General features: G+C 43.4%; 1 protein-coding gene across 1 annotated transcript; it reads right to left on the bottom strand.

The window, feature by feature from the left end:
• Positions 1–9,284: 9,284 nt before the first annotated feature.
• Positions 9,285–17,490, bottom strand: NUDT7 (nudix hydrolase 7; the record flags this gene model as incomplete). Its single annotated transcript, XM_084256833.1, has 4 exons — positions 9,285–9,653; positions 12,167–12,325; positions 15,071–15,224; positions 17,399–17,490. The coding sequence occupies 4 exons, from the start codon at positions 17,488–17,490 to the stop codon at positions 9,285–9,287; spliced, it is 774 nt and encodes a 257-aa protein (XP_084112959.1).
• Between the last annotated feature and the right edge of the window lie 51,282 nt (positions 17,491–68,772).

Here is a 68,772-nt window from a genome sequence, read left to right as displayed (position 1 = left end):
GATATTTGGGGTGTAAATTGAACACTGTATGAACAAGGTTTGCTAATGGACTGCAAGTGAGGAACGTAGGGAGGTAAACAGCATCAAGGATAATGCTGATGAAAGTATTGAAAAGAAGAGTTGTTTGGTCTGGCACGCATTTGCAGAAAAATAGCATGTTTGGGCATCTGTTCTAAATGAAGCATTGTGTGCCACTTTTATCCTGATAACAATACTTATTATTAATAATTCTACTTTTGAGTACCTACCATATGTTGGTCACTCCTTACTGTGTGTGTTTTTGATGAGGAGAAGGGATACAAAGATGACAGTCAAATTAAATTCTATTCCTTTCACCTCACTCACTAAGTTACAAAATGACCCATGTTTTCCATATGGCCTTTGCCCCTCTGAGGATTGCATTGCCAAGGAAACAGATTGTGAAGCAGAGGCGCCGTGGCTAAATCCTATTAGACGTGCAATAATTCAGACAAAATGCACAAAGCCACCTAGCACTTGGTTTTAGAATATTGGTTTTCAAATGTCTCCCTCCTAATGCCTAACAAGATACCTAATAAGGTTAAACGATTAGATGTTTGTCTAATTCTACCCAAAGTTCTGGGCTTGTACATTCCTGCCCCAAATCCCTGCTCTGAATGTCAGAATTTTTAATTAATCTCCCCAAATGGTATTTTGGCTTAATGAACTCTCTGTGTGTAGCCAGATCCAAGCAGTAGACAAAAGGCAGTTCTTTTCCTCAGTCAGGTTTTTCTTTGTAAAACAATAAGCAAAACTGCTTAAATGCCTGTATATGTTCAAATATGGCTGGAGAAAATCCAGCATTAAAGATTTCAGGGGTAAAATTTGCTTAGAGACCAACTAGTTCAAATTCAATTTACAATTAAGGAACCTGAGCTTTAGAAAGATTGATTTATGTCTCCAAGGTCACACAGCTTATAATGGGCAGTGCCAGGCCCAATGCCTGCTTCCTCTGCTTATGACCCAATATCGCCTTTCTTGTCACAAGGTTATTTTTCACACCACCTAAATTTCTCCTAAAATTCACCTTTGCTCCTCCTTCAGTAAAAATTCTTCCCTTCCATTCTTTCACCTGCATCTTTTGCACCCCAGTCTGATCCCTGTTGCTCATCGTTATGCTCCCCTTGCCTGTTCCTCAAATGCAGTTTCTTTTCTAAGTCCAATGTCTGATCTTATCGTTCACCCCCAGAGCTATTTCTGTGGCTCATCCATCTCCTTAAAAGTTCAGTGCACTTACCCATCAAATGTGTTTTGCACAAGTATGTCTTTTCAATTCAGAGTCTATAGGTTTTTCTATAAGGGTGTCCTCACTTGACCCTGTCATCTCATTAAACTAAAATCCAGTGGAGTGGAAAAAAAAAGTATCATAGAGTTAATGTACCATGTATAGATAAATTCCTATTTAGGAAATTCACTGTTAAGCTTATTGGATGCAGCAGATGAGTCCTAGTGGATATAAGGTGCAAGTGATCAAAACAGGTGGATGCAGTACTTCTCAGAGACGTGAGGATTGGCTGTTGGAAGTAGCCTGGAGCTCACCACCATAGTAGGACCCAAGGGATATGGTGGGCCACTTTCTGTGCCTGGGCTAGGGGATGAGGATAAGGATGAGGGTAGTGTCAATTCAGATATCTGGGTTAAGCTACTGAGATAAGAGACACTGAAAAATGTTGCATGCCAGACACTGTCAGGCCTTAGAATGCTAACCAAGTACATCTCCCCCTTCATGGAACTTGGAGTCAAGCAACTAAGCTATTCCTGGAGAATACCCAAGAGTGTATCTAATGAGGGGCAACTGCAATAGAAACATGGGAGACAGTGAATAATGTTCGAGGGTTTGTGTAGACAGGTGCTGTCATTTCAATCGTAAGAGAGCTGATGGCTACTTCCCCATGTCTCAGCCACAGTCATCTGGAGCAATGCTACCTGGTAGAAAAAGATTGAAAACCATCAGTGTAAGTCAAGATTTTCTTATAGCCATGTTCAAAAAAGTAAGAAGAAATAAGGAGAATTTAATTTTGATAATATATTTTGTTTAATCTGGTATTTTCAAACATCAACCCGTCAATGTGAAGTCAATGCTAAATCTTTGAGATCTCTAACAGTTCCTCCCAATTCGGACGAGCCTCACATGTCTAGTCGAGAGCCATCACGTGGGTTAGCCCAGGCCATAAAGGCTGGTCCAGGGCTAAGGACTAGCAAGAATGTTGATTCTGACTTGGATGTGTTTGCTTTAGCTTCAGTTTACTGAACCAGTAAACAAGACATTAAAGGACATGTGATTCTAAAGACATATATGTTCTAAAGGACATATATGTTCTAAAGTGAGCTGACTTGGTTGCCAGTAACCCCCTTCATTCCTCAGAGGACAAGAAGGCAGTCTGTGGAGGGCGAGGTTTGAGAAGAGCCAAGCAGGCAGGAAAGTGGTACCCCAAATCCCTTACCCCTAAGAGCAGTTCTCTCTGGCATGTGGCAGGTACCAGGTTTTCCAGCCTCCTTTTCCTTGTTGAATGGACCTGCCTCTCACAAGAGGTGGAAAATGCCAGATGCCCATTTTTCTAGCTATTGCTGCCATGAATGTGTAGACGCATGGCCTCACTTGTCCTAGGGTCATATTATGGGCCACGAGGGTAGAATTCTAACCCTGGTTTTCTATCTTCAAAGTCTTTCCACCCTAGCCTATTGCTTCCCAAAAATTCTACACATGGTTAGGTCCATTCTAAGCTAAGAAAGACTAGAATGAGAAGTCCCCCTACTGTGAAAGGAGATGAGAAAAGAAAATGAGAGAGGGCGAAAGAATGCAAACATGTGTACTTGTGATGCGTCAGGATAATTTTTGCGGTAAGATATAGAAATGCCTCTAAGGTTGCTTAGCACATTAGGGGACTTCGTTAAGATTGGAGTATTTGGTTGGGGGCCAAAGCTAACGTCCAGGCCTGAGCAATAAGCCTCTGGGGGTCTGGTGCTCCCAGGACACACCCCTGACTTGCACCCCTACTCCTTTTTGGCCATTGACTTGGTTCTCCTCCCTTTTGGTGAAGACTAGCTTTTCTCTGCTTTCTAGGCTATTCATGGAACAAAGATGTCCCCCACCCCTGTGCTCCCTGTCACAGAGTGGGGAGACCAACACTGATGCCTCTTGCTTTTAATTAACCCAAGGGGATTACTGAGGGAATAAATCTGATTAACTGAGCTTGGGCTGGGTGCCAATCCCTCAACAGCCAACAGGAAACTGTTCCTATGTTAACCATGAAACAGGTGAGACCTATAGCTCAAAACAGGGGTAATGGTGGTGTATGTATTTGTTTACCATGAACTTGATGGCTTAAAACAACAGAAATTAATTCTCTCACCCTTTCAGTTTCCAGAAGTCCAAAAACAAGGTGTTGTTAGGGCCACAATCCCCGAGAGACTTCAGGGAACATCTTTCTTGCCTTTTCCAGCTTCTTGAGGCTCCTGGTGGTCATTGGCAAGTGGCAACATTCTTCCATCTCTGCCTCTGTCTCCAAACTGCTTCTCTGTGTCTCTGTTTCAAGTCTCCCTTTTATTTCATTTATAAGGACACTTATCATCAGATGTAGAGCCCACAATAAATCCAGGATGATCTCATCTGGAGATTTTTAACTTAATTATATCTACAGTGACACAATTTTCAAAGTCACATTCACAAGTTCTAGGGGTTGGGCCTTGTGCATATCTTTTGGGGTCACTGTTCAGTTCCCCACAGGGAGTGGAGGTAGATTGATATGTTTACAACAGGTTAGGAGTTCCAGGAAAACTGTCTTCAATTTATCACTTGGTCTGATGTTAGGCCATGCAGATTTATAGTCAAGGAAAAAATGTAGGCAACTTTTCAGAACACTTTATGGATTCCATGGGATGGGGCAGATTTAGAAGAAAAAACTCCAGGCTGGTGGAAGGAGATGAAATGAGCCCAGAGCAGAATCTGTTCACAAATGAATAAAGAGACACAAGTGAATTAAGTAGGTAGAATAATATAACCAGAAGGAAAACATTCTGTTTCACATGGGAAATAAGTGAAAAAGGGAAAAAAATAGAAACAAAAATGTCATTGACAATGATGATAAAGTAAGGAATAAAAGCTTGAAGAAATAAAATGAAAAACGAGGGAAGTTAGAGTTACAGAAATGTCAAAGCAAGGCTAGACTATGAAATAAAAATTTATGGACTTTGAGTATGAGACCTTAAAAATGGATCTTGAAGTTGCTTCAGGAACTATTGCTTTTTCTTCCAGTTATATCTGGTGGAATTTCTGACATGACAACTATTACCTAGATCAAAGACACATTCCCATCAATTATTAGCCAACTACACTTTAAATTCTGCTTCTTGGGTTGCCCTCAGTATGCACATCGAACCCAAAAGTTCCTGAACATACATTACCTTCTGGCGTAGTTCACACTCTGGAAAACCTAACTATTTAAATAGAATTAATTAAACCATAGTTATTTAAATAGACCACACATGTCCTAGGTTACTGGCCGTCAAAATAGGCCTACCTTTGGGTCAACCACTGCTTTTAGGTCCACTGCCTGAGACCAGGGGAAGTCAGACTGGGGGGCTTTCATGGTAGGCAGATCTGTCCCTTCTGAGGTCATGGCTGGACTAAGCACAAAGATGTATGTTTTAAACAGACGTGCAATGGTGTGCAATGAAGCAGCACTCATGAAATAAGGCCGGGGTGCTGGAGGAAGTGTGTACAGAAGAATTCACTCCTGAAGCCTGAATAGTGCTTAATAACAAGTAAGGCACAGGGAGGGAACTAAGGGGTGATGAGGGGGGTGATCAAGAATTCAAATGGAATACACATATAGACACACCTTGAAGACTCTCACCCTCTGCACCTCTGGTCTACACCCCAATTCTTGCATGCATAAATAAATAATTTTTTTTTTAGAAAAAAAAAAAAAAAAGACCCCACCGGGCCACATCTAGGACAATCAGGCCAGGCGGCAATCACTCCATCAATTTTATCAAAACCTGTGCTCATACTTTCAGATAAGAAACCAACTGGAAACAAGAAAAAGATGGATTATATTTAATCGTCTTGTCTAAGGGGGAGAGGCAAGCTTGCCCATCTCAGTTCTTTAACTGGAAAGCTGCCACCACAAAGGGTGTTTTTAAATTAGCAAGTGTGCCAGTACTTTCATTTATTAATTGGTATGTTCCATTCTAATTAAGATCCTCCTAACTAATTACTCATTTCACTGTGTGTAACACCAGTGGAATAATCTGGAGGACATGATGAAAGCAAAAATAAACTCTTTTCTCTCTTCAATTTATTACATTTGTTCCGCTTTCTCTTTCACACATGATGCTTCACAATAGACATAGATTTGACTATCTATTTCTGCTTTGAAATGAGTCTCATCTGGGATAGAGCAGAAAACATATGGGCTTTGAGATCCAGACATGTGGGTTTGGATGTTGACTTTGCCATTTGTGAACTATGTGACCATGGGCCAATATTTAAGTTCTTTGATCCTCAAATTTTCCTGCCCCAAAATAGAAGTAATAGTAGTACTCACTATGGAGAATTGGAGTGAAGGTTAAATGAATTAATCAAAGTGAAAGACCTGGGCTATCATAGGTGCTTAATAACTGTCAGTTCCCAGCATCACCACCACGTCCTACTTACCCAGGCCAGCATCTTCTTATCCATAAGGGCTCAGCTCAGACACCACCACCTCTGGGTGCTTCCCTGAACCCCAAATCTAACTCAGGAGTTCCTCCTCTCATTGTCTCTGGATTTATTCCTATCACATAACTGTATTTGAAACTTGCATTTACTTGCGTGCTCAGTGGGTGCTGCCTTCTCTTAGTGAGGGATTGTGTTTATTTACTCTTATAAAAATCGTATCAGTATAGTATATTTTTAAATGGTTACCAAGGTAGCAGGACATAAACACTTAGGAAGTGTTTGTATATAACAACACAACATGCAAAATTGTTGGGTGTTTCTTGTGTAGATGTATACATTACTGAGATGCCAAGCATGCCTGCTGTGAATGGAGAGTGTTCAAGAACCTATAAATTAGGGACTCCACATATGGATACAGGAAAATGACGATATCCTGAACTAGAGAAACCACCAGACTTATTTTATCGTAATAATGTCCCAGTTAAAATACACCATAATGACTAGCTAACAGGTTATCGAGCCTTTCCATATCCCAGACATTGTCCTGAGCATGTAGGTGCTTTATTTAAGTAGAGGAGTCACCGGTATTGACTTTCATCCCCATTTTTAAAAAAGATTTATTTATGCGGGCCTCCCTAGTGGTGCAGGCGCTTGAGGGCCGCGCTGTGAAGTTGTCCGGAGCCTCTGCAGTGCGAGTTCGATCCCCGCCGGCTGGGGAGAAACCCACATGGCGTAGCAGACCTCTCCTGTCTCGCCTGCTGCTCCCCTCAGCAGTGTATTTCATCAGTCTGCCTGTTCTGTTCCCCGCTCTGTCTCTGCTGAATCCTTTCACCCTCCCGCACATCTAGCCTGTACCCTGGTTCTTGTATAAATAAATATATCTTAAAAAAAAAGATTTATTCATAGAACTGGCATGTAGGCCAGAGGTGGCGGGGGTGGGAGGGCAGTGAGAGGATTCACCAGAGACAGAGCGGGGAGCAGAACAGGTGCATTTACTGAAATACACTGCTGAGGGGAACAGCAGGCAAGACAGGAGAGGTCTGCTGCGCCAGGTGGGTAGCTCCTTGGCCGGGGATTGAAACCCCTGTACCACCAGGGAGGCCCCACAACAGCTCTTAGACAAAAGTTCATTCCCCACCCTGTTACAGAAGAGGAAACAAGCCTGCAGATCATAAGTAACTTCCTTCAGGTAACCGAATGGCTCAAAACTGGGATTTACATCTGGCATCCTTTCTCTGGACTCGGGACTCTTAATCACTAGCTCACCAGGGTTTTGTGGATACAAAGGATGTTTGGTGGAATCTAGAGTTACATATTTCAGGGACTGGAGAGAGTAAATAATTGGGGATATCTACTTCATGCACTTTCTTGAGAAATGTTCTCCTCCTAACCCTAACCTGCTGAGTCAGGGGACTTAGGAAGATGTGTGCCTTTGTAGTCAACCCTCACCCTCCTTACCTTTGAACAAAACCTGCCAGCTGACCCAAGCAGGCCAAATGGAGCTTTCTACAAAGTACTGGGGACCAGGAAACAGCATTTCTGTAGCTTTTCTATCTCTGCATCCATATACTCAAAAAGGTGGCTATTGTCAGATATTGGAAAATGATGCAAAAGTGCAGGCTCACCACCTCTTGCTTAGATCTGGCTGCTGGGGTGCCCCTTCTTCCTGTGCATCTTGAGGCAGGTGCATGGTTTTGTAGATTCCCCAAGATCTGCACCTTGTCAGACTTCTTTTATTTGAGTCAAATTTGCTAGACTTCTGTTTTTAACTGAAGGATATTTAACTAGAACCATGTATATAAATATCCTACAATAGAAGATATTGCCTTCATGGCTCAATATTCAACTCCTTAAACTGCGTGGCCACCGCGTCATTAAGATTGGACTTGTGTAGACCTACCTCCTCTGAGTAACAGCAGAGCTAGGGATCCCCGTAAATGGAGTTAGGAAAGGTGGCTTTTTGCACTGCCAGGGAGGTCAGCAGTCTACCCGGTAATTACACTGCTGTCAGACTGTAAATACACATTTGCAAATGCCTCCGTAATTATTTGGAAACAGTTTAGGTCTGTTCGTGCAGGGTTTGTTAGAGAATACTAATGGGGAAGCTTACCCAACATCTGCTTTCAGGGTTGGAGCCAGCTCAATATTTATGGGTCTAAGGCAGCACATCAGATATTTTCCTCTGCCAACTCTCTGCCAACTCTCAAAAAGAAAAATCAGCAGTGGACAGTGGCAGGGCTGGTTGACGGGTTTAGTGTGGGTGCCACGTGATTAATTAAAACAAAGACTTAAAAATGGAGTGGCTTTCTGAAAATCTCACACTCAGCAGGATGGGAAATTGCCATCACACCATGACGTGGCCTTACCCACCTGCCTCTGTGACCTCCTGCAGGGGTGTTTAATACCACAATAAAACAAAGAAATCCCTGCCAACTGGAAAGCATGATTTATGGGGATGTCCGGCAAGAAGTGGCTGATCTCAAGGCATGCAATTCTGAATGCATGTGTTTCTGACTTTTGATTTGGGGCTGGTCCTTAAAGTCAGTGCTTTTCTGTTTTCATCATCTTGACGTTCTCTCTCCTCTGACTGGCAGGCAGGTGGGCCTCTCGTATCCCTTTGTTTCGACTGCTCTGGATGATGGCTCCAAACGCCACGGCATCAACAACCAGGGCATCCTGTGCTCATCACAGAGTCCATATGCTGAGTGTAGCTCACCCTGAATTCTCATTGCAGGCAATACCTCAAGTGTGGGTGAATATCTTTCCAGCTGTTTTCAAGAGTTCTAGTATTTTCTTTTAGCACAATTCTACTCTAACAGTTACCCCAAATAACAGTACTAGAAAAAGGACTTCTCTTACATTACAGTGCCAAGCGAATAGTCAGAAGTGGCAGGTTGCTTTGCTCCAGAGTTTTTTGGAGAAAAAATTTCTGCTATTCTCTGGAAGTTGTTCTTCTCTGTATGGTCAAGGCTGGGCTGTAGATAAATCCACATTGGAAAGGGGAAAGAGAATTCAGGGAAGCTGACTTACTCAATTGGAAATGGTCTGCAATGTCAAGGTCACTGCAAGGTCATTCACGCCCCATTGGCCTAAACTGTGTTCCAGAGCCCCATTTAACTGCAGGGGGTCCTGGGGAATGCTATTTCACCTTGGAGAACTATGGATTCAACTTCAACTCTACCCAGATAGAAGAACAGATTTTGATGGCAGGTGGGGAGTTTCTGTTCCATATAGCAACAGACAGAAAGAGATATTACCTCCTATGTCAATTATCAAATAAGATAAATACATCACATGGTCATCTAGTCAACAGGTATTTATTAATGGCCAACTATGAGCCACAGACTTTTTTTCATATGTGTGAGAAAAATATTGTTAACATTTTGTGGGTGAAATTGTGCGACACTATAAACACAGTGTTCCACTTTCAAGAGACTTTAGCTCTTTCAGATAATAGAGGACAACCAGAAAAAAGGTCAAGCTTTTCCTTGCTGTTGCAGGAAAATTATTTGCACCTGTCAAATTCCAGCAGTTGTCATGAATGTTATTTGGTGGATGACCATACACAAAATCCTGTTAGATTGTTATTTGGCTGTTGGTTTCATCATAAGTTGCTTGTAAAATGTTTATGAGCCTTTAGGAAAGACTCTTCAGCAGATGACACCGGATCACTGAGATTAAAGTCAACCTCAAATGCAGGTTTTCCCCCTAAAGTTATAAAGGCAACCAGCACTGCTAACCTTGCTGTCATCCCTTTGATATGGTAAGTCACCCCATCTTCCGGGTTTGTGTACTCAAAGGAATGAAACAGAAACTGAAGACCACCCTTTGTCAGCTGATACTGTTGGTAGACATGTGGGTGCAGAAAATATTCCAGGGGTACCAGGAACACTGTCTTCACTTCATCGGGGTTAGGCTGGGCCTGGAAGTTGTGGTCTATGAACCCGACAACTGGGATTACTATTGTCTTTTTCTAGAAGCAGAAAGCAAAATACACAATTACTGTTCCGAATGCTACCTCTGTGTAAGCCTAAAAAAACAGGCCAAAGCACTCAGTTATATAAGGTGGGCCGGGACGGAGCCAGCACTTGCTGCAGAAGTCTTTATGTTTCCCCTAACTTGAGGGAGTTTGCTTTCCTTTCCTGAGCAAAAACATGTGTGAGGTAACTCTGAAAACGTGATCTGTGGATACAAACTGGTGCAGTCTTTTGGAGTGGCAATTTGGCAATATTACATAAAAAAATCTAGGATTCCTTTGACCTAGAAATTTGTGTATGTCTGTATCCTAAATTCCTACCATTGAGAAAAGATGTAGGTCTGATAATGACAGATAATGTAATAATGTAAGGTAGATAATGGCCCTCAGTTGATGAACATTAAGGTACATTTATTATGAGTCCACACACACAAACACACACACACCCTCATGTGTGTGTGTGTACTGTGCGGTACTTACAAAGAACATGATAGATACCTTGCCTTGTCAGCACGGACAAGGATGCGGTGCCTTAACAATGGAAAAGTATTTGTGGCCTAGTCCCATTTATGGGAACATTATGTATGTAATATGACTACTTTCTATAGCATATATAGTTTACATGATTTGTGGTGGTGGGTTTTGTTTGCAACCATAGCTGCTTGCACATGAATATGGGTGCTGTTAAGTGAAAGACTCTACAAGGAATCTTGAGAAGGAGGCCTTGGATTTAATGTAGATGTAGGAGCTGATAAGAGCTGCAAGATCTTGAATGAGCAAGTGAGGTCTCGAGTTCTCTTGGGCACCCCAAGACAAGGTGGGTGGGACTAGCTGGGCATACAAAGTGAGGCGGGACTAGCCGGGGATACAAAGTGAGGCTGGGCACTGCAGGAGGACAAATAGACTTGTGGAAAATTCTGAGGAGGGAGAATTCTGAGACTGGAGGTATAGGTGAAAGCCGACATTTGGACTGGGGATGACTGATGGGGGCAGACTTTAGACTTGCTGTGGGTGGGAAATCTAGAATCGTAAACTGTCTGGAGGCAGAAGCAATGGTCCCACCAGCTAGCCCACAATCCCTAGCTTCATCATGAGAAAAATATCAGATCAAACCAAATTGAGGGCAGTGCACCTCAGAATGGTCATGGTTGTGAGAAGAAGGAAGATCTGAGACACTGTCACAGCTCACAAGACTAGGGAGTCCTGAAACCTAAATAAAACATGGTGCCCTGGATGTGCTCCAGTTGCAGAAAGGAGGACATTAGTAAAAAATCTGAGTAAAAGGCAAAGGGTGGTTTAGTTCATATGAATGCAGTGACATTGGCTTCTTTGTTGTGAGAGATGAGCCACAGGCAATGATGCAAGACGCTTTAACTACAGGGGAGATGGGAGTTAGGAGATTTGACCACACTCTCGACTATCTTGGCCACTTTTCTTTAGACCTGTAACTACTCTAAAATTAGATTTTATATTTAAAAATTCAAATCCATAAATTTAACTTGGCTGATATCCAAGTTCAAATTTATAACAGTTACTCCTTCTAGAGTCAATTAGCTTCACGGTGAGATAGTTGTAGTAAATGCACAGGTCATAACATCTGGTTGCTTCAGTCCTAGAATTTGTTTTGGCTTTTGCAGTGTGTGTGTGTGTGTGTGTGTGTGTGTGTGTGTGTGTGTGTGTGTGTATACACACTACCAAGGAAATCTTGATCCACACAGAAATGCAGTTGCAAGTAGCAATAGTTTTTAAATAGCTTGCCGAGCAGATCTTAGGGTATTGCTCAACTAGTGGAATAAGGAGATGCTTGATTCTACAGTAAATATAAAAAATGACTATGTTTAGGGCAAAGGAGCCTCCAGGGGATGAAACTGGTATATGTAGCATGACCACTGAGTTCTTAAAATAAATGCACCCTAGAGAAAAACAAAAGTGAACAAAGTGAACTGTTAAAATGATTCTGAAGCACCGACAGTCTTCTACAGAGCCCAGTTTGAAAACCACAGAGGGAGCTTCCATTTCTGGATAGAGAAGGAGGGGTCCAGACAGGAAAAGGGGCTTGTCCAAGGCCACTTAGTGCATGAGGGGCAAAGCCCACCCCAAAACCCAGCATCTTCACCCTGTGCCCAGCACTCTCAAAGCCCTTGTTTGGCCAAATGCGGAACCCTAAAGATGCCAGATCCTTGGGGCCTCCCTGGTGGTGCAAGGGGGTAACACGCAGAACTGTGAAGCTACCCATAGCCACTGCAGCATGAGTTTGAACCCCTGCTCCAGGGAGCTACCCATATGGTGCAGCAGATCATTCCTGACTTGCGCACTGCTCCCCTAAGCAGTGTATTTCAGTCAATCACCCTGTTCTCCGCTCCCCTCCCCACCTCTAGTGAATCATCTCACCCCACACCTCTGGTCTGTACCCCAGTTCTTATATGCATAAATAATAAATCTTAAAAAAAAAAAAAAGATGCCAGATCCACTGCAAGGTCTAAGAAACCCAGTTCCATTCCAACCCTTACGTCAAGCATATATGGCACCAAGCGGCACGCGACCTTTACTTGCTGAGGACACAGCCCCACCTCCTCCTGGGCTTCCCGGAGGGCCGTGGCCACATCATCCGCGTCTGTAGGTTCGTGCTTGCCTCCAGGGAAGCAAACTTCTCCGGGTGACCTTCTTAGCTGGATGTGAAAAGAACAGAGCTGCAGTGGGTGATTCCAATTTTGGATCCCTTCACTCACTCAACCAGTACCTAGATCTAACATTTTGTGCTAGTGGGTAAGAAGTGAGGAACAAGATCTCACCCCCCCTAAAAAGTTTTTACTTGAATCCTTTAAAAAGATGAATGCCGGGTCTCCCCGGTGGCACAGCGGTTGAGTTCTGGGTTGTGAAGCTGACCGCAGCCTCTGCAGCGCCGGTTCGATCCCCGGCCACTGAGTGAGGGTCCCACATGGCGCGCAGACCTCTCCTGCCGCCCACTGCTACCCTCAGGAGTGTACTTTGTCAGTCTGCCTGTTCTGCTCTCTGCTCTGTCTCTGGTGAATTCTCTCACCCTCCCGAGCTTCTGACTGTACCCAGTGCTTGTATAAATAAATAAATAAATCTTTAAAAAAAAAAATAAAAAGATGAATGCCAAGAACTTCTATCATTTCAAACTTTTCTCTACTGGCCCCCTAAAGACACCATATACATGCACCTAGGTCTTGATGGGGAAGAAACCTGGCACATCTTATCCTGAATTGTAGTTCTGAGAGCAGGTGGGAACAAAGTGGATGGACATGTTTCTACTGTGTTGAACATTCACCACCCATTTATAATGGACCAGGTGTCACATCACCTCTAGAAAAGCAAACCTATCTGATGCATTCAGCATCTAGGCATCAGTGAATAAAGGCACCTACTGGTGATGGTCATAGCTGATTTTTTTTAAAAGATTTATTTATTTATTTTATACAAGAACCCGGGTACAGGCCAGATGTGGGTAAGGATGAGAGGATTCACCAGAGACAGAGCAGGGAACAGAACAGGCAGACTGACGAAATACACTGCTGAGGGGAGTAGCGGGCGAGACAAGAGAGGTCTGCAGCACCATGTGGGACCCTCGCTGGCCAGCCGGGATTGAATCAGTGCTGCAGAGGCTGCAGACAGCTTCACAGCACGGCGCTCAACCGCCTGCGCCACCAGGGAGGCCCGGTCATAGCTGATTTAATGGCTATTTTCAATGGACTTTGAAAGTTCTTTTCCATAAGATACTTGTTATGTACATCTTTCTTTTTTTGTAAATAGCATAAAATTTTTATTAAATAAAACCTATGGAATTCTACTCAGAAGGCAGAGAAGGTTGCAGCTTAATTTCCTAAGACTTCAGTCTATGTTTTGTTTTGTTCCATATTGCCCACGGATGGAAGGCTGGATCAAGAAGATGTGGCCTATTCACACCATGAAATACTGTCCAGCCATAAGGAGGGAGAAAATGTTGCCACTTACAACAAAATGGAAGCAGCGAGAGGGAATGGTGTGTAGTAAAGCAAGTCAGAATGACAAAGACAGATATTGACATTCACATAATGGACAACTTGACAAAGTGAAAAACGAAAGCTAATGGTTGTTAATAAATGAAGTGAGGTTTCTGAGGTTAGGAGTGGGAGAATGGGGCCAATGAGGACATAAGTGATGGTGGTGGGAGGGGAAAAAAGGACCCTAGAGCGTGTCAAATTCAAGTTGCCTTATACACCTATTCCAATTCACAGGAAGTAAAAACCATTTCTGATGAACGAGAATTCCCACTTTTAAGAAAATTTTATACCGTTCTGAAGAAAATAGATATATATATAAAAAGAATTATTTACACCTGCGAGCATTGAAAAGGATACTTATTATGGGCATTTTCCTTTTTGTAAATAGCATAAAATTTTTATTAAATAAAGCCTGTGGAATGCTACTCAGAAGCCAGATAGGGTTGCAGCTTAATTTCCTAAGACTTCAATCTATGTTTTGCTCTTGAAATTCCTCTTGTCTTTTATAAGTCCTAGAGAGTTGGGAGCAGAAAGGGTAGAGGGGAGAGAGAAGAGATGCAGCTGAGAAGGAAGCATAAAAAGGAGGGGGAGATGGTAGAGTTGGAGAGAGAAGAGATAAGGAGGGGGAATGAGGAGATGTGAAGGCAGGGGAGGAAGGTGTGAGAGGAAAGAGGGAATAAAGGTGGGACTAGGGCCTCCCCGGGGGCGCAGCGGTTGAGCACTGGGTCGCAAAGCTGCCCGCAGCCTCTGCGGCGCTGGTTCGATCCCCGGCTGCTCCCCGGCCACCAGAGGAGGGTCCCACATGGCGCGCAGACCTCTCCTGCCGCCCGCTGCTCCCCTCAGCAGTGTACTTCATCAGTCTGCCTGCTCTGTTCCCCACTCTGGCTCTGGTGAATTCTCTCACCCTCCCGCGCTTCTGACTGTACCCAGTGCTTGTATTAAACAAACAAACAAATAAATAACTCTTTTAAAAAAAATAAAGGTGAGACTAAAGCAGGGATAAAGGTGACTATGCTGTGGGCTCCTGAGAACTGGAAAGCAGAGGGCACCTGCAGGTTCTGAGGGTGTCTATGTGTGCGTGCCTGCGCTAGTGGCTTTGAGTGGGTAGAGCAGAACAGACATGATGCTAAACATCTCACAGCCAAGAATTCTCCAGCCCAAATGCCAATAGCACCGAAGTTAAGAAACCTAAAATTACCTTCTATTACTGGCCAGCTAAGTTACTCATTTTCCCTTTCAAACTTCTCCCCAAAATGCCACATTATGCTGTGGCTTCTTGTACCCCCTCTTGCCCATCAAAATATTTCAAATCCATTTCAGAACCTGTGGCCTCAAAATGTACGAAAGTAACAAAATATCGTGGGGTTTTCAAATATCTTGAGTTTCAATGGCAGGACCTCTGTCACCCACCTTCTCTGACCGCAGGGTGAACAAGAGATGCAGCGTCCCATCTTTAGCCACCAGTGGTATAAGGATGGCGTAGTTGTTAGGAAGAAAGTTAGAATATTTGGCCCCCAGGTCATGCTTTTGTAGGCGGGCTTTAGCATCATCTATCAAATCATTTCTAGAAGGGAAAAAATCAGGTAAATATTTTAGTCACGAGACTAATTAAAAAAAAAAAAAAAACAACTTCTAGTCCTGCCTGTGTTTATGCTTTGTTGCATTTTTTGGGGCTTACCATTTCTGACTCTCAGTGTACTTTTCAATACAAATGCAGGAAGAATATTACCCCAAATGCATGATTGTTGGCAGGAAAAAAATGAGGCAAGAAGTTCTTAAGTTGGGCACATGAATTCACTCTGAAACCTAAATTAAAGGCAAAACACTCCTTCAACGATGCAATAGTTAAGTGTTGAAATCCATAACATAATCAAGTATGACAGCTTCACTGACCTTTCTTTCTTTCTTTCTTTCTTTCTTTATTTATTTATTTATTTATTTATACAAGCATTGGGTACAGTCAGAAGCGTGGGAGGGTGAGAGAATCTACAGAGTGGGGAGCAGAGCAAGCAGAAGGACCGAAGCACACTGCTTAGGGGAGCAGCGGGTGTCAGGAGAGGTCTGCGTGCCATGTGGGATCCTCCTCCCGTGGCCAGGGAGCAGCCGGGGATCGAACTGGCGCTGCAGAGGCCGCGGGCAGCTTTGCAGCCCAGCACTCAACCGCTGCGCCACCGGGGGGCACTTCACTGATCTTTAACCTTTACCGGAACAAGTTGTCCTAAGGTTAGGACACTAGAAAGCTAAGGACTTGCTCTTCACCTGGCTTTTAGGGCATTCTATCAAACTCGTCTGTCTTCAGCTGCCTTGTAACAGTGGCTCTCAAACATTACCAGCAGTGAAATCACAGGGAGGGTTGGTGACAACACAGTTTGCTGGGCCTACCCTAAATTGTGACTCCCTAAGTTTGAGTTGAGGCCTCCCCTGAGAATTAGCATCTCTATCACTTTAAGGATGATCACCTGATAATATGCAAGTATTGCATTTATAACCACAAATGTTACCCTGAATCCATGACTCTGAATTCATATTATGTTGCTGGTTTGTGTGGTAGATTAGTGTCCTTCCAAAACTTACATCAGCCCATGAGTTCAAAACGTGACTTTATTTGAAACAGGATCTTTGCAAATGTAATTAAGGATCTTGAGATGAACTCATACTGGATTTGAGGTGGACCCTAAATGCAGTGACTGTTGTCCTTACGAGGGGAGAGGACACAGAGATACACACGTGGAAGAAGCTATGTGAAGACACAGGCAGGGACTGGAGTGATGCAGTCACAAGCCTAGGAGCACCCCGAGTTGCCACAGGCCAGGAATGCTGCTGCCTCCAGCTGTGGAGGGAACTTGGCCCTCCTCTAGCCTTGATTTCAGATGTCTGGCTACAGACTATGAGAGACTGCATTTCTGCTGTTTTAAGTCACCCATTTTGTGTTACTTAGTTATAGTAGCTCTAAAAATGAAGTTTGCATAGTGGGCAAAATCAGATATTGAAGTCAGCCAAAACCGGTTTCCAGCGTTAGGAGTGCCCTATCTGTGCCCCCTCTCCTTATCAGTGACATGCTTGAGGATATTTGTGAGGATTCATACACTACGGCTGGCTCTTGGCCAGGGCCCAATGAATGATAACTATTGTCATAAATGTCCCCAAGATTAGGTGACTGGTTTTTGGCAAGAGGTGTTTGCTGTTTTTTGCCTCTTTCCACATAGCAGGTGCAAATTAAAAACTGGCTGGGTTACATAGTGAGTTTCAAAACGATCGAACAATAAAAAGAATCACAGAATGCCAGCACTGGAGGGGACCTCAGGGTGCATGTATCCTATCCACGCAGGCCTTGGATCAGAAAGCCAGTCTGCCTGGAGCAATCCCCACTGAGTGGCCCAAGGGACCAGCAGAAGCCAAAGGCTGCAAAAAAAAAAAAAAAAAAAGGCTTCTGCCTAGTATCAGGGACTGGTCCTAGGAGTAAATACCAACAGTAGGAGCCACCCCTTCTGCAAGAGCTCATCCCACACTCCTCTTTTGATCCTCACAAGAATCCCACGAGGGGACAAGACCAAGTGCGTGAGGGCCGGGGATGTTACCTAACAGGGGGCTAAGGTCAGGTCACAAGTGGAACTAACAGCCTGTCCCTGGACCCGGGGCAGCTGGACGCGGGCTCTTGGTTACCGGGGGTCCAGTGGTGCAGACGCCGGGGCCGCTGGCAGGGAGAGTGAACCCTGATCGTGGGTGTGAGCCCACTACGGCCCAAGCCCGGCTCCGTCTCCGGCCAAGGCGCGCTGGCCGGGCACCCAGCGCTGAGCAGTCAGCCCCGGCGGCCCGCCGCCCGCGATCATGACCGGGCCAGGCCGGCTCGGGGTGCAAGAGGCCTGGGCAGCTTTACCTGAGTGGCTTCTGAGGAGGACAAGGTCGCGACATCATCCAGCAGAAAGTTTTTTTCCCCCGGCCTGGGAGACTCCAGGAAGGGGGCTCAGCCGGACGGGCATGCGCAGAGCCGCACTGGGGCTGGGAAGGGAGAGGCGGGGCTTGGAGGCGGGGCCTAGGGGCTTACGTAAAGTATAGGGGAGGGGCTTAGGGTAGGGGGCGCGGCGAGGCGCGAAGGGGCGGAGCTGGCGAGGCGCGAGGGGGCGGAGCTGGCGAGGCGCGGGGGCGGAGCTGGCGAGGCGCGAGGGGGCGGGGCTGGGAGCGCGAGGGGGCGGGGCTGGGAGCGCGAGGGGGCGGGGCTGGGAGCGCGAGGGGCGTGGCTGGGAGCGCGAGGGGGCGGGGCTGGCGAGGCACGAGGTCCCTGGCTCGTGGTTTAGCTTCTACTCAGGCTCTTGCTCCTCCTCAGAAGTAGGAGGCAGTGTGGAGAATTCTGGAATAGACAGTTGTAAAAACTTTCTGAAAGTTTTCAATATTCACATTCACTGTCGCTAGGAGGTCATGCTGGTGCCACCTTTCTGACCAGGTGACCCGAGCACCTGCTGTGACGCGTGCACATCCTCCTGAGAGCCACGAGCCGCGTGGGGTTTGCAGTCTGGTGGGAGGGAGAGGCAGGAGCCCATTCACTGGGCGGATGAAGCAGAGGCTTTAAGTCCATGGAGAGCACCTGAGGGAGGAACGTGGCCTTGTGCTCTCCATGGAGCCACCTCAAGAAGCAGCTAGTGGGACTGCGGAGCGCTGGGCTTCGTGTGGAAAGTCAGTCAGACGAAGGTGCAGAAGAGGGGGGGCCGGGAAAGGCGGGTTTGCAAAGTCTTGGTGGAGTGCAGAGCCCCCCACCCTCCCACCCCGAAGGGTGTGAAGAGGAGCCAGGCCTGCTGCGGCTGAGACTGAGGCATCAGACTTCTGAGACTTCAGGTAGGACTGACTTCCCTGTTCCCTGTGCGGCCCAGGAGGCGCAATGCCTGGGGCCCACTGTGACTTTAGGAGCCCATAAAAATGTTTTCATTCTAATTTCTTTTAAAATCAGGAGGAGGAAATGAAAACGTTAATAGTGAATATATAGTAGAGAACCCAGCCTGGATTATATTTGTCTTTGTACTAATACAGTCATAAAATTTAATTCATTTTTAAAAATAATAATAGTAATAATAATAATTTTTATTATTATTATTATTATGGAGCTTCCTCCATAAAAATGAACCACAGATTTTGGTCCACAAAACTAAAATTGCCTCAAAAGCCACAGCAAGGGCCTGGTGGGTGGGACGGTTGGGTCATGATGTGCAAGACTTTGAAAACCACTGAGCTCAGATGTTCACCTGGCCCAATTTTGTTGAGGCTGGGATGCCCCAAACCAGCAGTTGATAACATCCTAATAATAATGTGGCTGTCACTTCACCCACATTAGTGTGCTTAAGCGTCTGAGTAACCCTATGAAGTAGGGCTATTATCCTCACTTTCCAGATTACGATATAAAAAATTTCTTGCTTAAGGTCATACAGTTAAGGTTCAAGGTTAGATCTGTCTGACCTCTGAGTTCATTGACATTGACACCATCTCTCACGAGCAACTGGCCAGTGAATTATGTGGATCTGGCTGTGAATGAAAGGGAATAAATTAACTCGTCATCCAATATCCGTTGCATAGCGACTGTGTGGGAGGCATGTCTGAAATGAGGCTTCTTGACCTCCAAGTTCTCCTAGTCTGCTGGGTATGATAATAAATATGACTGTCTGCTCCCATAATGCTCAGTGTGAGCTCTCTCCTCTCTGTATGAGAAGGGGAAAAAAATAAAGGTTCAGAGGATTGCATGGGGGCTGAAAATTATTGTCTGGGGATTTTATTTTCTGCTCTTTCATTCATTTTTTGAACACTTGTTTTGTTGAAAATGAGCAAGTTGAGGATGAGAATGGTTGTGTGCCTTGCCTGTGGTCACACAGCAGGCAAATGGTAGAGCAGAGGATGATCCCAGTTACAGATCTGCAGCTGACTCGCTGGTGGTTTTGAGGGATGGATGGGGTTTTAAGAGGCCAAGTTGGAGAAGATGACTATAATGGCAGGAAGGCCACTGAGCAGGTTTTCTGATCCAGCAAACTGGGTAAAGGAAAAGTCCTGGAGCCCTCAGTGGCTTTTCAGGCTTTTACTGGAATTTGCCAGGTACATGGCTGGCAAAGGATACCAGCTGGAGGCTTCCCAGCCCCCAGCAAGTCTTCATTCTTTCTGGGCTCTCTGGCGTTGTCTGGTGGTCTTGTTCTTTTTCGCTATTTCTCTCTCCTCATGGTTCTTCTGCTGGTGTCCCCGTGACGCCACCCTTATAAGCCCAGTCTTAGCCCAGGTGAATCCCATCTACCTGTGCCCACACCCTACTCCAGGTGCCCGCCATCAGGCATGCATTCAGAACCGCAGGGATCCATCATCAATCCTAATGGCGGGAGGGCAGAAAAGCCTGAAAATCACTTATTATTTACCCTACAATGACGTTCTGGACAGAGGAAACAGCAGAAGCCAAGCGTGAGTGAAGGCTTATTCTCAGCAGCAGGTAGTAGAGTCTGGATAGAATTAAAAGGGCGTTTTGCTGAAAGGAGCTCTGGGAACCAATGAAAAGGCAGCAAGGTGGAGGTTGGCCTTCTTTCTTAAGGGAGAGGAGTGACTAGTAAGTCTGGGTGTTGAGGAAGATCTCTGTCAGTGCAGAGTAGGGGATGGATTGGAGATGGGGGGCCGCTGGAAGCAATGAGGGGCTCAAGAAACCAGAAAAAGATGACTTAAACCTTCTGGGGATAAAAAACACAACAACCCATGTTCAGACATCATAAAGTCAGAGTGTAGCAGGGTTTGGATTACCTTAATGTAAAAAGCAGCTTCTGAGATGCATTGCTGTGTTCCAAGCAAAACACAGAGTAGTGTTTTCAAGATCAGAACTAATGCTGGAAGAACACTTCACTTTGATGGCATTTAATGCTGGAAGTCATAGAACAGGAAACTCCACAAGAAGAAAACATACAATAAGATTATATAATTATAATTATTATATAATTTAGATTATATACATGAATGTCTCTGTGTGTATATAAATGTGTGTGTATCTCCATACCTGCAAAACAACACAGATTAATGCCTTTTAGGGAAATGATTTGTCTCTGTAGTTTATGCACACAGGTTTGTTTGAGGTACATCATTCTGGAAAATGAGTTCAAGAGAAGCAATACTATAAAAATGATCAAGCCAGCCTGCCAGGTTAACCCCTAGGTTTAGTTCTCAAAGAAGCATATCCCAGGGACCAGGATGGATGGTGCTATTGGCAGTCTACCCACCTAGAAGCTGTGTTTGAAAAGCACTTCCAGACCAGTCCTCTGTGGCACACAGATAAAGAAACTACCAATCAGCCTTCCAGAGCAAAGTCTGAGGAAAAGACCTATAACAATTAGATTTAATGCCAGTTAAGTGCTCTAATCCAGGAAAGGGACTAAGTGCTCTGGGGAGCAGCAGGGAAGCAATTAATTCTGTCTGGGAGTAAGCAGTGGGGTCTAGGTAGGCTGTGGAGGGTTGGTAAGAGAATAGGGAACACTTAGTTCTTAGTCTTCTTTTCCTAAGAATGCTAAGAAATGTGAATTTCCCCTGCTTCTTCCTCAATTTGCAAAAGGGTCTTTAAGCTTTTAGAGGATCTCATTTTCTGAGTATACTGGTTGCAATGAATGGGTTGAGCATTTGAGAAGCAGACACTTTCCTACCCCCCAATTCGCTGCCCCCTCCTCCATCAATTCTTCCACCCCCAAATCAGAGCATTCTCCCCCTTTTTAGGAAGAGGAAGTTTAGGGAATTCTTTGAGGACTATGTTTAAATAGGAATTTCTGCACAAATGGGGCAGGGGTCCTCAACATCAAAATTGTCATAGGATGAGGATGCTGTTTGGACAACCGGTGCCCCAAATCATACCCCACAAGTACTTATCTCAGGATGGAAATTCACTCAACAATGTTCATTTCTGATGATTCTGCTGTAAAGGTTAAAAGCTCTGGTTTAAACATTCCAAAGGGAAACCTTTGATATCAGGAAGAGGCCACCTCCTTCTAACACTGGGTGATGTAGCAGCCCCAGAAGGAAGGGCAGATGGTATCCCCCAGTGCCAGGAGGCACCATTTCTGGTAGCATTGGGATGATCTTTCTGGTCTTGGAAATTGGCCACTTGGCAGGTCTGTCTCAGAAGGGGCTCCAGGGAAATTGGGGGCATTATTTTGCAGAAAGTGGGCTGGAGTGAAGAGTTCCCTACTTAACACAGCCCTTGCTCTTTTTTTTTTTTTTTTTTAAAGACCCATTGAAAAGAAAAGCTTGTGAGTTTGCATCAGCATGTTCTTCAGCTGGGTACCCATTCTTGGCTAGGTATCCAGTTGGATGTTGGAGATATGGAAACAAATGACGGTAGGACTTTGTTCTTGAGGGTTTGTTGTTAAAGATGGTGGTGAGTTAATTTCAGTATCTCCAACAATCTCCTGGGACTGATTAAGCATGTATGTTCGTGGCTCATGGCTGGTGGCCTCGGGGATACTGACATTTGCATTTGCGGCCAGACTCAGGTGATTCTGACATAAGTCTTTACTTTGAAGGTGGTAGAAATGCAACTTGAATCTGAAAAAAATGAAGGGAAGCCAGTCAAGTTCAGGAAGTCTGGAGGTAAGATGCCAGTGAGCTGAGCCTATCCTTAACTTCCACTCGTTAATTTTTGCTTTTTTCAGATTCAAGCAGCTGTAGACTGGGAAGTAGAGGTTAGGTAGGCATTAAAGGGAAAGTGCTTCAAGATCTATCGTGGATTACAAAAATAGGTAAATTGCAGGGGATTTATTTCCAGGTGCAGCAAATGTGATTTTTCAAAGTAATTCATTGTGGTTTCCTCCATGTTTAATTTTCATTGTGTAACAGTAAAACAGATATATGTTCACATGTTAAGATGCCTTAAATCTCTGAGCCGCCTGTGAGCCAGGCCTGACAGAAAATGAATGGGTGTGCATCATTCACGTTTTAATGTCATTGTTAGTTCTCATTTCCCTTTACCTTTACAAATGAAATAAAGATTAGTTATGTTTTCTCCCTTAACTGTCATGTAATCTTTGTGTACTGGAACAATCAAGTAGGCTTAATTACCAGTAACAACAGTGCTGGAGCTGGGGAAGATTTCATCTGAATTAAGGCTCAGCCTGGCCTACAATCATGGGGGGACCAGGAGCACAATGAGGAGCAGTCTGGTCTCTAATTAGCATGTAAATTCGTGGTAAAATTGGCTTAAGATATTCCAGGGCACATGGGAAACTCAGTGTCTGTGGAAGAAACACAGGCTGTCTGCTCCCTGGAAAATTCACCCTCTGTGTTCTTACCTTGATGGCATTACCTCTAGGAATTCAAAGCTCCACTGTGATTAATTCTTTTGCTTTAACAGGTTGGTGGGGGAGGCTGAAACTCCCATCCCTCCCCAAATTTAGGCTGTACCCTTGGTATTAACCCTTTGGTGCCTCATCAACCCATTGGTCACACCCCAGGGAAGCCTTGCTGTCTGTGCTGTGCTGCTGTATCTGAGATGATAAAGACTGCAGGGTGGGGAGAGAGATGGAAGGATAAACCCTCTGAGAAAACTGCCATCTCTTGCTTTTAGCTTCTTGAGTCATATTTGCCCTATGGCTGGGGGAGTCTGCCTCCCCCCAAATAGGTGTTTTTTGTCAAAGGACTGAGTTCGTGCAAAGGGCTCTGAAATTGGGTGGAGCTTGCTTTGAAAAAGATATTTATAAATAAACTTATGTTAGAGTATGTAGTAGGAAGACCTAATGGCCTTATGTCCTTTCCATAGAGAAGGCAGAACTTAATCTGCATACCCTGCCTTCCCTGGTAGCCTCTCTAACTGACCTTCCCTTCTCCCCCAACCCCCCCAAAGTCCTGTCTTAGCTGTGCTCTCTAAGATGGCGTCTGAAGTCACATGGGAGGATTATTCCATCATGCTAGGTCTCTCCTGTATATCAAGGCATACATGTTATTATTCAACTTCTTTTGATTTTTTCTTATCAATCTGCCTGTTGCTTGTTTGATTTTTTGCCACCCTAGAAGAACCCAAAGGGATGTGTGATGATTTCCTTGGTGCCACAAAAGTGGCTGTTTTAAAATGAGCATGAGAAGGGCATGGTCATTGCTCGAGATCTTCAATGGAAGTCAGAAAAGGTAGAGGTTTGGGGGAGCAATTTTAAGGATCTGATCCTGGAGGGGTATATTTCTAGCAGCACTGCTCAGTAAAACTTCCTGCGGTGGTGAAATGCTTTCTATCTGTGCTTTCTAATACAGTGGCCACTTGCCTCGTGTGGCTATTGAAATGTGGTGAACAGGAATGAGGGACTGAGTTTTGAATCTGATTTACTTTCAAGTAATTTAAATGTAAATGGCCACTTGTGAGTGGTAGCAACCGCATTAGTACAGCCTGAGGGTTGTGATTTCTGTCTCTTTTTGTTCTGCAGCCTTCTTGGAAATATCAGCTCCAGTCTGTCAAAAAGGATACGCCATCTTTCAGGTTAAATACATGCTTTGGGGAAAATTCTTAGTGGTTTCTTCCCAGGGCATTTGCGGGAGGGGTGGAGGCTGGAAGCAAACATCATTATTTCTTTACTTTTATTATCAAAAAAGAAAAAAGTGAGCTCACATTCCCTGCATACTCCACCCTCCAACAGACACCACTTACTATAGGTCTTTAGATCTGTCCAAAACAGTAAGCTGGTAGCAATGAATGTGCTTATTTTTCCTGACTACCACATATTTGCATGTTAAGATGCCTTCAATCTCTGAGTCTCAGTCTGACAAATGAGCTGGGTTGAGTTGTTGTGTTGGAGCCATACCTATCTTCAAAGAGTCAGTATGGCAGAAGGGAAAATACAGTCTTTCCCTAAGTGTGTTCCAAGCAACCCTAGACTTGTGAAGTGCTCTGTGGGGGGTATGGAAGGATGCTGTGGTGAAGTACAATTTGGGCAGCCTGCATTTGATAGCTCTGCTTGCAGATACAGAATCTGTATTTCCATTGCAAACTTTCCAAACTTTGTTTAGGTTAATTTTCCTCTGATGTGCTTGGCTACCAAGTTCATTCCGCCTCCATAATACCCATACTATTGATCTGAACTGGTGTTTTGTTGTGCTTTGTTGGTGTAATGAACACTAGGGGTGGTGTTACATTAGAACTGTTGGTAGGGATACTGGGGAAGGATGGATGATTTTCTCCTGAAGAGTAAGGATAGTTTTGTGAAGCCTGGTAATGCTGCCCAGAATGGTATTTTAAATACTTCCATTCCTTATTTTCTTCCTCTGCTTTATTTTTCATCACTAGTTGATATAATATTCAGCATATGTGTGTATATGCATATATATATATATAATATTTAGTTTTGATTAATTTTCTGCTCTCCTCCTCAACACTAAAATCCTTTAAGCTCCAGGGGACAAAAGACAGTGCATCTTTTTTTTCTACCACTGTAGCCCTCGCCTCAGCACCCAAGTAAGCAGTGAATATTCTTGACTGAATATATATATATATATATATATATATATATATATATATATATATATATATTCTAATTTCAACCAGGCTTTGGGGAAGAAGGATTTTGATGGACTAGAGTGAAGATAATGTTCTTTTTAGAAGCAAGAAGAGGTATGGAAGGATAAAAGCACTTGAAGAGTTCTGAAGAACTGATTTTGATTAAAGAAAGGGTGAGAGGCAATAGTGGAAGATTCCTGATCAGGAGCGGTTGAGGCGAGTGTGTGAAGGTGTTACAGGGCAAACCCAGGGGATCAGGTATGCCCTAATGATGAGTTGTTGCCCGTGTGCTTCAGAACATGGGACCAGACCACATAGCAGCCACACAGGTGCACAGAGAGAAAGAAAAGGGCTTGTTTACATTGGGAGTAAAGAAAAGAGAGAACAGAGAGGAAAAAAAAAAAAAGAAGGAAAAGAACATAAAAAAGTACTATACTGGTATGGGGCCAGATGCTGTTTGTCTTACCCCGGGTAGCATCTGCCTGAGCAGAGCCCGGAGAGCAAGAGGGAAGGTTGCTCTCCCGTGCTGTCTTTTTAAAGTCCTCTTGGTGTTTTTGCTCCCTCCTACTTCCCAGCAGCCCCCATTCAGGAAGCCAGGGGGTAGAGTTGAAGGCATCACCCTCTGTCTCAGAGATTGTTCCTCTAACAGAGAAAGAGGAGGGTTAGTTTGCTCTTAGAAGTTAGGAGCAACTAACTTCTAAGAGAGGCGACTCTACTGAGGAAGAGGGCTTCTCTGCTTTCTGGAATTTGGGCTGGGTACCAGCCTACAAACATGCCCTTTGATATAGAGGCATACCCGGTGCATGTACACGCATGGCATTTGCATGGTATCTTCTCCTGTGAACTTTTACAAGAATGCGTTTGCAAAACAAACTCACTGCAGTGTTACCTAAGAGAAGCAAAATACCACGGATAAAACATGCACAGCCAGAGGCTCTCCGAGGAAGCCATCCCTACAACCATGTCGCTTTGGGCATTCACTGGGGAAGGGAGCCATTCTTCCGGGAAAGCGCAGGGCTGTCAAGCTGTATCTCCTGTCTGTTTTATCATTCCCATTACAGATGCGCTCGAGAGGCAGGGATGAAAAACAGAACATGTTCTTTTAATGCTGTTTGTCTTTCTGCATAGTTCAAAGTAACATTTTGTTCCCCAAATAGATGCAGGGCAGTCTCTAACTAGGTTAATTTGCCTAGCTTTGTGGGTAATGCACTATTCATGGTTTTTACAACGTGAGTCGTCTTTAGACCCTTGTGTAGAGATGAAAGTGTACGTCCTGTTTAATGTAGATGGAAACTGTATTCCTGAGAGCATCATTCTCCACCAGCCTGGCCCCCGGGTGCTAGTTTTCTTTTCCCTAACCTCCTGCCAAAAAAAATCTGAGTTTTACACTCCTTGCTGCAAATGAATGATGAGGATAATAACGTCGTCATCAACACTTATGCTTGAGGGCCTGTGTGTTAGACCTTGTAGGAAATTACCTTCATTGCTTTACATGGATTACCTTAATTAATCCTTACAACCACCCTCTGAGCTGGAAAGCTTGCTTGTCTTTTGCAGGTGAGCACACTGAGCAGAGAGCAGATAAACTACTGGGTGTTGTATAGCAGATAGAGATGGAGCTAGAATTTGAATTTAAAACTATTTCACTCTAATGTCAATGTCTACTCTGTCATGTGTTCCTTACTGAGCATGTTTTTTATTTTTATTTTTATTATTATTTAAAAAAATTTATTTACACAAGAACTGGGGTACAGGCCAGAGGCACGGGAGGGTGAGAGGACTCACCAGAGACAGAGTGGGGAGCAGAACAGGCAGATGGACTGAAAACACTGCTGAGGGGAGCAGCAGATGGGACAGGAGAGGTCTGCCACACCATGTGGGTAGCTCCCTGGCTGACCAGGAATTGAACCCATGCTGCAAAGGGTGCAGACAGCTTCACAGCGCTGTGCTCAACCTGCTGCAGCACCCGGGAGGCAGGCTTTGAGCATGTTTTTTAGACTTTAATGCCTATTTTTGTAATTGTCCATTTGATCGCTACTTAATACGTACATACGTACATGCAAACATACATAAACATATACATGCATATTCATATATTCAGGTTCCCCTCACTATCTGAAAATAAAATGTCCCCATTTGGTGTAATTGGGTAGAATTTTCTTTGGGGTTGGGAACACTCAACAAAATCATCCAAAGTAAATATAGTAGCATTCCCAGAGTGAAAAACTAACCTACCAAATCTTATCAAATAGGAATATTCTCTTTTGAGTAGCGGGGTAAATCCATATGTGTATAGTATATATCCCCTTAGATGTCCTTTATTGGTAATATACTATGTAACCTGCCTATTTAAAAAAATGTCTTAAGCTGGTTTACCTGATGTTAAAGCTAAAAATGATGGGAGCACATGGGTTATATAAATGGGGGAGGAAATTGTATCTCAAGCTGAAGATAAGGTGGGAAGATGTTTACCACACTGAAGGTTACCTTGAACATTCAGGTAGCCAAGGGAAGAAAACACTCTTTTCTTTCTCATTTTTGCGTAGCTGTCCTGTTAAATGTTCCCAACCTGTATTATCCCCATAGTGTGTCCACAGACAATAGGCTTCTCCAGTTTTGGGGGACATCTGAGACTTCCATCTGCTTGAGTAGGATGGATGAGAAAGAAAGTGAGAGTAGGTCAGTGTCTAAATCTTAAGGCTGTGCTGATGCCTGGGGGTGAGGGAATTGTGTGTGTGCATGTGTGTATGTACATGTGTTTAACTAATGATGTTTTCAGGGACCCTAATTGGCTTAGCCCTGGACTCCATTCAGTATACTGGCGAAGGCCCCAGAGTGATCAAGGTCTGTCCCTGGTAGGCTCTGATTTTAATGGCTTTAGTCCAGAGAAAGGCAATAAGTAACCAGAGAGAACATTGTAGAAATGGCAGGAGACTGACATTGTTTCCCAGGAGTACTGCACCTGGATTGGGTCTGAGTGCCCTGGGATCAGGCAGAACTAGGTTTCAGTGGTGCATCAGATCTGGGCTGCAGGATTTAATTTTTTTAATTTATTTTTTTTATAGTGGATATGATTTTTTTTAAAGATTTATTTATTTAGGGCCTCCCTAGTGGCGCAGCAGTTGAGCGCTGGGTTGCGAAGCTGCCCGCAGCCTCTGCAGTGCCGGTTGGATCCCCAGCTGCTCCCTGGCCACCAGAGGAGGGTCCCACATAGTGCACAGACCTCTCCTGCCACCCGCTGCTCCCCTCAGCAGTGTACCTTGGTCTTTCTGCCAGCTCTGCTCCCCGCTCTGTCTCTGTTGACTTCTCTCACCCTCCCGCGCTTCTGACTATACCCAGTGCTTGTATAAATAAATAAATACATCTTTTTTTTTAAAGATGTATTTATTTATTCAAGCACTGGGTACAATCAGAAGCGCAGGAGGGTGAGAGAAGTCACCAGAGCCAGAGCAGGAAACAGAGCAGGCAGACTGACGACATACACTGCTGAGGGGAGCAGCGGGCACGACAGGAGAGGTCTGCACGCCAAATGGGACCCTTGCCATTGGCCAAGGATTGAACCGGTGCTGCAGAGGCTGAGGGCAGCTTCCCAGCCCAGCGCTCAACTGCTGCGCCACCAGGGGAGGCCCAAGGGCTGCAGGATTTTATTAGCTAAATAAACAATAGGTTCACCTCATAGGGTGATTTTAGCACTGGTTGAGTTGATGCGTATAAAGAGGAATAGTCAATGCCTGACACATAATACACTCTTTGTCAATGACAGTATTATACATGCTGTATTAAAGAGATCTTATTAAGTTGATTGTTGCCCATTTTTATCTTATTCTTAACGGAATTCAAATGCAACATGTTTCAGCTGCACACAGTAATGGCAACATTACTATCATTCAACAATTTCTAGTTTTATTTTTTTCCTAGACTCAAAGGCGACTATTCTTCCCAGCTTCTTTTGCAGCTGGACAGAATCATGAGACTCGCTCTAGTCAATGAAATGTGAGCGGAGGTGACATGTGTCCCTTCTGACTGATAGAATGACAAAAACTCAGCTGAGCATATGTATTATAGATCAATATATAAAATCTCCTATTGGTCTGTTTGTCTGGAGAACCCTGTCTAGTATAGGACTCCCAGGTTACTGTGAGGTATATTTGAAATAATCCACAAATCTACATATTCATAATCATTTATTCACTCAACAAATATAAACTGAATGTGGGTGGGGGGATACATGGGATTAAGTGATGGGTGACTCTTCCTCCATGAAGCTTATATTCCCATAGCACAACAGAGAATAAACTAATAATCACAGGAGTAAACACAGAACTTATATTGCAGAAGGTGTCCTGGAGAAAAAAATCCAGGTAGCAGTGAAAAAATAGAATGGGAGAGGGGCTAAGCTAGGAAAGACAGCTTCTAGGAATGTAGGGTTTTAACAGGATGCTGCTGGATGGTTTGGGGCTGGGAACCAGAGGAGAGGTGTGCCCAGGCGAGGCATTCAGAGCACAGAACGGACCAAGAGAAAAAGGGGGTGCAGGCACACACCAGGCTTTTTCATCTATATTAAGGAACTGGGAATTTAAAGCTCCATTTCAAGCTAAGCGTGATAAGCAGTTCCCTAAAAATGTTCTCTTTAAACTGTCTCTTTGCTGCCATAGTTTTGAAAACGGTATTTACATGGCAGCTGCTGCAATGAAGCCTCGTGTTCCATGATTACTTGTCTGGCTAACAGCTGTCGGTTCCTCCCAGAACGCCCTTCCCCTAATTCAGTTAGGCTGGTACACAGACAAACGAGCTTTGATATGATAAATGGTCCATGAAAGGGAAGGGGGTAGGCATGCAAGGCTCATTTCCATTATAGCCAGGAATAAAGCAAAAAGGTTCCCAGCTGTGAAAAACGCTAGATTAGAAGCAGATTTCTGATTGTCAGCCCCGTGGGAGATAATATTGTCGCCGTGACCTGCACCAGCGGTAATAATTTGCAATTAAGGACTGGTCCTTCTCTTAGGACACACAAATCGTTCCTAAACATTTCCCTAAACTCAGTGAGGGATACTTGTGATGCTATTATTTTGCCATTAAAAAGTCATCTTGAAAGAACTGTTTTAAGAATCTTTCTCATGCTGCACTTTGGGGAAGCTTCTAGAGCAGAGGTTTCAGGGAGGAAGGGTCGCTGGACTGTGTCACCTGAAGTAAAAGCTCCGTGCTTGCATGAATGTGTCTACTCTAGCCTGTTGCTTCAATTCTGAGACTGTAACGGTGTAAACCCCATAGAAGGGAGGTTCCAGGTTCCCTGCCCCATCTAAGGGTGGAGCTGAGCAGCTGGGGGACGTTGAAAAGGACTCACGAGAGAAGGAGCAGGAGGGAGAAGACTCGGGAGAAGCCCTAGAGGAGGCATGTGGAACAGAGAGACAGGTGAAGAAGCTGTGTTTGCTTCTCAGCCGTGGATTTTTGCCAGGGACTTTGGGGACATGGAAGGAGACATGTGAAAGAGACATGGGTGAGACACCCTTGAGGAGGCTGACGATAGCAGCTTTTATCTTGATTTTGACTTTGCTCTTTTCCTTCCAGACTTGCCTCATCCCTTTTACCCCTTTCTTATGGGACACTAGAAGGTACCTGAGACTTGTGGCAGCTTTGGGGCCTTAGTTGCCCCGCTTTGGACCAGCCCCATTTGGGTGGGCATTTTCCCATGTGGGAATGGGTAACTTTGGGTGCTTCATTTGGGAACTATATTCTTTCTCTTCTCTCTATTGCACGCTAATTCGGATAAACTTCTTTTCTATTGAAGGTCTTACACACTAAGAGTATGTTTGTCTTTTTGTAGTGGGTGGCAGAACCCACTTAGAGCAGGCGGGTTTAGGGGTCCCGGGGTGCCCCTCTGTTTGCCTGCTAACAGAACAGCCTTTGAACTGTGGTACCATCAGATGTGTTAGATCAGAACAATACAAAATGGGTTAGAACTTTATCTTTCAGAAACAACTATTGGAAGGAGCCCAAAAGATAAAGAGAAATAAAGGTGGTCAGGTCACTCCCAGAACCTCCTCCATGCCTGGTGGAGAGTGTATCTTACTCAGGGGCTGCTGAGTCAAGTGTTCCCTGTCCTCCTTCAGAGTTCTTTCCAGAACTGAGGCCAGGTTTGTCAGTCACTGATGAGCCTCTGAGCCAGGGGTTCTGATGAAGGGACTGCTTGGAGTCCTGAGAACTGTGGGTTCTAATCCTGGTTTAGGAAGCTATCAACACCACTCAACTTGAAGAAAACCATTGAACTTCTGAAAAACTATTCTTTCCCCTTTGTCTAAAATGCCTCCTGATAATGTTGAGATTAGTGATGAGGTAACATATTATTAATAAAAGGAGTTTGGAAATATGTAATGGGAAACATGTATGTGGGGGGAAAAGTTTGTTACGTTATTTGGGGTGAAAGCCTAACATCAAGCCTGCTGGCCTCTTTTCTCTGCTGACCCATATAACCCTCTTATCCAGGTCTGTTCCTTCTAGAATGGAGGGACAAGTCCATGGTGTACCTACTCTGTTTCCTCTCTCATCTTCACCCATGACAGTTGGCAATATTCATCGATAACAGAACTCGTTCAGACCTGGGTCTGTCTTGACCCAACACTCCTGAAGGCCAAGAAAATGAAGGTAGTTCAATGGTGGCAACAGGCATCTAAATGAAATGAAATTGGCCATGGGCCTCTACTACTCCTTGATACCTCTACTAACTCCCCTGAAACTTACAAATGGGAGGACTGAAGTGATTATGCAGCAAGCACCATTTTGCTGCAGTATCTTAGTCTCTGGGAACAGACACCTTGGGAAGGATGCCAAGGAGAGTTTTTCCTGTCAACTTTATCCCTGCTTCTCAGCTCTGCAGTTTAGACCTGTAGGACTAGTGGCAGCCAACAGTCTTTGACCAGAAGTGGCCTGTGTCACTTCTGGACAAGCATCAAGGATCATCCTCACAGCTCTTCCGTGGTTCTTACAGCTGAGAAGGTCTTGAGTCCCACGTGGTACAGCTACATGATGATAAAACTCATTATCTCAGGCTCCTAGAGAGTCTGCATTGGTTTGTTAGGGCTGCTATTTTAAGGATCACCTCACAGTTCTGGAGATAGGAAGTCCAAGATCAAGGTATCATTAGAGCTGACTCCTTCTGAAAGCCATGAGGGTGAACCTGTCCCATACATCATGGTGATTTGCTGCTATGTTTGGCATTTCTGGGCTTGTAGAAACATCACCCAAATCTCTGATTTTATCTCCACATGGTTCTTTCCTTGTGTTCATCTCTATATCCAGACTTCCCCTTTTAATGAGGACACCAGTCATATTGGATTAAGGGACTTCCAGTTGACTAGTTGATGTCACTCTAAGTAATTACATTTATAATGACCTTAGTTCCAAATAAAGTCACATTTTGAGTACCAGGGTTTTCAATGTATGAATTTGAGTGGGGGAACGCAATTCAACCCACAACAGGCAGTGTTGACCTATATTGGACATGCTACATGAGTGAAAAAGAAACTTTTATATTGTTTTAAGCATTTGATATTTGGGAGTTGCTTGCTACATCCACATTGTCTCAATTGTCCTAATTAACACCTGACATTTAAATTCTTGACCCACATTAAGCTCCCAGCTTTCCCGTAAGTGGCCATGAAGTTGAGAGTGGCTTCTCTTCTGAGAGGTGGGCTCCCCCAAATGCAACTGACATAGGTTGGTGATGATTCGCTTTCACACACTCTCGCAAAACCAGAGTTCCCTGGCTAGGGAAAGTCCTGGGCAGGCCTTCCATGACTCACCTTGAATTCTCTGAGAATCTTAACAACACAAAGGAAGAAGAAAAGAAAAATAATCTTCTCTGGAGACTGAAGGACAGATATTTCCTTTCTTAGCACTACTGAGTCCAGGTAGATACAGAGATCTTCTAGTTCAAGTGACTTACCCATTAATGAAGAAATTGGGCAGAGTAGAGGTTACCTGTCCAAGGTCATTGCATTAATCTTAGACAGAGCTGGGACTGGGGCTTCCCTCTTCTATTCCACATCTGCAGAGGGATGTTGGAGCAAATGATAGTGACCAAGTACATTGACTTTGAGCACTGTGCTGCTTTGAATGTTTGTGGGTCCCTCTCCCCCATTCATGTGTTGGAACCCTAAAGGCTAACATTTTGGTATTAGGCGGTGTGGCCTTTGGGATGATTAGGTATTGAGGACTGCACCCTCATGAATGGGATTAATGCATTTAAAAAGAGAGGCACCCAGGCCTCCCTGGGGGCACAAGAGTTAAAGACTTAGTGCTATCAAGGTATCTCCAGCTACTGAGGCCTGAGTTAGATCCCTGCCCAGGTTGCTGACCCACATGGTGCAGCAGACCTCTCCTGTCTCACCTGATGCTCCCCTCAGCATTGTGTTTCAGTACATCCCCCTGTTCTGCTCCCTACTCTGTCTCTGGTGAATCCTCTCACCCCCACACCTCTAGCCTACATCCTAGTTCTTGTATGCATAAATTAATAAAAATAAATCTTCAAAAAAGGCACCACAGAACTCCCTAGTTGTTTCACTAAGTGAGGAAGCATTGAGAAATCTGCAAGGAAAAGGGTCTCTTACCTGACCACACTGGGACCCAGATTTCTAACTCGCAGCCTCTAGAACTGTGAGAAATACATTTTAGTTGTTTAAAATCCCAAGTCTATGGTATTTTGTTATAGCAGATCCCATGGAGTAAGCAACTTATTCTTAAGCAGTGAAAATCAATATAAATATGACTTTCGTAAAGCTGAACAGGAAAGATAATCTCTTGGTGTAATAACAATTGAACACTTGAAATGTGGCTACTGTGATTGGAGATGTGCTATAAGTAGAAAAAATTAATAATTTCATTAATAATGATCACATGTTGAGATGAAAATTGTGTGACAATTAAATACATTATTAAAATTATTTTCTCTTTTTAAAAATGTAGGTATTAGAAAGTATAGAGTTATATACATGCTTTACAATTGTAGTGTGCATTTTTAATGAGTAATGTTTACCAATAGTAAAAGTTAAAATACAGATTCCAGAGCCCTGCTCTAGACCAGTTAAATAGAATCTTTGGTTTTGTGGTTCAGGACCCTTATTTTTAAAAAAAAAATGCCTAGATAATTCTAGTGCCAACTACATTTTGAGTTTAGGTCATGATGCCACTTAGGTGGAGATAGTAGTGATGACCCCTGTAGTTCACTGGAGTCTACCATTCCCTGCTCGCCTCCCAATATCAGAGCTGGACATCACTGACTATTTTCCATAAGACTTCAGTGAGAGAAACATGAAAGTGAAATACTTTTATTTACTAGATTTCAAACTTTTGGAGAGAAATAGAAATCATTTTCACCTCCACAAATACTCCTTCCCATTTTCCTTGAAACAGAATATACCTCTAAATGTTTGCTAGGCAATAAGGATGCAATCCCTCCTGCTTCATTAGGATGAAAGAGGGTTATCTGTCTGGCCACGGAGTTCACCTAACCAAGATCCAAAGGTCCCTCTTGTCTCCAGCAAATGTGATTCTATCTACAGTGGTGAGAAATTACAACTTGGATTTTCCCTTTTGGCTAAGATCACTCTCTTCTCTTTTACACTGGATTTCTGAAAAAATGGGAGGAATGTTTAAAGCATGTTTTCATTTCCCCCCATTATATTTAAGTCCCTGACTCCAGGAAAAGATTGTTCATCTAGAGGAGAAAAGCCTTTTTCATAATCTCCAAGAATTAGGAAAACAGTCCCTCATCATATTAAGTTAGGGAATTATATGCAATGAATCAAGAAGAAATCTTACCCTTGCTATTTCTAGATTCTCCTTCAGTATATCAAATGGGCTTCTATAAATTTAGAAACACTCTATGAATAACATCAGTACAGCTTCTGTTTCACTTTCAGTGTATATAGAGTGTGTGTGTATGTGTGCACATGAGTGTAGATTTTGAGATTTAACCTTTCCTGATAAAGAAATACTATATTGCAGCATCATAGATGGAACTGGAAGGGATCATGCTCAGCGAAATAAGCCAGAAAGAAAAAAAAAAATACCGGATGGTCTCACTCATAGCAGGAATTTAGAAAACCTAATAAGGGACCAGGAAAAAGACTAATCATAATAAAGAAAAAATCAAAATCAACAAGCAACTATAAACCAGAGACACACTATGGGGAGGGGAAAGAGAGGAGAGATTAGGGTCAAAATAAGGGGGGTGGGAATTGTATGGGGAATATAACCAAAATGAAAATGCATACATTGTGAAAAAATGAAAAATGATGTAAGAATTATATAAAATAAAATATATTAAATAAAAATAAATAAATAATAAAAATTAAAAAAAATAAATACTATAAATCTATGTAAACAAGTCAGGATAGCAAAGATAATTAAAGGAGAGAATAGAAATAACCCCAAATACCATCACACAGAAATCACTACAGTATTGACATCCAATATCATGGACTTTTCTCCAGATAACTTTTACAGCATATAATTTTAATAGTTGGATAATAAAATGTGCATTTGGATAGATTGAAGTTTGAGTTGGTTCTTGATTTAACAGTAGAAGCTATACATATGATGTCATAAACTTACTCTCTATTTGATGAAGTTAACAATGACAATAATTACAGTCTCTAAAGAAAGTACTGTTTATGTCTCCCATCGGGTAGATGGTAGGAGTCTTTCTGCTTCATTTGATATGGTGAACCATTGCTGGCTTTTCATCTACCTAACATGGAATATGAGGCTACAATATATACTCACTGATATTTTCTCAAATGGGCTTTTCTCAAGCCATTTCCGACATGGGCTTGTAAGGGTTTGAATTCCAGCTCCACTATTTGTAGGCTGTGTAACGTTAGGCAAGTTACCCTCTCTGTTCCTTAAGTTTTCTCATCTATAAAATGTAGATAAAACCAGTGATTTCCTCATCAGACTGTTGTTGGGGGGTGAGCGGATTCACCAGAGACAGAGTGGGGAACAGAACAGGCAGAACTACTGAAATACACTGCTAAAGGGAGCAGCGAGCTAGACAGGAGAGATCTGCTGCCCCTGGCCGGGTATCGAACTAAGGCCATTGTGGTGATAGCACTGAGCCTTAACCCGTAGGCCACCCGTTGTCTGGATTAATTGCTGTGACAAATGTAAAACCATTGAAATGGATTCTAAACAAATAGTTATATTAATAAGTAGTGGACATATTCTTTCTCCTCTTTTTCCTCCTTATCAATCATCCTCATTTTCATGTTTCCCTTTTACTTTTCTGTCTCTCTCCAGCACAGAAACCTCTCAAAAAGCAAAAGTTGTGCTGTGACACATGCCTTGTCTTTGTCCAGCAAGCTGTGCCATATTTCATTGCAGTTGCTTAATAAATGTATATTGATTATTTTGTAAGTCTTTGCTTTATAAATCGATGGGAAACGTTTTTACTCTAAAAACTATGTCCCAGGCATTGGTGCTAGAAACAAGAGTTTCGTGTACAGTAGTTGTACTATAGCACTATTATTTTAGTACTTCATTGTTCAAATATGCCACGTACTGTATTTTTTCCCATCATCATGTGCCCCTGTTTGGCATAGGATGGCACTGAGTGTTATTGAGTCAGGCCCTGCCATCAAGGAGCCCAAAGTCTGGCATATCTTTTGTGTTGACATGCTCAGAATTTTGCTAACCTGCTTTTAGCATAGAGAAATTTCAGAAGACTTTACCTACCTGAGCGCTTTCACTGTTTTTATCTGGTATATCTCCCATTTGGGGAACTGCGTTTCTTTGCTCTTCTCAATGGCAATAATAATTATATCCGCATTGAAGGGTTGTTATGGGAAATAAATGAGACAATGCATGGACAGCACTGAGTCTGGTGCCAAGCAAATATTTAGAAAAGGCTTAAAAATATATGGCTTTTCTAGTGCTACTGGAGCTTGTGTTTCATCCCACTGCTTATCCACTGTATGGTCCTGGGAAAGTTGTATCCTCTCTCTGAACCTCTCTCCTTCTTTGTAAAATGGCATGATAATAGCTCTATCAAGGGATTTGTGGTAGTTAACTTTCAACGGGGCCAAGGGATGCCTGATAGTTGGCTAAGCTTTGTTTCTGGGTGTCTCTGTGAGAGTGTTTCAGTGGCTGTGTAATTTAACATGCTCACGGGCTCTAGAGATTAGGAAATGAATATTTTGGGGGAATGTTTTTCTTTCTTGAATAAGTACTTTGCCAACTATCTTGGAAATTCTCTGTGGGCAGATGACTGTGTTTGTTTAAATTTCTTTTGTTACTTGTGTCCATCCAAGCCGTGCCAATAGTCAGGGCTCAGTAATTACTCCGAGGGCACTTACTGATTTCCAGAAGTATACAGCAGACTCAGGGATGAGTTCTTCCTTTAATTATCAGCCTCAGAAGAGGATCTGGAGACCCTTAAGGTACGAGGTGAAGAGGGTTTTCAAGATCTAATTAAATATCTAATATCCTCAGGAAGGCATGAGATTTATAGTTGGTGCCACTGTAATTGGCACGGTTTCTCCTGGAGTGACAAATGTAGGCATTATAAATGCTTGCACCTAAGGTGATTCCAACCAAGGTGATTAATTTCTGGGACATTAATACAAGAATGCTGAAGGCCATGGTTTGCAGTCAAGTCAAGAGCCTGGACCTGGATTGAATTTCGGCTTTGGAGTAGGAAAAAATATGGAGAGAGAGATTTCACAATCACCACACAAATGGTGCCACCACAAAAAGTGGCTCTGTCTCTTCGGAGGAAGAGTGTCATGAAGTTGGTGTTTGCTGAGAGAAGCTGCAGATGCCCAGCCTCCCATCATTTCACCTGTTTTCCTCAAGAAAACACCGCAAAGACATTTACTTGCTAGATGGGTTTTTGGGCTTGGAGGAGACCTCCTGTTTAGCTGTCATTCTCAGGCTATTTTTAGTGATGGTGCTTTAAAAACTTCAGGAGCCTATCTCCCCTCACCAGGCTCAAGCACAGGGTTGCTATGCAACAGGCCATCTCCCCAGTGGCTCTCACACGCTTTCCTCGCGGATCTTCAATGAACTGGACCTTGACGGAGAGCAAACAATACAGTGAGGCTGTCTCCTGCGGCAGAGAGCCGTGACTTTGGCCTCTCACCGGTCAGAGCCCTGGCTTAGGGGCTCCCAGGAGTGTGGCCCTGGGTCTCAGTCTCACCGTGCTGCAGACAGGGGGGTGATGAGCATCTAACTCATCTGGATAGTGTGAGGATCGCTGCAACGCTGCATCGCAAGCACTTAAAACAGGATGGTTTCATGACACAGTGTGTTTTAATTTATACAATAGGAGTTTGATAAGGTCATGTGTGGAAAATGGAGGAAAGCCTACAGATTAACCCTTTGGTAGCCCTCTAACTCTTAGGCTTATTAGAATTTATCCCAAGAGAATTTTGCACGAAATTTAAACAAAACCCAGCAATGCTAGCGGTTAACATCGGCGGACCTACAGTGAGCACAAAAGCTCACAGTCAGACACTGTTTCCTACATTTTTCACAATGAGCCCTGCGGCTTTATTGTTTGCACACAGTGGGGAAACCCTGAGTTATGCTGAAAGTAAAAGAGTTCTTGGTGCCTCTAGGTATGCTTTGGGGCTTCTGGGTCAGAGGTTCAGCAACATTTCTTAGTCCAGGGCCACATCTTTCATCGTCATCAGGGGTGACAGTTTGCCCAAGTGCTTGCTAAGAAGAAGAAATTCTCACATCTTCGAGGTCCTCACAGTTTACAGATGCTTTCACACAGGTGATAACATTCATTGATTGCCTGCTCTGTGCCCACAGAGTGCCATTTGCCATTAGATGTTGTAGGGTTTAATCTTCATACAGCCTGAGGAGAGAGGGCGAGCTGCTGACCTAAGGTGACTCAGCTGAGAAGCACCAGGCGCAGACTTGCTAATCGGCGCTGTTTAAATCCAGGGCCCACATTCTTAACCATGACCCCGCATGCCCTCCCATGTAAGCTACACAGAAGCACTGCCCACTGGCAGAATAGAGAATAGGGGCTCAGCCTTAGAGAAATAAAGTGATCTGAAGGGAAGTGGCAGCTACAATTAGAAGCCAGGTTCTGGACACTTAGAATCACGATCTTTGTGTTCTTCTGTTGTGCTTCGTTAAATGTCCTAGCGAGGGACCATTTTAGACTCGTGAACAAAAAGGGACCCCCCCCCACCTTCTGACCTGTCTAGCTATAATATTAATGATAGTTCACGGGCTCCTTTGAGTCTTGCCTGGTTTTCCTAATGAAGGTAAAATGGCTGTATTAACAGTCCTTGGCCAATGGGGGCGCTCTCACCATCAGATGGTTGCAAGCCTTTCAGGCAGTTAGTTTCTCTTTTGTCTTAGTAGTGACTAGTATTTATTACAGCAAAAGGATACAAAGCAAAATCAGTGAATGTAAGTGCACGGGGGAAAGTCTAGAGATAACTAGGCACAGGCTCCTGAGTCCTCTCAGGGGTGCCATCACATAGGGTACAGTAATTCCTCCTGCAAGGAGTTAGCACGTGGTCTGAAACTCCCTGCCATTCTGTTACCTGTGAATTCTCATTCTCCAAGCCTGAGGAGGGGCCCGTGACTCTGCCTTTCTGCCTCGTTTCCAGGCGATGCCTATGCTGCAGTAATGGGCCCTCTCTCCGAGGAGCAAGGTTTTAGTGTAGCTTAGTGTAGGAGAAAAGGAGCTGGCCTTTCTTTGTCAGTGGGTTGACTGACAAACGAGAACTTAGAGTCTGAGAGGTTTTCCCTTTCCATTTTTTTGTGGTGTTGTTCTGCTAAAGATGCGTTGCCTGGCCAGTATTTGGGCTGTGAGGTTTGAATATCAGAAACAGGCCTTTGAAATTACAGCTGCTTAAAAAGGAGAGAAGTGAAAAATAGGAAACCCCCAGTCTGTGTAATCACAAATACGTGGTCCTGGTCTAAGAGAAGGGCCAGAGGTAGGAGGCACAACTGGGGATATTTTCCCAGGCTTTTTCCCAGTGATGAGAGAATAAGTGTGTGTATGTGTGTGTGTATGTTATGTATTTATGTGTGTGTGTGCATGTATCTACATGTACATTTATGTGTGCATGTATCTACATGTACATTTATGTGTGCATGTATAGGTGTTATAGGTGTGTGTACATATGTGTGTATCATAGGGCAGGAGACAAAAACTGTTTTAGAATAAATAAGTGTGAGTAGTTATGGAAATGACCCTTGCAAAGGCTGATAACCAATTCTCCTTCTAGTAGTGATTTTCCAATAACCCTGTGTCTTCAGGGTAACTGCTTCTTCTAACTTATTTGGCATGATCCCTAGTGACCACATTTTCCTGGCTCCTAACATCCAAGGACCTATTTCTAAAGTGATTGTATATCTTGGGTTTTCTGGAAAAATCCTCCTTTTGACATCCTGTCTTAGTGTCTAGTTGTATGCTCCAACCTATACAACAGCTTTGGATTTTGAAATAGTCATTGTAATTATGCCCAGCAAGAACACATACACAGTCGGTTTGTTCATTGAGACCCTGTGTATATCTGTGGTTCTTAACTTTTGAGGGTGGGGAATCATGGAGTTTTGGGGAATTTGGTGAAAGCTATGGATGTCATCTCAAAAAAATGCACATCTGAGTAGACATGCAAAATTTTGCATTTTCAAAGATATTTCAGAGACCTCCTCAAGCCCATTCCATTGCAGGACCTCATTGGATGCATGGGTTCTGCATTAAGAAGTGGTGCTGTAATGATGCGTGCTGGTGTGCATAGACAGACACAAGCTGTCTTTCTATATCCATCTTATCAGCATGTCACCCACACCCTAGTGATTTTTTTAATATTTTATTTTATATAATACTTATATCATTTTTCATCTTTTCACAATTTTCATTTTGGTTATATTCCCCATACAATTGCAACCCCATACAATTTTGACTCTAGTTCTTCCTCTCCTCGCCCCTTCCAAATCCCACCCCACCCATAGTGTGTCTCTGGTTTATAGTTGCTTGTTGATTTTGATTATTACTTTGCATTGATTAGTCTTTTTCCTGGTCTCTTATTTAGGTTTTCTGAATTCCTGCTATGAGTGAGACCATCTGGTATTTTTCTTTTTCTTTCTGACTTATTTCGCTGAGCATGATCCCTTCTAGCTCCATCCATGTTGCTGCAAATTGCATGTGTTTATCTTTTTTGATTGCTGAGTAATATCCCATTGTATAGATGTAGCACATCTTCTTGATCCAGTCATCTATTTTTGGGCATTTGGGTTGTTTCCATATCTTAGCTATGTATACCATCTTACACCATTGAGAATGGCTCATATTAAAAAAAACTAGCAACAACAAATGTTGGTGAGGTTGTGGAGAAAAAGGAACTCTCCTGCACTGCTGGTGGGAGTGCAAACTGGTCCAACCACTATGGAGAGCTGTGTGGAGATTTCTTGGCCTACTAGACATAGAGCTTCCATATGATCCAGCAATTCCACTCCTAGATATTTACCCAAATGACACCTGCATGCCTATGTTTATAGCAGCACACCCTAGTGGTTTTATTCTTACCCCTGCTGCAAAACACAGATGGTTTTTTATCCACCGAGAACATGTGTGGGGATGGGCTTTTGTGTGTTTTGAACATAAGCAGTGTTTTGTCCTATCATGCTTTTTCACTTAATATGGCATTGTCCTCCTCCAGAGATGTCAATTTGCTTGGTGTGTGAGTTACTCTTAAAAGGAGGGAGGGAGGAAGGGAGGGGGAGAGAGAGAGAGAGAGTTAGTTAAAAGATGAAGAGATGTTTTTTATAGAAGGTGAATGTACATTTCCATTAACAAAGTTTGTAGAACTAGAAGGGACTCTTAAGATGATCTCATGTCTAACTCCTCCATCCCAGTAGGTAGCATGAAGGGGAGAAATCAGCTTGTTACACCATTTTAATAAAGACACATCCTATTTGCATATGACACACTTAGAAATAGTCTTAAGTTTCTCAAAAATATGTTCTCTTTGCCACTTTTATTGAAGCAGATGGCATTCATAGTCTTTGCCCCGTATGCATTTTTTTGTCTATTACTCGTTATAAAATGAAACGGTTCTCTGCTACAAAGAAACAAGAGAGTATTGTGAATATAAATAAAAAATAACTTCTGCCTCAATATCAAAGATCAATTTGAAGCGTATGGAAGTGGTGGTTGCAAACTAGATTTCTAGGACCCTATGCAAAGTAGGTATCTCCCAGTTCAGTCATCTGTGTCCATGAGGAATGCAGAATTAGGTGGCCAAATCTGATTCTGCAGGAGAACTAGAGGTCTGTAATTGGAGTGGAAATCTCTTGATTGAAAATCTTGGCTATATATTTTTTGTTTTGTTTGTTTGCTTATACTGTGCAGACCAAAGCAAATAAGTCTGCAAGCCAAATCCTGCCAGTTTGTGGATTCTGATCAAGTCCAGTTACACCTTTCGACAGCTGAGCTGCTGGGGAGATAAAGGACATCTGTGTATACTTTGAGCAGAAGCATTGGGGGATTGAAGCCAGGTCTCCTGATTTTCAGTTTGTTTCTACTTCTCTTCCACCATGCTGTTTCATTGATTTCATTCTCATCAGCCCTTTTGACATTGCTTTCAAAGCAAATAAAATCCTTAAATTTGAGCTCTGGAAATATGGATACTGGAGATGTTCTTCAATCAAGTGCCAAAGGTTCAAGAATCTCTTAGGTGGTATTTAAGTGCATCTCAATCACACTATTTTTGGCATCACAAACAGGCAAGGAGAATCCTTAACACAGCATTCCTCCACACTCAACCCCAACATGCCACTCCCTGCAGATAATTCATCTTAGAACAGACTGTGTTTGGAAAGTCATTAAGCCATAAATTGATTATTCTCTGGAGCATGTTCTACTGGATTTATTCAAATCAAATCACTGGGGTGGTCGGAAACCAGAAGCTCCTGCAGGACGTGGAAATTGTGTTACAGCAGAAAACTTACAAAGTAGCTCTTTGACCTGAAAAATCCATGAAAATGAGCAAGGGTTTGTCGCTGTTTCGTTTTGGGGCTTTAATGTGGTCCGGTGAATCGAGAGAGAGCGCATCCCCTCCTTGGAGGACACTGAGACAGCAACAAAGCATTGATTTTTCATATCCTGCACGATGACTCCGGGCAGGTATTCAGGCCCACAGGGGATGAACCAAAAAATGAAGATTGTAAAGAATATTCCTTTCAAACATCAGAAGATGTGAGAGGAATTCATGCAAGAATCAGGGGAAAGGAAAGGGCCCTGGGCCTCTGTTCCCTGGAGGTGATTAGGTAAAGCCAGTGGGACTGGCTCCCAGAAGCACAAAGAACAACTTCCCTGATGGTTCAGTTAATTGGGGAGCTGTTTGGTTCATGATCAAAAAAGACCTTGACTGTAAGAACTCTGGAAGCAGGCCAATCTTTTCCATCACTGTAATCCTGTCACTTAGCATAGGACCTGGTGCTTAGGAATTGTTCAGTATGTAACCAAGGTCTTTTACTTTTAATTTATTCAGCGCTCACTATGTAGCAGATGCAGTGCTAACATTGAGGGAAAAAGCACATGCACACATGTCGCCATGAACTACACTTTCATTTTCCCACTGTGGTGCTGAAGCTTCTGCCTCAGGACCCACTCCTGAGCTCTCCCAGAGCTTTTTACATTCAGGGAGGGCTGGGGTCTCACGCTCTGCCATCTTGGCTCTAACAATCCTGTTGTGAATGTGCCGTGGTTTTCTGTTGAGACCATAGTCAAATTGTGACAAGCAATGCCTCCAGAGATTTCTAGCTGTCCCTTGGGCAAAATTGCCCCTGGCAGAGAACCCCTGGTGCAGAGCAATGGCCATGTGCTGAGGCTGTGGTACTTGCTTGCCAGACACTGTCCAGCTGAGACACTCAGGCTGGGCATGTAGGTGAACTTCTCTGTGTCTCAGTTTACTCCTCTGAGGAGTAGAAGCAACAGTTGGTGGTGGGACGCAATTAGCTTTGGTGGGACAGATGAGAAAGCTTGAGAAAATTGTATAGAGGAGTGTTTGAGTCATAGTGTTTTTGTTATATTCCTGTTGTTATTCTTATTGGGAAGTGGACAGGATCTGGAAGTAAGCTTTGAAATAAATAGCATTTAGGGCCTCCCCGGTGGCGCAGCGGTTGAGCGCTGGGTTGCGATGCTGCCCGCGGCCTCTGTGCCGCCGGTTTGATACCCGGCTGCTCCCCGGCCACCGGAGGAGGGTCCCACATGGCGCGCAGACCTCTCCTGCCGCCCGCTGCTCCCCTCAGCAGTGTACTTCGGTCCTTCTGCCTGCTCTGCTCCCCGCTCTGGCTCTGGTGAATTCTCTCACCCTCCCGTGCTTCTGACTGTACCCAGTGCATGTATAAACAAAACAAACAAATAAATAAAAAATAAATAAATAAACATGCCTCTATATATAAAAAAATAGCATTTAATATTTTTTAAAAGATTTATTTATTTATTTATTTGTTTATTTATTTATTTATTTATTTATGCATACAAGAACTGGGGTACAGGCCAGAGGTACGGGGCCTGAGAGGATTCACTAGAGACAGAGTGGGGAGCAGAACAGGCAGATCTACTGAAAAACACTGCTGAGGGGAGCAGTGGGCAAGGCAGGAGAGGTCTGCTGCGCTGTGTGGGTAGCTCCGTAGCCGGGAATCGAACTCATGCTGCAGCGGCTGCGGATAGCTTCATAGTGCTGCTGTTTAACCCCCTGTGCCACCAGGGAGGCCCGTAGCATTTAGTATTAAGTAGAGGGGCCTCCCTGGTGGTGCAAGGTGTTAAGAACAGCACTGTGAAGCTGTCCGTAGCCTCTGCAGTTCGAGGTCAATCCCCACCGGCCAGGGAGCTACCTACGTGGTGCAGCAGACCTCTCCTGCCTTGCCCACTGCTCCCCTCAGCAGTGTTTTTCAGTAGATCTGCCTGTTCTGCTGCCCACTCTGTCTCTGGTGAAACCTCTCACCCCCCTCCCCGCATCTCTGGCCTGCACCCCAGCTCATGTATATATAAATCAATAAATCTTTAAAAATAGTAATATTAAATAGAAAAGGAGGAACCTACAAAGCAGACAGAGGACATGAGTAGCTGGACCAGAGGAGGAAAGATGAGGTGGACATGGTATCACTGGAGCCAGGGGAGGCTCGGCTGTTAATGGGGCAGGGTGCAGTGCGCCTCTCATCCAGGTGTGGCCTCCTGGGTTCATAACCCATGGTCCCCCATACGTGGGCCTGAGAGAAATCAACTCAGTATATTTTATTGAGACAAAATGTTCTAAAATGCCTTTGCTTTGCTAAATTTATTAGAGTTTAGGATTTGTCTAGGAATGATATATTTATCATGCTCTTAAATGGTGCTCAGAATGTAGTAGGACATTTTAGTGACGGATTCTTTCTTGCTGTCGGATTAATACCCATTTAAACAACACATTGCAGAGTAGAATCATGTAAACCATTGATGTGTGGTGAGCCCTGAAGAACCAGCAGACTGTGTAGAGAAGTATTAGAGCTCTGCTTTCTAGAGTGTAAGGCAGGGGAAAAGGGGAAGAGAGGTCTGATGGTTATTTGGATAAAGACAAGTTACGAACACCTGCATCTATTAGTAAAATTATCCTTTCTGTATAGTTAGTGTCTCTGGTACTGATAATCCAAAATATATCAGATTTCTCCAAACCTCTCCTCCCTTTTCCATCCCCGTTGATCTCACACATTTTCAGCTAATTCTCAAGTTCTGAAGTACAATTCTGCTTTAAGAAAGTGAATAGATAGCAGGGGTGGAAGAATTATGGCTGGGCTCTCTCCTCTACACTTTCTTCCTTCCCTCACTCCTTTCACATACATGTTACGTCCTTAGTATATTCTAGGCACTGAACTAGGTGCTAGGAATATAGATAAGAACAGAGAGGGGAATCTTCTAACTTCATGGACTTTCCTTTTTACAAGTGCAAACAGATACCTTAATTTCTCTCTCTCTCATGAAAATGGTGAAGACAAAAAATAGAGCAAGGAAATGAAAAGGTGCTTATTTTCTGTAGGGTAGTGGGGAAAGACCTTTTTTTTTGAGACGGCAGCACTGAAACCCAGATCTGAACAATCAGCTTGGAGAAGAGCTGTGGGGCAGCTGCAGATAGGGCACCCCCTGCAGGAGGGTCTTGGCCTTCCTAGGACTCACTGGGTAGAGAACGGCAAAGGGGTTAAGGAGAACCACAAGGCCAGATGAAGGTCATGGGAGGTCTTTGAGCTGATGGAGTTGCAAAGAGGGTGCAGTATTGACATGGTGGGGTGATGCTGAGTAACACACCTGTACAGGTGAGAGTTGAGGGTGCACTGACTTAGGGTTTGTCTGGGCAAAGAGGCAGGTAAGTGGGTTCCAGGAACATTTTATCCTCTCCCATCTTCATGCTTGCTATAGTTTCTCTTAGCATGTAAGAAATTGTAATGACTCATACTGATGTCTTACTGCTTTTCCAGAATGAGATTTTGTGGGATAATGGCACCTTCTAAATCCTCAGCTTTGGGATACAAAATAAGTCACTATTGTGTTCTCCCTTCTTGTCTTTTAACTATAAGAGATGGGGCCTTGTTAAAATAACATCCTCAGTTTTCATATGCTTAAGTGAATATCACATTGCTTCCCATAGCCTCCTTTGAAGAGTAAATTAATACCATGCTGAAGACGTGGAGTAAAATGAAAAATGGCTTTGACTTTGAAGTTCTTTGGAAAACTGTCCATTCATTCAGCTAAGATCTATGAGGTACCTCAGGGTACTGGAATGAAGAAGACAGCTTTGACCTATTCGGCTTTAAGCCTGGTGGTAAAGTCAGACACATAAACAAATAATGTCAGGTAATTACGTGTTTGAATGGGGTATACAGTGAAAAAAATTACAGGGCACAACAAGGGAAGTTAATCCTGCTTGGGGACCCTTCCCAGAGAAAGTGATGTGTGAGCTGGATTGAGAAGCTTGAGCAGTGGTTTACCAGGTGGAAAAGGGAGTAAGAAGACTTCAGTTACAGAGAAAAGAGTACATGCAAAGGCCCTGAGGCATGAAGAAGCATGTAGGAGGTTCTGAGGAAGCCAAGCCACCTCCTGAGATTTATAGTGATCAGCAGTATCAGATGGGTCGGGGATGTTCATAGTAGGCCGAGCTATAATGGCCATTTAAAGCATTCCAGGTAGTTTTGACTCTAGATCAAGGTTTTATAGTCATTCAAATACCATTTTTCATGATGCGTTATATTTGTGTGTATGTATGTATATAAATGCCAGTACTATTGACTTAAAGCTAGTTTTTTTTTCCCTTGAAATTTATGTTGTCTACTTAAATGTTTTAGGAACAAAATTTTTTAACATGCTATGTTAAAAACCTTACATTTTAGCTGAAACTGTGAGTTTGATGTGCATAGTCATGTTTTTAACATACTGAAGAACACACGTGGCTATGAAAACCTGAAAGCTTGTCTGCAGGCTGTGAAGTCACCTCACATACCTGTAATACCTCACTTTGCTAATAAGGCTGCAGGTGAAAATGGGGGCTGGAGTGTTGTGAGTACAGATATAATAGCATCTTTGCTTTAGAAACATTCCCTCAAGCGGCAGAGTGGAGTGGAGTGGAAAGGAATTCAATTTTCTAAATGCTTCCCATTCATTATCTGAAACCTACCATAATTATACAAACAAGGTAGCTTCACCTCTGCCTGCAGAAATGTGTTCTCACTGTGGGAGGCAAGGTATTGAATGCCTGGATTTCATGATGTTGGAGATGGTGCCACTACCTACCCTTCACACTTGAGTCTTTGTGTGCCTCATCTCATGGATGTGTTGGGTGAATTGAAGATCTAGGCGGCTTTCTGTTGGCAAGTGACAGCCTTCATTGGAGGAGACACTATATTTCCTGAAAGACCTCTGTGATAAGTCAAGTGAGACTGTCCTTGGCCCTTCTGCAGGAAACACAGTGAGCTGGGCAGCCTATTTGGCTGGACATTCATTCCTTTTCAGCAAGACAATAAATCTTGAGAATGGTGGATGCATGATTCTCAGACATGGAATACAGGAAAGACCCTTACCCAATGTCTCACCCCAGGGTCCAGTCTGCAGATGCCTTCAGGATCATGCTGGTACTTGAAACAAATGAGCTGGCAAACTAGAGGACCAGACCTACTGAAAGGAATAAAATTACCAACAATGCCTGCTGTTGTCAAATGTGACCAAATGGAATGGGCCCAGGATCCTTTAATCTCTGTATTTTTCAAGGAGATCTGAATTCTTTTCGTGTTACCCGACCTTTTTTGTTGTTGTCGTGTCTCTTCACCTGAGCACTTCCAAACCCCAAGAGCAAACTCTGTGGCCCAAACAAAACATACCTGTAGTTCCAGGCAAACCTGTGGAGCATACACTGCAATCTCTGAACTAGTTTACTTTCTCATCCAATTTTGCAGCATTTCTCACAAGAGTATGGGCCTCTGTTTGCTCACCTCCAGAGTTAGAGGGCTCACTGCCTTGCAAATGAGCCCACTGCTCTATAGGGGAGGAAATGTCTGTCCAACAGAAAATCCTTATGAAAAAAGCCAAAATGTCTTAGCCCAAAATCCAGGCCACCCTGCATGGCACAGACCTTACTTAGGAGTCATCCTCTGTTCCCCCAAATGGCCTGTCAGTGTCTCTTAAATTTGCCTTCCCAACATCAAGATTTTGCTCACACGCTCCCCCTGTCTATAATCCCCTGAGTGCTGTTCTTTGATGTCATAAAGTTAATAAGCTATTTTTAAAGGTTGGCAAAGTCATGTCTGCAAAAGCAAGGCAATCATTAAATGGCAAATTATGGATTTTGAATATGGTTTGAAAAGCTCCTCCAGCCAAGACCAGGTATTTAAGTACTTCAAGTCAAAAGCATGGTAGGTTTCAAGAAGGGATACAAAATAACCACATGCAATTTGCAGGTAGTTTACACCCTAAACTACATACATATATTTTCTCAATAAATTGGCCAACATTTAGATTTATTGGACAAGTGTGCAGCCCCATCATTTGGCTGAGGTACTGAAAAACATTTCCATGAATTAGATTTGGTTGATTTTTCTGGAGAATTTTTCCCTGGTATGAGTTAATGAGGGGTGTGTTACATTTTGCTGAGCTAGGAGAAAGGTAGCAACACATATCAGTATCACCAATGCTTCCTGAGTCCATGACAGACATCACTAATGGAGCTCAGCACTTCATCCCTATATGTCAACCCCATGCAGGCAGGAAACATGTCTCTTTTGAGCACTGGTAGATTTCCTGCACCTAGGATTGTTACTGGCTAATAATACTTACTGATCGAAATGTTTGCTCTTTAACCACTATGCTCCACTCACTCAGAATCCTCCCCCACACTTTTCTCTGTGCATCTCAATCAGTTAAATTAGTACAGAGTTAAGAATCCTTTTAGGTGCCCAGAAATGGCTTTTTTTTTTTAATTAGGGAGGCATGATAGCCTAGTTATAGGGACTGTGGTAAGAGTATAATAGGAGTAGGGGTGGAGTATGGTGGGGGAGAACTTTTGGCCTTAAATCTTTCCAGAAAAATGATCCCAATATGGTAAGAGCTGCTGAGTTAGGAGCCTTTTACATGGACAATGAAGATCTTAAGACCCTGAAATGAACACCTGTAAGATGACACTGTGATAGCCAACTCTAATGTACTTTCCTACTCAACACCCACCTCATTCATTCCATCTTTCTGTGTGCACAATGCAGAACCTCCTGGGACTGGAAGACACTGTACCTTTTTAAATATTACGGGATACTATGAGCACTCAGACACCACACCCTCTAAACTCTCCTCTCCACACACACGGTCTCCAACTCACAAGGTGTGGGGCTGATATTTCTCTTTGGGACAATGCAGTATGTTTTTAAGAGTCAACTCTGAATGGATCCCTGGGCCCTCCAGGTGCCTGGAATTAATGAGAATAACCCGTAGTTATTGATGAGTTATTGATGAGAGTTTGAGCCCAGCGTTGTGCCAGACACTTGATATGCATCGTCTCATTTTGTTCTCCCATCCCTCAGATGTAGACAGGTTATTCTCACCATTTTGCTGATAAAGATACCAAGGCACAGAATAGGTTATAAAGAGGAAAGGGCTCCTTGCCTGAGACCTTCCAGCTTGTTACAGACCCAAGATATGAACCCAAGGCATTTCGTTTTCAGTCTGTGCTTGTCATCAGCAAATTTACTGGAGTAATGGCTATGTGTTTTTGCCACCCTCCATGTCCCCCCTTAACCTGTAGGTGCCATCCCTGCTCTCATATTCTTCCAGGCCCAAATGCTAAAAAATTGTTTCTATGAAGGCTGTTCGTTTTTTCAAAGATGATTGACGTTTTCAATGTGGAGTCTTCCTGACTCCTGAACTCACTGTTTCCTGCACCTCATGGTTTTGTGTCTTGCTTCAGGCAGAGGGACAAACTTGGGCAAAGTTCTGGTCCTCATATAGAACCCAGTTCAGTTGTCCTCTCTGTGCAAAAACCTTCCCTGGCCTATTATTACTCCTCCTTCTCCTCTCCCTTTTTATTTCCCTTTAATCCTTCTCTGACTCTCATGGGGATCTCAAGATGTGAGGCTCTGGAGCTGGTTGGTGATAGAATTTGGATCTAGGGGGAGGGGAGTGGGAAAAGACACCTCAGTGCATTTTCCTGGAACCCTGCTGGAATGGAACTGTGCATCATATATCCATAGAGCAGAAACCCCATGCAGCCATTCCCAGTGCATCCAGCTTACCATTTCAGAGGCAAAGGGATGCTTGGCAAAAGTGAAGTTCAGACCTTGCCACTTACTTTGTCCTAATTCTTTTTTTATAAAGATTTGTTTATTTATTTATTCATTTATTTATGCATACAAGAGCCGGGGTACAGGCCAGAGATGGGGGGGGGCAAGAGAATCCACCAGAGACAGAGCGGGGAGCAGAACAGGTAGACTGACTGAAATACACTGCAGAGGGGAGCAGCGGGCAAGATAGTAGAGGTCTGCTTTGACATGTGGTTTCTCCCTGGCTGGCCAGGGATCAAACTCATGCTGCAGAGTCTTGCGGATTGCTTCATAGTGCAATGCTTAACCTTTTGCACCACCAGGGAGGCCAACTTTGTCCTAATTCTATCCTAAAACCATCAAACCTCTGTGATCGCCACATACACCACTGGTATTATGCTTGAGGATACCATTCTGAGAGGAATTTAAGGAATGAATGAGCAAGGGGACGAGGCTGAAATGATGAAGCCTCATGAGGAGATGATTAGAATAAATAAATACGAGAGGACGGTGCTTTGAATTCAGGGGATTGGTAAGAAGGATCATAGTTGAGGTGATTGGTGGGGTGAGCCTGCAACATTTGGCAGCTTGAGATAGGAAAGACCAGCTTTGGAGATGAGCCTCAAACCTATTAGTTGGTGGATAAACTCTGGGGGGATCATTTAGTTTTCTTGCTAGCATTGCTAGGTTGATTACTAGACTGTCTATCACACACATTTGATTAGCCCTGGAGGCTAATAAGAGAGCAAAATAAAATTCTGTGGTGCTCCTAAGGAACAATGGTACCGTAGAGCAGAAGTGAAGCCTTCCGAAAGCATGGCCTAGAGACATTGCAGGCTGCTGGAATTGTCGCAGTTAGTTGTCGACACACTCAAGGAGGTGTGGCGTGCATCCAGGGGAGATACAACTCTGCTTATTTTTATTTACTTTATGAGCACATCATTAACTATTTTAATCATGGGAATAGATGACCAATATACTTGGTTTGGAGAAGAAACTATTGGGTGCTTGAGAAATATCTAAGGATCTATACTTGTCTGGGTGTTTTTCTTTATCTCTCTAAACTCATAGGTCATGTGATGGATAATCCTGCTTAAGAGTCAGTCACTCTTTGTAGCTGCAGCTGGAGTGCTGGGCCTGAGCTTAGCCAAGTTATTTTTTCCCCTGTCACTTTGGGTTTCTCTGGCTCCCTTGTGAGCACAAACACCCAGGGCTTTGTGACCCAGCATTTCCTTCAGCTTACTTCTGAAAGGAAGCAAAGTAGCTCTGTGGATGAGACAGGATTTTTCACATTTAAAAAACGTTTTTTGGGTCATTTCAACTCCCACTACTTCCTTTTGGCAGGCAGGCAAGCCTGCAAGCAAGTGGCAAACCATCTTTTGTTTTCATAAACCAGAGGGAGCTTTGCATCATGCTACAATGATTAGCAATTTGCAGTCAGTATATTCCAGGCTCTTGGAAACATAATCTGTGGATGTTTCCTCCCTTCTGAGGGTAAACTGATCCCTGGAAGCTTCTAGTATGACTAGGGGAATGGAGGGCCTTCACTGAGGGACAAGCCCTTTAAGAAGACGGAAAAAAGTGAATCTAGGTGAATGCAGGGAAAGATACTGGTTGCTGAGCCTCCGGGGGCTGCAGCAGACTTAATTTACCCATTAGAAGCATTTCCTGCAATTAGGAAAATGGATGTGGGCTCTATTAGATTAGAAGTAGATGAAAAAATTGACAGAAATCTCAAAGCAAGTGAAAGAAATGCACTTCAAGCGCTCTCATTAGAGAGCAAATTATCTTCCCTGAGACAAGTTTCCCTTGAGACAAGCCAAAGAGGAAGAGGTTGTCACCAGTCATCGCTGGTTTCACCACACGCTGCCAGAGGCTCCTACGTGCCCAAACCAGAGACAAAACAGAATCGGGGGTCCTCAGGAAGCTGCTCCCCAGCACCTCCTCCAGTCACCTGAGGGATGCTGGTGGGATGCCAGCCATATGCGCCCTCGTGTTTGCCACTCACAACCCAGAGCTCTCCCCTTCTGTGATTTCTCTGGGGAGATGCTTATATGCAAGAAAAGATAATGAATAATTATTATTCATGTACCAGCCAAGTAGTAAGCATGTTGGGGAGAGGGAGATGAAAGTAAGGGGGGTTGTAATGATTATAAGTTGAGTTAAAGCATGGTTTGACAGGAAAGGGGTGGAGTGCACAGCACAGAACTGGCACACAGATCTGGGTAGAAGCCCTGCTCTGCCACCACCCAGAAAAGTCACATGATCTCCCTGAGCCTCGATTTTTATATCTGGAGAGTGGAAGACAGGCTGCTTGGCAGAGGTAATTGAGACCATGTGTATGTAGAAAAGTTAGGGCAGTAACTAACACTGTCACCTAACAATAGCTGTCCTGCATTTTGAGCTGCTCATTATAGCTGCACATTCTTTGCTATTCCTGCCATTGGGCTGACCCTTGTATCTTATTGTTTGGGGTCTGAGGATGTTAGAGCCATAGGAACTTTGCAGATTCTGCCCTGGGGTTCTGTGGGAAACTTGCTCTTGAGCTGTGAGGCACCATGAAAGAAGTTTGACTGCCTTTACACTGTCACATTGGCAAGACCTGGAGTAGCATTGTCCAGGCCTTGAGGTTGCCCAGAGAAAGATGGCGAATATTCCATTGGGTCAAACCAGTGGAAGCCTGACATTACATGGTCAAGACAGGCTGTCTCCTCTGTGCTCCAGAGGCCCATGAGAGGTAATATACAAGAGACCTGATTTTAAGCCCCTAAGTCTTGGGGTGATGTGTTATAGATCCTACGTAGCTGCACAAGTACTCACATTCATGTTGTTGACCTTGAGCAAAGTGAGGTGAGAATCCTACCTTTCTGGCAGTTCCCAGCATGCCTTTTTCTTGCCCAAATTTGCTTTGATAGTTCTGTTGGGGTTTTGTCTGTCTCTAATCTATCTCCATTTTGTAGTTTCTATGTCAGTAACTCCATTGAAATCACAAGGAGGATATAAAATAGATTGTGCCTAAAGAAGTGCTTGGTAAAGAGCAAATACCTAGTAAAAAGCAAATCAGATGGAAATCTGATTCCCACAAGAACCTATCAAAAGAGGCCTCAGGAAATTCAGTCAGTTCAGTAAAACTGAGTGGTCCTTTGGGGCTGTTCAAAGTTTGGTTGTAACTTTGAGTGCTGGGCATGTGTCAGCAGATTTCTTTCTTAGGGCATCTAATATGCCACCTGTTCCTTCAAATGAGGGAGAAATTTAGTGCATTCGGGCTCATCTCTATTCAAATCCAGAATTGGATGAGGAACAGATCTGACTGGGCTCTTTGCCGCCTCACTGTTCCTGCACTTTGCCCTGTGCTGGGAAAGAGTTAATGTGTGTTCTTGGAAGGAGATGGGCAGTTTTCCATAGAATGTAGTTGATTCAGGGTTCTTTGTCTTGTTTTTTTCTGACGGTTTTCTGATTTTCTGATCAGAGTTGAGGCTTCTCTTTCTGGAAGATCCACATATACATGCATAAATAACATCTGCTTATACTTGTGGAAAGAAACAGGAGATTGCAGGCCCCAGAAGTCCATTCCTGCCTTGCGGATGCCTGACCCACAGAAAGATCCTATATATTTTTTTTAAAGATTTATTTATTTATTTATTTATTTATTTATACAAGCACTGGGTATAGTCAGAAGCGCGGGAGGGTGAGAGAATTCACCAGAGCCAGAGCAGGGAGCAGAACAGGCAGACTGACAGGTTACACTGCTGAGGGGAGCAGTGGGCGCGGCAGGAGAGGTCTGTCACACCATGTGGGACCCTCGCCGTGGCCGGGGAGCTAACAGGTGCTGCAGAGGCTGCGGGCAACTTCCCAGCCCAGCGCTGAACCTCTTCGTCACTAGGGGAGGCCCAGGATCTTATATTTTGATTATACCTCCTTCCTAGACAGAATCGTTCTCAAAAATACTTGTTTCTCTTTGATTGGCCTGCCTAGGTTACACAGTGTAGAAGAATCCATTCCCTTCCCAAACTATCAACATTTTTAGTATGGAGTTAAGATTGTTGATAAAACTGTTATCAACTTTTATCCAGTGGGCTATCAAAAATACCAGATGGTCTCACTCATAGCAGGAATTTAGAAAACCTAAATAAGAGACCAGGAAAAAGACTAATTATAATAAAGAAAAAAATCAAAATCAACAAGCAACTGTAGACCAGAGACACCTACTGGGAGGGGGCAGGGGGAGGAAAGGAGGGATTAGGGTCAAAAAAAGGGGTGGGAATTGTATGGGGAATATAACCAAGATGAAAATGCATACATTGTGCAAAAATGAAAAATGATGTAAGAATTATATAAAATAAAATTAAAAAAATAACTGGAAAGCCTTGTTTTCTTATTTGTTTGCTTTTCTCTTGGAGGTTTCTTGATTTTACTCTATAAAATCGCAGTCAACAGATTTATGAACGACTCTGCTTATGAGGGAAGCTGATCTTTAGCCTGAAATCCGCTAAGCAAACTCTACTCCAACCACACTGATTGTAGAATGCAACGCATAATTAAATGTTTACTGAAAAAGCCAACAAACAGGTCCTGGGGGAATATGTCAGAGCAGCCCTGGTCTCCATGGCAACACCCCAATGAGCCTTGCAGAAAAAAGCGAACCTATTCACAGGATCACTGATGCAAAATGATAAAGCAGCCACTAACAAGAGTACAAAACCAACTACATCATTATGTTCAGGACATTAAATATTTAAAATCTCAGCCTTCTACACTGGCATCCAATAATCCTAATTCATTTTCATTTGTTTCTAAATTGCTTAAGTAGAGGACCGCTGACATCTGTTGAGTACACTTCTTGACTCTAAGTCTCAATCTTATTTACAAAGCATGTATAATAAAATTTATAAGCAATTAAAATAAAATTTATAAGCAGTGCAACAAATTATAATAGGATTTTTGGAACCACTGATTTCATGAATCAATGAGTATTTTTTCTCTCATTGATCAATGAGTATTCTCTGAAATAAAAAAGTACTCCCACTACTTGGGGCGACGTTCCTCTTTTGAGACATGTCTTCTGGAAATGAGTGGTCTTAGAGGAAGGTGGGTAGGGTTGAGGAGCTGCCAGTTCTTTGGGAGTGTGGGGTCATTGCAAGTTCTCCCATCTGCAGTCTCCGAGCCATCCCCTTATTTCAGAGGCTTGAGGCTGGTGGGGGAGGCTGTCTTTCCATTGCTTGATCTTGTCATGGGTAGCCAGGCTCAGTGTTTCAGGGGTGCCTCCTGTTATCAATAAGCTCATTTACTTAGCTGCCTCAGTGACATTACCATCCATGACAGTCACTTGTTGCTTAACAACATTTAGTCAATGATATACCACGTGCATAAACGATGGTGGTCCCATGTCCTCTGCTCTACGATAGAGCCTGGGTGATCACCAGCTGTACTGCCAATGTCTGTGTGATTACACTCCATGACATTTGCACGGCAGCACCATGCACAGATGACTGTACAGGCAATCAGAATACGTGGCAGCCAGTCAATATATTCGGGAGTCCTCGCGTAGAAGATACTGCAAACAAAATGAAGAAGAGGCTCTAGCAAAACATTTCTTTTTATTTGCTGGTCTCTATATTGAGAGATTTATGCCACCTGATGCATAGTCATCTCCTCAAAAAGTCTCCAGATAATTGGTTTAGCATAATGGCATATTTGTTTGTATGAGAGTATGTTCATGTCAGCTTTGTAGATGGTCATACCTCTTGATTTTATTTATTTATATTTTGTAATGTTTGATTGAATTAATGTTGGCTTACATTGTTATTTGTGTTTTAGAGGTAAAGGATCCCCCCAGGTGTTGTTACTACACCCCACTCACCACCAAAGCACCTGTAGCCCATCCCCATAGTCCGTTGGGCCCCTTTGCCACTGTGTTCTAACCCCCACGTTCCCTCCTGGTAGTGCCAATTCTATAATCCACTTTCTAGGGTTTGTTGTTACCTTGGCTTTTATTTTTTTAAAAAGATTTATTTATTTATGCATATAAGAGCTGGGGTACAGGCCAGAGGTGTGGGGGGTGAGAGGATTCACCAGAGACAGAGTGGGGAACAGAACAGGCAGATTGATTGAAATACACTGCTGAGGGGAGCATCAGATGAAGCAGGAGAGGTCTGCTGCGCCATATGGGTAGCTCCCTGGCCAGCCAGGGATCAAACTTGTGCTGTGGAGGCTGCAGACAGCTTCATAGGTTGCATCTTAACCCCTTGCACCACAAGGGAGGCCCTAGCTTGGCTTTTAAATGATTGACTTGCCATACACTTTGCTGGACAGTTTTGTATTTCTTGTATGTAATTATCATAATAATTCAGCAAACTATTTGATCCCCCATTTCCATGGGGAAAAGTGAATTCCAGACACTTCATGGTTTAACCAAGACCAGCCAGCAGAAGCTGGGGAATTGAATCCAATTTTGCCTCTAGAATTGGCGGTTTTACATAAACGCGTGCCTGTGTGCACACACACCTGTAACGTGCCTGACAGTTTGTGGTGTCACATGGCTGAGGGATGGACGACGCTGGTCAGCACAGCACCCAGGACCCACTGGAAAGCCCTTTGTTTTTTAATTGGATCATGTGCAATGAAAGCAGCTCTGCATCATGCTTGGCTCTGTCTGTCTCAGGGGCCCAGGAGCTTTCTGCTGGTGTTTGTTCTTTCCCCGGGGAGAGACTGAAGAGGTGGGTCGCTTTGGTAAAACCCCAGAGACAAGTTGTAGCTCTTGAGGATGGGTGTGCATAGGCTGGGTGTACAGGGTCAGGAGCCTGAGCTCATGGGTGGTGGGCTGAAATTGGCCTCCCTTACATGGGAAGCTCCTTCGATGCCAGTTGTGAAGTTAACAGTATCCATTGAAGTGTAGATGGATAAGTGAGGGGTGTGTGTACATGTGGTTGTGTGTGTGCATAAGTGTGTGTGCACGCATGCGTTGTGTGTGCACACAACATATATATTGTCATTTGTTTTCCCTGGGCTTCTAGGATCTTGTCTTTTACACAGTCTCTCCAGTAGATGATTTTCCTTTGGAGGTTGGCTTCTTGACCTGAGATTGTTATGTAGATGTATGCCAGACTCTCTGGGGTGTGATACGCATCATAACATTTTAGGGCGGCTTAGAGCAAGGAATATTGCATTTAGAAACAAGACACATGAAGCTTCATGTTCCTAACCATTTTAGTAAATACACAGTAAGTGTAAGAATGGCCATATAATAAAATAATAACTGAGGAATTTATGTGGATTTATTTCATTTAATCCCTCCAGCAATGCTTTTAGATAAAGAAACTGAAATTAAGTAACTAAATCTGAGACCACAACGCTGCTGAGAGATGGAACAGGCTGCCTTTTTCTAGAACTCACAGACTTCTTTAGACCCTTGGGATTAAGTCACTGTGCGGTTCAGTTCCTATTTATATTTGAAGAAAATCAGAAATTACATAGATAGAAATTCAAACCTTTCCTTATCTGCATTGGTAGCACATTTCAGTTACATGTCATTAAGACCATAATAACATACCTAACAGATGGGCTGGTTCTGAGTCCATTGATCCAGGTAATGTTATTGGACACATGCAATCAGGCAAAGTCTAAGCACAGAGCAGACAAAGGTAAGGGAAATATAGCTCCTTGACAGAGCCTAGAGAATTATCTGGTAAGAAAAGGCAAGCACAGGGTATTAGGGGACCCATGAGAAAGGGTACTTTGCTCAGGTTTTGGGCGGGAGTGGAGTTCACAGTGTGCAGCATGGACCAGTCAGAGAAACCAGAAAGCTGTTGTAAATGGTCAGGAGGCGTCAGCCAGGGCAGGGCTAGGAATTGGGCCAGGCTGGGTGGCCTTTAAATATAGAATTGCTGGATTCTGTACTACCAGGCCTAATATTCCCCATCCTCCTCCTACTGCCTCATGGGACAATAACAAAATTTGAAACAGCTGAAACCAGAAAGCTTCCAGTGGAGGGAGGCTATTTTAAATTCCCAGCACTGTGGAGTTATTGCCACAAATCAGAAAATCCATGCTCTGGTCACATTGTGTTTTCTGTGCCCCAGAGGTGTGTCCATGGTACCATTTTGTTAACCTGAAACCTTTCTCTTTTTTTTGAGACAGTCTCTTGTCTTCTTAAAAATGAGGAGCATGGGGGGCCTCCCTGGTGGCGCAGTGGTTGAGCACTGGGTTGCGAAGCTGCCTGCAGCTTCTGCAGCACCGGTTCGAATCCTAGCTGCTCCCTGGCCACAAGAAGAGGGTCCCACATGGCAAGGAGGGTCCCGCATGGCGAGGAGGGCCTCTCCTGCTGCCTACTGCTCCCCTCAGCAGTGTACTTCGGTCCTTCTGCCTGCTCTGCTCCCTGCTCTGGCTCTGGTGATTCTCTCACCCTCCCACGCTTCTGACTGTACCCAGTGCTTGTATAAATAAATAAATAAATCTTAAAAAAAAAAGAAAATACCAAGATAAGATAATGAAAAATAAAGGAGAAAAATGTAATTTGACACTTTTTAAAAAAAAAATGAGGAGCATGGGAATGTAACATGGTGCAGCCACTTTGGAAAAGAGTTTGACAGTTATCTAAAAAGTGATGCATGAAAGGAAGTGAAACAAAGTGGAGAAAGAAGTAAAGAACATATAAGAGTTAATGTCGGAGCTGGTAATTCCACTCCTGGGTGTCTCCCCAAGGAAATGAAAACCTGTGTATACAATGTGTGTGGGTGCTCATAGCAGTGTTGTTTCTGATAGTGAACTGTCCCTCCGCTGGAGATAGATAAACAGCATGTGCTGAGTCTTCACAATGGGATATAACACTTGACACTTGGCACAATATGAAAGAACCTCAGAAACATACAAAGTGAAAGAAACCAGACACAAACACATAACACATCTTATGTGATCTGATAGACATGAAATGCCCAGGAAAGGCAGACCTTTTGAGACCAAAAGGCGATGTCCTAGGGCTAGTGTAGGAATGAAGAGTAACCTGAAACCGTGGGGGATCTCTCTGAGGTGGTGGCACTGTTCCAAAATGATGTGATATTGGCTGCCCAACTCTTAAAACTCACTAGAAATCATGCACTTGTAGACTTCAGTAAACTTTGTGGCATATAAATTATGCCTTTCAGAAACTTCAAACAATGGCAAATAGTCTGTCAAATTTTCTGTTTCTGTGAGTTGGAGTATGTGAAATATCATTTGAAATAAATGACACAACTCTAAGCACTATTTTGACTTTCCGATCTTATTTTTTTACCTTTCTTTACATGAGGCAAATGTATTTTAACAGAAAATAATTTGAGGGCCTCCCCTAGTGGTGCAGGCAGTTGAGCGCAGTGCTGTGAAGCTGTCAGTAGCCTCTGCAGCGCAGGTTTGATCCCAGTCGACCAGCGAGGGTCCCACATGGCACAACAGACCTCTCCTGTCTCACCCGCTGCTTCTCTCAGCAGTGTATTTCACTCAGTCTGCCTGTTCTGTTCCCCACTCTGTCTCTGGTGAATCCTCTCACCCTCTCATGTGTCTGACCTGTATCCTGGTTCTTGTATGTATGAATAAATAAATCTTTAAAAAATATAATTTGATGAGTTCTGTTGGCAGGTGGTGACCACGGCAACCCCTCTTCCTTGGGTGCTATCAGAAGAGATGGGGTGACATTCTCAATCTGCCCTATTTTTGTTCCTGAGTGGGTAAGGACTCTGAAGGCTGACTGTGGCCCAGGTCCAGGAGACTTGGTCGAAAATCTTCCTATGGTCCAGAGTTTGATGTGGAAGGCAGTGATGCCCAGTTCCTTGTACCCCTGGGCCACAACCTGGGAGGCCAACACAGAAGCATATGGAGAGGATTCATATTAGTCAGACTTTACCTTCCTCTCACCAGTGAAACAGATTATTTCCTTGCCAGAAAGATCAGTGATATGGATAAAGTATTGATGAAGGATGCAAAGATGTGTCAGACACCAAATATATGTTCTCCTTCATCCACGTGAGATCCGAGACTGAGGACCCATTCTTACTTCTTTTCTTTCCCCTTCTGTGTGTCTCCTACACCCTTTTTATGTTTTAAAGATTTATTTATTTATTTATTTATTTATGCGTAGAACTGGGGTGTATGCCAGAAGTGCAGGAGCGGGTGAGAGAGGATTCATCAGAGACAGAATGGGGAGCAGAACAGGTAGATCTACTGAAATACACTGTTGACGGGAGCAGTAGGGGAGACAGGAGAGGTCTGCTGTGCCATGTAGGTCAATTCTCTGGCCAGGGATCGAACTCACTCCGTAGTGGTGATAGTGCTGAGATTTAACCCCTAGGCCACAAGGGAGACCCCTTCTGCACCCTTTTAAAACATACCTTTCCAAGCTATTTAATTCTCCAGCTGAGGAAAGAAAAGAACATAATTCCTTCAGGGTGGCTCAGCAATGTGGTAAATTGTTGAAGCTGAAACTTTCTGTTACTAACCAAAGCCGGTCATAGCCCACGCTCAGAAAACCAGACTGTAAACAACACAATTGTTTCCACAATTGTGGAAGCATTTTACTAGTTTTATTAGCAAGTGTTGTGATGTCAGGAGGACAGCAGAGTCAGTATTCAGAAAGGGCTGCCTCCTTGAGTGGGAAGTGAAGGAAGATTATATAGGAAAGAAAGGAATGCTCGAATCTGCTGGCGTAGGGAGGTTTCTTTATTCTCAGGTCCAGGGAGCCACTGGGCAGTTAGGGGTAGTCTATCACCAGACCACTGATGCCTTTCTGGAGTAGTTGCTGTCTTCTGTGTCATCAATGAAAATGACTTTCTACTGTTACCAGCATCCTCAGAAGGAACAGAAATATCTGTCTTATTAAGAACGAGGCAACCAACACATCATCAGCTCCCTCAGGAATTCAGTAAAGTAACTTCCAAGGCAGGGGTCATAGTCCCAGTCAGGCTTGACCATATTTTCACCATATGAGTTAAAATGAAGAGATCCATGATTTTCAGATGTTTTCAAGCAGATCTGAACTTCTGTGGGCATTTTAGATCCTGTAGGACTTTTACTTTTTGGGCATAGGGTGAAGTGAAGTGATTAGTGCTGACAGCCCTTTTCCATAATTGTGCTATAGCCAAGACAGACCCTGGAAAGAAATGTTCTTGCTCAACAAGCAGCTAGACATTAGCCATGACAAGATTGTGTTATTTTTGGAGGGTATGCACCAAAATAAAATCTCATGTCTTTGCACATCTCTTTTGAAGAGCTCCAGACCTGAAGTTACAGGAAACATTTGGGAAAAATTAGGTTTCCTCGAATTCCAGTTCTGCAGTTAAGCCAGTTTTTCTGGATAAGGTCTCAAGAGTCAGTGGAGAGCTTTAATTCTAGAGAAGGAATTGAAGAGATTAGCACAACTCATTCTCAATTAATTCTTGTAAACTACTTTGCACTTTGACACCTGTCACCTTAGTAATATCATGAATATAACTCTCCCCGAATGTGACTCTCAAGTTTCGGAAGATTGTGCCTTCTACTTAAAGGGGAGGCGTGGAGGCAGCAGGTGTGAATGAGCTCACACCTCTGACCTTTCACTCCCCAATTTTAAACCAGGAAACAAACACTCCACTATGCATTTTAGCAGGATTACAATTTCAAAAGAGTTACTTCAGGAGCCTTCCCTGTGGCGCAGCGGTTGAGCACTGGGTTGCGAAGCTGCCCGCAGCCTCTGCAGTGCTGGTTCGATCCCCGACTGCTCCCCGGCCACCGGAGGAGGGTCCCACATGGCGACAGACCTCTCCTGACCTCTCCTGCCACCCGCTGCTCCCCTCAGCAGTGTACTTCGTCAGTCTGCCTGCTCTGCCCCCCGCTCTGACTCTGGTGAATTCTCTCACCCTCCTGCACTTCTGACTGTACCCAGTGCATGTATAAACAAACAAACAAACAAACAAACAAACAAATAAATAAATAAATAAATATTAAAAAAAAAAGAGTTACTTCAGGATAGACCACAGAGCGGTATTAGAGGACTTTCAAGGAGAAATTAGATCTGAGAGTCCTCTGCCATAATGCCTCACCATAGCCTGGGGAAGTTGAAACCTATATGGGTGATGATCATCGGCCGACACCAGGCATCTTGGCTTCTTGCCCAAAGTCTTTTGTGTGCTGTCATCTCTAAGCATACAGACAGTGAACTGTTCTGTGCTTCCATACACCCTTGATGCTGAATGTGTGTCACCTTTGCCTCTCTTGTTTGTTCCTATCACGGGGGAAAGGGACTGTGCCTTGTGCAATCTTGCCCTCTGCTGGGGAACGCATGTATTGACGCTAAGACAGCCTGAGAAGACAGCCTAGAATGCAAGTCGGACTTGTCACTGAGATTCGCTGAAGAGTAAAAGTGGTCCTTTGGTATCTTTGGGTGTGGGGAAGAGAAGGCGGAGTTTCCTGGAAACTTAGGACGAGGATGGAAGCATAGTGCTTTTATGCAAGGGACAGGGACGGAGTTATGGGAGTGTTAGCATTTTTTTCAAGAGGAATACTGGAATGCACTTCAGTCACCTAATCATTTCCCTCCTATGAGGTCCCAAATTTCCAGAATATTGCTAAGAGGGAAATTGTCTCATTACCGCACGTGGTTTAGTTCTTTTTTTTAATAAATAATAAATGATTTATTTATCAATATAATAGAAAAATTAGACATAAGATAGTTAAAGAATCCATTAAAGTCAGAATTCAAAATTAGACCCAATTAGCCAGCAGTCACAAAATCTGCTCTTATCCACTAATTTTTTTCTTTTTTTTTTAAATTTTATTTTTATATTCCCCATACAATTGCAACCCCCTTATTTTGACCCCAATCCCTCCCCTCCCGCCCTCTACCCCCCATAGAGTGTCTCTGGTTCATAGTTTTTTCTTGATTTTGATTCTTAAAACCACATCACCAGCATCCACTGAATTTCAAAAATGATGAAAGATAAAGGATGGTCTTGTATCCAAACTCCACATTCTGGACTTTCATAGCCTTCTTGAATCTTTCTTTTGGTCCGTTAATCCCAGATCCCTGCTATCCATTCTTCACCTTCCTTAGAGATTTCTGAATGGCAGTTTGAGTCACTTCTCTCCTGGGAGGGAGCAAACCTGGAAGGACCCTGTGGTGTGCTGATAAGTGTTGTACAACACACTGGCTCTCCAGAGGGTGAGGGAAGTGATGCTTTGTAGTGTCTGTGGATTCCTGTGGGCTACACTCCCACCATGGCCAGTTTTACCAATAGATCTTACTGAAAATGGAGTTGGGAAAGGAAATTCAAAGCTGTGAAACTAAGAGACAGGATACCCCTTTCATTCCTCTTACCCCTGGTCTCCCTTTAGAGCCCTGTGAAGAACCAATTATGATTTCAGTACTCAAGAAAGCGCCTCTCCTCACTGTTCATCTCTCCCCTTCCCCAAATCTTTCCATCTTACAGAGACTTTTTGTTTCAGGAGATACACATGTTCCCTTTACATGGTTCCTGGTAAATAGTTTAACATGCTAACATCTGGTTGTGGTAATGATGACAGAAATCTGCTTATACTGAAATGAACATGACTACTATAAGACTCTTCCATTATTAGATTAGTAAACATAATAAATAAATGTCAGATGTCAGAAATAGCCTTTTCCTCATTACTTCATTTTACAGATTAAAAAGTGAAACAGAGAGGGCCTTTACCATGTCCAGTTGCATTTCATTTGTTTGTCACAAAGATCTCCTGTATATGGGGACTCCTATCGGGAGCAGGGATAGATAAAAAACTGGCCAATAAGAAGTGCTGTGTATTAAGCATTTCCACCTGCCAAGAACTGAGCTCAACGACTCACATATATCACCCATGGAGCTTAGGATTTGTAATGTGCCTGCATGAAAGGTCATTTACATTTTCATACCACAAGAAAGGAAACATGTTCAGGACCAGACCCATCTCACCAATTACTCCAGGTCTTTCTTCTGTATTAATCTGTTGGGGCTGCTGTAATGGGGGACTTCAACAGAAATTTATTCCTCACAGTTTTGGAGGCCGAAGTCCCAGGGGAAGGTGTTGGCTGGGTTAGTTTCTGGTGAGGACTGTCTTACTGACTTGCAGGTGGCTTCCTTCTCATTGTGTGTATGACACGGGGAAGGGTTGTGGGGTAGGAAGAGAGCTCTTCTTAGCAGGGATACCAATCCTTTCACATCAGGGCTCCCCTCTTATAACCTCATTTAACCGTAATTACCTCCTAATGATTTTAAATCCAAATCAATTTACACTGGGGTTAGAAGTATAACACATGTATTTGGTGCTGGGAGGGACCCAGTTCAGTCCATAGTGGATTCTAAGTTGCTTCTTCTCTTTCAGCAATTCTAATACATATAACAAATGGGTGTCATGAAAAAAGTCATTAGAAATGATCTCTCTCTGTCTCTGTTTGTCATCCCATGTGTTCTGTACTGTTAAGGAGAAAGGTGGGCTTTAATCAAATGTTCACAGGTAGCTATAAAATCAGAGTGCTTATCCATTCCTCAATGTAGACCAATCTCCACAGACCTGTACTACACCAGTTGAAAGCGGTCAGACCTGAAACTACATAATGCACGAAGCCATTTATACGACATTCTGGAAAAGGTTAAAATGTAGGGACAGAAAAAAGATCTGCAGTATGTTGGTGTTTGGTGGGGTGGGAGCTAAGAATGGAGGAAGGAGTTGAATTCCATTATCCAAAGATCCCTATTTGATTTGCATTCTGGATTCAGATTTTATATATACATACATACATATGTGTGTGTATTTGTTTCTTTTTATTGAAGTAATATTAGGTAATAAATGAGGGAGTTGGGGGATGATGGAGTGGTTCCATACCTTGAGTATGATGGTCATTACACAACTGTATGCTTTGTCAAAACTGGCAGAAATATGCCACAAAAAATGTTTTACTTGGGGAATGTCTGAGGTCTCTGTCATCCATTGATGTGCTGTCAAGTCTGCCGTTCATAGCTGTCTGCCCAGGTTCTATTCACCTTCCTCCTTGGATGTAGTTAGATACTCTTCACACACAATTTATTTATCAGTAAACATAAATCTTACTTTTCTCTTTATTTATAATTTTATTGTGTCTATTAATTTCTCTAGCTAGGAAATAGGCTTGCTCTTGGACATTTACATGGCATTTACATTGCATTTACATGGCATCACATCACACACCAGGCCTGGGAGATCAATATAGTGATCTTCAATTCCTTGGCTAGGGAACTGAGTCTCATATTTTCTTCAGATAACTTGTCTGTGCAAATTTAAGTGGCAAAATGGTAGGGTAACATTTCCACCCTGGTTTGACTTCCTCTTCAATTTTTCCTGTGTTAAATATTTCCAGATTTTCCTTTAATGGCTCACTGTCCACTGGAATACTACCTAACAGAAACCGTAACTCACAAGGCTTAAACCTTAGGTACAGTCAATTGGCTTGTGAATTTCAAAGTCCATAGGTATCGTGGGCTTCAGGTGAGGTTGAAACAACTGACTCAGCAATGCCATGACAAACTAATTTCTTTTCATATCGCACTCTTGTTTATTTGCAGTGTCGACTGTTAATCTGATGTCTTCACTCTAAGGCTGAATATTCTTTGTGATTTCAAGAGAAAAGCCAACATCAACTGATGTTTCTTTCTCCAAGGCTCCCACATCTTCACATCTCATTCAATCAGATGCCCAACTCTGAGATAATTATTGTGGGTACAGGGTTGCATACATTGATTGGCTTAAGCCAGTCCCACACTGGACCACAAGACTGGGAAATACAATTCTATTTAGAAGGGGAAAGTTTTATAGCATGTTGGGAAAGCTTCCAAAATATCTGCTACAGTCTTCAAGTCTGACCAGAAAACTAACTCACTGGCCAAAAAATATGTTTCCTATTATCTCTATGTTTGTTGTCAACATCTTTTATTTGTAAAGACCCAGGTGGGATGGGAAGGCGTCTTGTCTAACACAAGTATCTGTAGTCAGTTTCTGGAAGAACTCTGCTGGGGCTTCATTTCTCAGTTCAGCTAGAGGTGAATGGGCTAGAAAGTGGATCTGAGGTATGAGTGCACTGGGATATTTGAGGAGCCTTCCCTTTTAATTGGAGCAGCCTTTGAAATTGAGAGATCTTCTTGTCTTTCTAAATCCACAAACATCTGAAGACTTCCTTGGATATAATTCTGGGGAGAGTAGAAAGGAGAGATTTGTGGTAAGTTTTGTACAATAATTCAAATAAACATTTATTTAGTGTTTTATGCAGCATATATTTATAGATTCATAAGCAAACAGAATGTGGAGATGGCTGAGTTCTGAATTAAACACACTGTTTTCTCAGACCACATTCCATTATCCAAAGATCCCTATTTTATTTGCATTCTGGATTCAGATTTTATATATACATACATACATATATGTGTGTGTATATAAATATATATATATGTTTCTTTTTATTGAGGTAATATTAGTTTATAACACTGTATAGGTTTCTGGCATACAGTTTCTCACCTTGGTGTATCTGTATCTCTCATACCCACCATCAGGTATCCAGCCATCATCCACCACAGATTTTTTTTTTTTTTTTTTTTTGGTGGGACCCTTGCCGGCTGCCAGGGAATGAACTGGTGCTGCAGAGGCTGCAGGCAGATTCGTAGCCCAGCGCTCAACCGCTGTGCCACCAGGGGAGGCCCCAGATAGTGTTTTTGAACTCCCACTCTGAATCTGTGCGACGGTTAATTGTCCCCCAATATGTGTCCTTCCTTTCGTTCTACATTAACAATAATAGAATAAATAATAACACTAAGAAAGGTAGGGCCTCCCCTCATGGCACAGCAGTTGAGCACTGAGCTACAAATCTGCCCACAGCCTCTGCAGCACCAATTCAATCCCCGGCCACCGGCAAGGATCCCACATGGTGCGTAGACCTCTCCTGCCGCACCCACTGCTCCCCTCAGCAGTGTACTTCAGTCCTTCTGCCTGTTCTGTTCCCTGCTCTGGCTCTGGTGAATTCTCACACCCTCCCACACTTCTGACTGTACCTAGTGCTTGTATAAATAAATAAATCTTTAAAATAAAAATAAGAAAACTACACTTCCCAGTCTCCTTTAAGACTACCCACATCATGAGGCTAAGTTCTCATCAATGGGATATAAGCAGATGTGGTATGTGCAACTTCCAGCAAGTTTTCTCAAAAGGTATGTGTGATTTTCTCCTCTTTCCTCCTTCCTTCTGGCTGGAATGTAGATAGGTTGGCTGGAGCTGGGGTCACCATCTTGGATGAGAAGATGTGCAGAGATTGGTGGAGCCATAGGATAGGCTTGGTGAACATGGAGTCATCATACCAGCCCTGGACTGCCTATGTTTATATGAAAGAGAAACAAACTATCATGTACAAGGTATTGCAAAATCATTTTTCTATTACTTGCAGCTAAACGTAATAATAATAACAATAGCTAAAGGTTAGAACCTTGCCTGATAAAGAGGAAAACTTCTATAAGCATTTTACACTCCCTTGGCTAATCTTTATAGTATCCCCATGATGGTGATTATTATTTTACCCATTTTACACACAAGTAAAGTTAAGTTCAAAGTCAAATACCTCCTAAGTAGTGAGATGGGGATTCGAACGCAGGCAGTCAGGCTTCAGGGTCTCCTCTCTTCAATCTCTGTGTTGCTTTAGCTAACACAAATACCACTCAGCAGACTCTGCCAAAGGAGCCCATGGAGAAGGAATTCAAGTCCAGTATGGAACACTGAGAATGTAATTAGATTGCAGCTTCTTTCAGAAATGGCTTCTGGTGAGTCAAATGCAAATAATCTAAACCATATGGATTAAGTTGCCATTAAA

The sequence above is a fragment of the Talpa europaea genome (assembly GCF_964194135.1).
Source record: "Talpa europaea genome assembly, chromosome: 16".
Taxonomy (NCBI): Eukaryota; Metazoa; Chordata; class Mammalia; order Eulipotyphla; family Talpidae; genus Talpa; species Talpa europaea.
Note: the sequence above shows the minus strand (reverse complement) of the source record. Positions and strands in the feature narration are given on the sequence as shown.